The following is a 69941-nucleotide window of genomic DNA, read 5'->3' as shown; positions in this document are numbered from 1 at the left end:
CTCTTTTCTCTCTCCTCCTTAAGAGATTCATCCCTAGCATTTAAAATTTTAGGACAGTCCCCTTGATTAGGTATACTTGCATATCGGTCCTTATTCTTTTGATTTGTTAATTTTTATCCTTGATGTTTTTGTAACTTTTTTTTATTTTTTTTCAATTGCATCCTTCAATCTAGAATTTTTATTTTTTAATTTTTCAAATTTGGTCTTGATACTTTTTTTTCCTTCACTTTTTCTTGCCTTTTTTTTTGTAAACTTTCCATTATTTTCAATTTTATCCTTCAATCAAGATTTTTAATTCGTTAAATTTTTTAGATTTGGTCCTCATTCTTTTAGTGGTTTCTTCCTTTTAATTATTTCTTGGAATTTATTTTTCTTTTCAATTTAGCCCTTCAATCCAAAATTATCCACCCTCTCATTTTTTTTTCTTCAAATTTTACCCTCATTCTATTAATTTCTATTTTTTCTTTTAATATTTTTTTTTGTGATTGTGTTTTTTTCTTTTCAATTTCATCCTTTAACAGTTGATTTTAAAAAAAAAATTGGAATGGTGGTTTTTCCGGATTTGGTGCCTCCAATCAAATGGCCTTGGTCACAAGTTTTATAAGTTGGCATGGGTTCTGTATTTTTTTTTAGACATTTTTTTCTTTTTTGATCTCATTACTTGACGTTGGTTTTTTTTAAAAAAATAGGCTTCATGGTTTTCTTCGTTTTTCTTTTTATAGAGTTTTCCTGATTTCATGACCTAGCCCGTGAGTTTGACAGTTTAACCTAGGTATCCACACTTTTTTTTTCTTTTGGACCCTTTTGTGTTGTTGAGTATTTAATTTATTGAGAATTGATTTTTTTGGTTTTTTCATATTTGGTGCTTTTAATCAAATGGCCTAAGGCACGAGTTTTATAAGCTAACAAGGGTTGACATTGTTTTTTTTTTTTTTGTACTTATTTTTGTCCCATATCATAATTAGACATTGAATTTTTTTAAAAAATAGGTTTCATGATTTTCTTCATTTTTCTTTTGTTGTAAGGTTATCCCGGTCTTATAACCTGACCCGTGATTTTAGTGAGTTGAACCGGGTGGTCTCAAGCCTTATTTTCTTTTTGCTTATAATTGTTATTTTTCTAATCCTTTCCATCTCATGATTCAACATTCAACAATGGTCTTTAAAAAAAATTAGGTTTTGTTACTTTCTTCGTTTTACTTTTTGTCGAGTTATTCATGTCTTATAACCTGACCCGTAGGTTAAGTTGGTTGGCCCGAGCAGCCTGATGTCTTTTTTTAACTTATAATTGTTATTTCTTCTTCTTTTTTATGTTTAATTTTTTTTTTAATTTAATCCGTCAATAAATTGGTTAGTTAAAAATTGAGCTTCAAGGTTTTTTCAAGTTTATTGTTCCTGGTCAAATAACTCGGGTTAATAATTTGGAGCAGGTTCTTGAACTCATGGAATTTAATAATAGATGACATTAGTTACATGGTTTATATATACTCTTAGAATTTATGAGTGCAGTAACAGAACTCGAAAGTTAAATGCAAGAATCAATGTGGGCTATCTCCAAAAGAAACTTGTTTCTTTCCTTCTTCTTCTTCTTGCCTTTTTTTTCCCCTGACAAGTCTGAATTTTTTTAAAAAGTAATGGTGTAAGACCTAAATTTTTGGCCCCAACCTAAGCCCAAGTCAGCCCAAACCCAACTTAAGTTAACCTAGGAATTTAAGGAAGAGTTGCAAGAGAATTACTTTTCTCTCTTCTAATTCTTGTAGCCGTCGTGACCCTCCCCTCCTCAAATCTAAGATTTTAGTTTTTGATCTTGAGTTTTCGGTTCAAGAAAGGTGAAGTAGCAAGTAAGTGGTTCTTTTTCATATTACTTTTGATTATAGTTTGTTTATGGAATGATTAAAGAAGAGATTGGGGTTTATAATGCTTAGAAGTTTATGTTGTTAAGAATGATTTATGATTATTAAGGGTTTAATATTAGGTGATTAATTAGTATGTTGATAGAAATAAGAATTTGTGAGTTGATTTGTTTAAATTAATTCTTATGGGGTTAAGAAATTTATTTTTACCTTGCTGGAAAATCTGGACAGAATGGTCTTGAGGTTGAAGATGACCAAATTTTATTTTGGTCCTTGATTTATGAAAATTTCAGTTTAGTCCCTAAACTTTGGAAAAATTACAATTTGAACCCTAAATGTATTTTGAGATTCTGGACAGTGTTATTATGAGGTTAAGGATGATGAATCTCAATATGATAATTGATTTGGAATATTTTCAGTTTGGTCCCTCAATTTTGGGAATTTACATTTTAGTCCCTAAACTTTATAAAAATTACAGTTCGGTCCCTGGTTCGTTCTAGACAGAATTAAGGATGGTTTATGGGTGAAATTTCAGTATGGTTATGTATTTACAGTTTGGTCCAGTTTTGGTAAAATTACGTTTTGGTCCCTGTTTTGGATAATTGTCGTTTTAGTCCCTAAACCTATGAGACTAAGCCTGGTTTTCTTTTATGCATTGGAATCTTTTATTTGTGTTGTTTTGAGTTGCTTTTGAGTATATTTTATATATTTATTGTAGGTTCTCCTAACGATTCTCAATAGGTTTTTCGAGTCTTTCATTTGATATTCCTTTTAGTTCTATATTTTCCGGGTGAGTGGGATAATCTTTAATATGCATATAATATAAATAAATATGTATGTTGATTATACGATGAGTACAACCAGTAAATTTCTTGAATATTTATATATATTGCTCTATTTTCCGAGTACTCATTTATTCTTGAATTTACACTCGCAATCTGTCGAACTAAATTCTATTTGATATGATATACGTTTCTTTGATGATTATGTGAATATCTATTATGTCTTGATATGGGACTTGTCAGTAACTCCATGCTAACGGAGAGTAGTTAGCCTATGTGCACATAGTATTCTGTATACCTAGCTGGTGAGAGAGGCATTAGCCTGTGGCGACTGATCATCCCACAGTGGTCACCTTCGGGTGTCATCTGGTCATTTTTTAGTGTCATCTGGTCACCTTTGAGTGTCATCTGGTCACCTTCGGGTGTCATCTGATCTCTGACATGTATTCCACTACGTTATGATAATATGTTTAGTATGTATATGTATATGTATATGTATATGTATATCAAGATAAATCATCTTACAAACTATTAATATCTAGAATATCTAAAATGTATATTAAATATTATTCTCTCACTGAGTTAGTTGAACTCACCTCTCATTCTTAATATTATTTCAGGTTATTAGTTTCTTGTAGAGTGTTCCTGCTTCTTCAGTTTTGGTCGGTATGCCTTGCTTGTTTTGCGAGGCTTTCCTTTTAGTTTTGATTCGATATCTTAGACGCTCCATTATTACCTTATTTTATTTAAGTTTGGATTTTGACAATGTAATGAGTATTATGGATTATTGTTTTTGTTTTAATTACTGGTGAGGAGTTTTAAACTATCTTTTGGTTTCATCAGTTTTGAATAATATAATATTTCTGAAGATTATGAAATGCTGCGTATTTTTGAATAAATTGTTCTTTTGATATGTCTGTTTTGAGGCTTAGCGTAGGTGGGGTGTCCTTTCGACACCGCTCCTGCGTTGCCGGTCATGGACTCGGGATTCGGGTCGTGACAAATGGAAGCAACGAGGTTTATAGCGTCTTAGTCACGATACAAGTGACCTAGCTAGAACCTATTTGGTTTTGTGTTTTAAAAGCGTTTTTGAAAAAATTTAAAATTTTTTTATTTTTTTATTTGCTTCAAATTAATATATTTTTGGTGTTTTTAGATCATTTTGATGCGGTGATATTAAAAATGATTTTTTTAAAATAAAAAAATATTATTTTAATATATTTCTGAGTGAAAAGCACTTTAAAAAACAACCGCAACCATATTCTTAAACATGCTAAGAGCAGCTAAAACCTGCACAAGACATGTACACAAAGAAAGGAAAAGAAAATAAACCAATGCATATCTGCAGAAACCAAACACACTAGCAACCCACAGTAAACTTGCAGAATTCCAAGAAGTGAAGAAACGTCAAAGATATACAATATTCCTACTTTACCATTGTCTATCAGATAAAGATTACTAAAACATGGGTCAGTTTATTAAACAAGTTAATATATTATTTTAATTGATTTTTATTTTTTATATATATAAAAAAATAACCTAGGCACAATGGTCTCTCTTAAGCAACATGCATGAGCTTTTTTTATTAGCTATTTATGGGTTTTTGGCCCCTTTTATTTTTTTCATCTTTTGATTATTTTTTTCAATTTTATTATTTAATATAGAATTTTTAATTCATTTAAGTTTTTTAACCATTTTTTAATATGGACTTTTAAAAAAAAATTATTCCAATTTCATCCTTTGATTTGAGATTTTTATTTAATTTTTATCCTTTGATATTGAGTTAATTTTTTTTCTTTAGACGTATCAAGTGAACAAGATCATATCAGAACAATTCTCACATAATTTAATTTAAAACCTGAGCTAAATAAATAATCAGGTTAAGATTTTTTAAGTTTGAACCGCTATAACGAGTTTCATGACAATATCGAAAAGTTTTCAGCAATCTAAATATTATTTTTTTATGTTTAATTTTTTTTTATCTAAGCCACAGTGAGAGCGCTACCAATAAACTAGTAATTATCTAAAAAAATCATTTATTCATATCAATATCTATTGAATTCAAATTAAATTATATATTTACTTGTAGAACTTTCCTTTGTATCCAACAAAAATTTCCATACGAAAATACAAGTATTGAAAACCTTACAGTCTTTGGTTCATGCATTTTAATTTATTTATTATTTATCCTTAGCTTAGTAGACGAGTTGAATCCCGTACATTAGAGTTACTTTAATGGTGATCCCCCCCCCCCCCCCCCACCCCTAAAGTATTCATTAAAGTTATTGAGAGCCTTGAGACCTCGTATAATTCTTAAATGTTATTACTAATTGTGAAACAGACCATTTATTACAACCATTTCAATTCTAACAATAGCACTAGGATGATGAAGCACTAGTGAAGCTTTCATTTATTTTTAATTTTTTAGTTTTTGAAATTTCAACGACTTAAATGGATCAAGAAGCACAGGACCTTACATCAGTGAGAATGGAGGGTTTCGCACTTTCTGGAACATCTTCCATAAAAAAACAAGTTCATGACTAGAGAATTTGGCCAAGTTTACAGCAGCTTAGTTATGAACACATGAAAAAGACTGTAAAGGAGAAACTAAAACAGAGATGTCTCCAGCAATGGTGTCAATGTAGTTGTCAGAATGGTTCTGGTGAATGAGAACAGAGGCGAGTTGCTTACAGTCAGTCTCAAGAAAAAAATAATTCTCTGAAACCCCAGGGCGGTTGCTAATTGAATGCCATACAAAGCACCACAAGCCTCGCCTAGGAGAATCGAAATGCTGCTGCCTTGTACTTTTCTGAGCACTAACCATAGCTTGAACAGCACAGCCTCCGATAACCACCCCCAGGCCACATCCTGGTGGTGATAAGGAAGGATGCATCAGTGTTGATCTTGAAGACATCTACAGGAGAAGGGCGCCAAGTCGAGTCCTCCTGACCGCGAGAACCAGCAGCGTCTTGGGAGGGGAGCAACTGACAAGATCCCATTTCTGTCAATTGATTTATTCTGAAAGTGGCAAACGTTAGTAGAATGCCAAATAGCCCATGCAGTCAAGGCACCAAGTTATTTACATTTCTTTTAACCATGTAGGCTCTACCGATAGCCCATGAGCCGTCCAATCGATATTTTTTATTAACAAAGGAAAGGAATTAACTTCAATTGTTTAGTATAGTCAAGGATTAAAAGCATTAAAAACCAATAATATTCCTGTATGCATCACATTGTTACACAACTATTTGTAGATACACAAGACGCCACAGCTAACTTGGAGATGGAAAATGCACCCTGGCAAGGGCGTATTCTTTCCCAGCTATCCAAACACCAGTTTGTGACCATTGCACATCCTCCCAGTCAAGATTCTCCTCCAATACCTCATCAAACATACCGATAGGCTGACACTAACTTGGAGATAGAAAATGCACCCTGGCAAGTGCGTATTCTTTTCCAGCTATCCAAACACCAGTTTGTGACCATTGCACATCCTCCCAGTCTAGATTCTCCTCCAATACCTGATCGAACATACCGATGTGCCAGTCAGCCAGAAGGCTAAAGAACTGAAGAAAAAACTATCTACAAGCAACAATCTACAAACAAGAAAAATGAGTTTCTTCTGCACTGTCTCCTTAATCATTCAACCTCGAGATAATAAGCCCAACTTCAACATCTAGATATGAAGGGAAGTTGCTAGGGGAAAGAAATTGAAATGAAGTACCTCAACATGTTCAAGGGGCAATGGGATCCCAACTGACCGCATGACCTTCTGTGGTAGTGGTTTCTTACATCTAGACCACCGGAAAATGTCAATAAGAACATTATCAGAGTCAGTCTTCTCTCCATTTGAGGAATGAGGGTGGTGATTATGGGATTTCTCTGTCTCTTCATGCACCTGCAAAGCCTGTGTTGCTTTGACCATTTTCTCTCCAGTAAAACAGAGCTCATACCTTCACATAAAAATAAAAATTTACCAACACAACATGAACCTCGTGATTTCAATAAGGGTTTTATTTATTTATTTATTTTTTTTTTTTTTTTTGGGGGGGGGGGTGTTCCAACTTATTGGCAAGCAAGTTTCCTAGTCCCATTAAAGGTTTCCTACGTGCCAGAATTGTATCCTTCTTTCATTCTTTTGCCCAACCCACTACACCTTAAATTTACACGAGGCGGCTGTTCTTTCCATGATGATAAAGAACTTAAAATTAGGCATGCAATGAATGCAGACTGCATGGGGAGAGGGAAACAAAATGGTGAATAGCCATGCTTTATCTATAAATATTAGAGATATGAGTAACACATGAAAAACATAAGATACAGAAACAAAAACAATTTACAGGAAGACAACAAATGTGCCTCCAAAACCTAGGTGCATTAGTGCAGTATCAAGTTGACAGGCAAAAAGGAAAACAAGAAAATATGAGTACCTGCATGAATGTGTTTCTAAATATAGAACCTCTCCCTTCTTCAAACGTGCAGAAGTATAGAGAGGCTTTTTCAGACCCTTGTCAGCAACGATACTAATGCTGTATTTTATCCTGGTACATTATGCAGGCATCAAAATTGACACGCAACATTTTAGTAATTGATAAGCGAAGAAATAAGATAGATACAGACAACAGCACCAACAAGAAAAAGGAAATTTATAAACATCTCGCAACGCAATGCAAATTAGTGTCCTTGCATTTATCAAAATAATAGACAACAGTGTCATGGAAACATAAAGAAAAGAAATGTCAGAAAAGAGTTTATTGTGTGAAATGAGGAGCTTAGGAGGGAAAGGAAAGTTGGCATTTCCTTTTTGACTTCTCTGATGATAATCAGACTTTTAAACTCCAGATAAGTATGACTATTGAATGGAAACTCTGGAGAGTTGATCGAGTGACATATTTTGTACTGAAACAACTAAATAAAAACTACAGATTGAGGGTTAGGCACATACGGTAAACTGATGCCATAACCTTTGTTGACTCTGCAACAATGGAGGATATTTGATGTGTTACTAAAAAAGAGGCTTAAAAAGCATTAGCAAACTTGGTAGCCTTAGTTTTCCTAAACCAAAAAAATCCCATACAGAAAATAACAATAATCCCCTAAAAGCCTATCAACTTCAAAACAATATCTTGAAAAGATATCTTCACAGAATAGATAATTGCATTTGGTTTGGGTGAATTTGAAATAAGCTCTCTATGAGATCTACGTTGAGAGTTGTTCTAAAGAAAATAAATGTCCAAACCCTTTTTTTTCTCTCCATGCTTAATCAAAGAAAGAATTTAATCCAAACACGAACAGTTATAATCTATTTCAAAGAGATATGATAAAAATCTATGCTGTCATGTGAAGAAACTGTGTTACATCACGTAGTTGATACAGGTCAATCATCACATCTTTATTGTAGCCTTAGGCTCGTTAAGAGCAAGGCCCACAGGGTCAACAATTACTAGCACAATAAACATACATATGCATTTAAACAGCATGCTATTGATACTTCCATTAACAACTACATGCAATGGATATCACTGTTGATAAAACTCAAAGCCACTGGCTTAAGAACCATTTTCCTCAATGACAAAACCAAATTCTACTTTCCAGAAGACATAAATATCTCCAAGTACCATATAGTTCCGAAAAAATGCAGCATATCACAGTTATCAAAAAGATCTGGAGTCTACCATGGCTCATTGCATAGGTTGTACTGTATTGTAACTTCACGCACAAATCTCTGTTGCCGCAATGCATTCTGTACAAGGAAAGCCATCTTAATGTAAGTAGATCCAAGTAGTGGGAAAAAAGAGTGCTTGGTCATAAACAAATATTTTAGCTTTTCTTATAAGTAGTCACAGACATAGGATTACCATTGCAATAAGCTAAATCATAAGTCGTAAAAGAAAAAGGACAAGAAGCACGCCTATGATACATATACCTGTTGTTACTTAGCATATGTGGGAACAGGTAACAAAAATTATCTAACAGAAAATTGCTTAATAAAAAACTGTATACAGAATATGGAAACAAAATGCAAAGACGTAAAAGCTAAGACCATAAACCCAAGGGGTATTGGAAGAAATATGGCAATGTCATACCGAAGCTGCTGCGCGGGTGGTCATTGTACGTTCAACAACCACAGGTGCAAGGGTGGGTTCAACTGCTGATGTGTGTGTAAGACAGGGCTCAAGATCAATGGTTCCACCTCCTTTCTGAAATAAACAAGAAAACAGAAAGAAGCATGATTAAAGGCTGTCTATTAGGAAAAAAAACAACAAACAGCAAAAGCAGCAAGAAATATTAGTGAAGATTGGTAATAGCAACGTTATTATAATACCCTCTAGATCCAGGAAAAATGAACCTACAGACATTTCTGATGTCCTTGATAAATTGCAGAGAAAAATAGACACTATAACTAAAATTGTGAAAATTGTTCAGCCACCTTCACGATGCAGCAACGCTCAACACGGTAACTACAACCGATTCCAGCTCCCCAGGCACGTGAGCGAACATTATTTCTCAGCATAGAGGTGTAGCCTAATGCACATGTCAAAGTTAAAGTGTCAAAAGTAGAGCATAAATATTAATGACACACGAGGAGAAATGCAATACTAGCAAGAAAAATATAAGCAAGTACTTCATTTAGGTTTCTTATATAGCTATCTACTAAAATAAGTATTTTCTTTTGACATTTGAAATTTGACAAAGAACACAATCAAGTATGTCAAATTTTTGTAAAGAGCTTTAGTTATCTTGTTGGGAATGTGACTTTGCATCCTTGTGATTCACTTGTTCAAATATAGATATGGATTAATGCATACCAGATTGACATCACAAAATCAATAGTACTATGCCAATCCCCTACACCATTTCAATGTTGACTAGGCTTCAACCAAAATTCAAAATTCTCAGTCCATCTATATGATTTCATTGTTTAATTCTTAATGTTTTAAATTTTAGCTGACAAACTTTCTAATGTAAAACTTCAACAAACAACACAAAATTCATTCTGAAGAGAAACATATACACACAAAAGTTTAAACAGATAGCTGTATCCAGATATGTAACATTTACATGTACAAATTATTTGAATGCATTATGATGCGAAAGATATTTAGAAAAGCAGTATCATAAAGTACGATAGACAAAAGGGGGCTTACTATCTTGTGGAGGCAACACTCTTATAGTAGCACATAACTCTTGGATGGCAGGTGGAGGAGGAGAAGCAGTGGGACGGCAGTAGCCTGTATGCATGAGAACTGCAACAAAGTTGCATCAACAATATTGTTTCTGTTCACATATCAACATATTCTACAATTAATACTGTCCATCATATCACACATACCAGCAACAAGATCAGAATCATCTGTGTATATATCCGTCCCCCATAATTGTCCACCTCTTACCTGCACTTAATGAATTTAGGAACTAACATGGGAATATAAATATTTAATAGTTAATAACAAGCATGAAGGTAGCAAATGCAGAGCAGAAATCCTGTAACATTAGAACTAGAATGACATCTAATTGCTCTTATACAGCAATCCCAATGTACATATAGAGGCCTCTTCTCTTCTAAAGAAAATTGATTGTTTCACCCTTCACACTACAAATTTGTACAAATCAGAACATAAAAGGCACCCACCCACTTATATACAAGTTACCTAACAACAAATTGAAATTAAAAATTTAAGACTAGCCATATCTTACAAAAATTCAGTTTGCGGACACAAAACACACTCAAACAAGTACAAGGAAACAAACCCCACACAATCCATCTCATCATTCAATTCTAAACCACCCACAACTTGCAGGTAAAGGCTAATGGAGATAAAGTCACTAACTTCACATCATTAAACTTGTACAATTGAATCATACTCTACTAAGAAATCCTCATTTGACCAATTTAAAAGTTCTGAAACTTTCCAAGGACGCTAATGGATATTTGGTTAGTTGTTAGAAACCTACAATTCACAATTTGATTATTATGATTTGTCTGGATTTATGTGGTGAATCACAGATGTACAGATTTAACCGAATCATGCGATTCATTGAATTTTACAAGTCAAACAGCACGCAAGTAGCTAAACCCCTGTCCCTGACCCCCTTAGCATTTGTGCAGGCCCCATAGGGCCAAGGGGAAATACATTTTCAAAAGAAACAAAGGAAGAAGGATGCAAGAAAAAGTAAAGCATATGATGCAAAACAAGCAAGAGTGTCAACTATTATATACAGTAGCATGCTCTTACTTGGCGATTTGTAGCAGTAACATGTTCTGCTGGTATTCGAATTTCAAGAGTGGGGCCCTTATGACTACTTTCACCATTTTTATCAGATTGAGATGATTCATACTCCTTCCATAACTTTATCAGCTCTTGCATGCATTCACCAACTTTATAAACAACAGAGGATACCTCAGATTTGCCTGAGCATCAGAAACAAAACTCAATAGCTATATAAAGGAAATTGGGTAACTTGTGAACTTTGATGTTATCTCGAGCTTTTTAATCATTCATCAGGAAGCACTAATATGTTTACCAAAAGAAGCAGTTCATGACAGCAAAGACCAGGAGTTGTTGACAAAAACTACTCATTCCTCCTGACAAATAAACTTAAAAAAAGCCCAAGGAAACTACCTCTTAACAGAAGCTCAAGAATATATTATACGGAAGCACAAAAGAAAAGGAGAAAGGTAAAATAAAAGGCAACACCTCATTCTGGTATATCCAATGCATTAAGAGAGTAGAAAAAGAAAGAAAGCAAAAGGAAAATCTAAATATGCAATGATAGCCAAATATTTCAGTTTTAACATTCCAATCAGTACTCAGAAGGAGCTCCCTTCACTCAACTCCCCTGCAACCTGCTGCACGCTTACATAAAAGGAAAAACAAGATTCATACTGCAATACAGTTTTACAAAGCTGAAAATTCAGGTTAACCAAAAGGTTTTGCCCAAAAGAAATAAAAAGCAGCAATCAACATTCAGATAACACCGATTGTGAATAGAGAATCATTAGCAAATACAGTATATTATGTAGCAAAATGATGATGCTGATTGTAAGTGCCTCCTAATCACATCAAGCCTGAAGCCTTTGGTGGGAAAAGCTAAATTTCAGTTTAGCATTGTGCAGTCAAATATAATAACTAAACTCTTTCCATTATGGTAAAAGAAACCAACTCACAGACTCCAATAACCATATCGCAAATAAAGTTCCAGCTTCATAAAATGGAATAAATCAGCTTACCTTGACATCTGCAAGAAAGAGAAACTTAGTTATAATGCATTCAGACTAAGTTCCATAAAACTCTTGAATTGTTGAAGTGAAATCATGCTTAATTTAAACAATCTAAAAGAGCCAACAATCTAAAGAATTCATGCAAAGCGAAGTTTAGTTAAGGGTTTCAACACCATTAAAAGTAATATTATCTTCAGAAAGAAAATATAATTGTACGATAAATCTCTACACAATTAGCTCCAATAACAGCAGTTTAGACATGCATGTCAAATCATTTAAAGCAAATTTCCACATGGTAGACAATTAGCTCCAACAACAGCAGTTTAGACATGCATAACAAATATTTTACAGCAAATTTCCACATGGTAGTTGTCAATAATCCAAAATCAACCATATGGACAACATACTTCCACTTAAAACAGTAATAACATACCCTTCAGTGTCCTGGGTATGGGACCTAAAACGGGGTTCACGACTTGCCACTTGTGAGCTACCCCTAGGCCGAAGCATCCTCCTGCGCTGTTGGACTCCATAGTTAAAAACTTCTCTTTCTCTTTCACTAATCCTTTCCCCATCCGCAAATCCATCATCGGATTCTTTGCCAAACATCCTGCTTCCCTTCTCAGGTCTATCTCCTTCTATGTCAGCTTCTCTTTCTTTCTTTCTATCTTTAGCTTCTCTATCAACATTTTTCCAGTTATCAAAATCTTTCTGTTTTTTTGGCTCTAAAACTGGATTTTCCTGTTCTGAGATTCTGACAGTTCCATCTGCAGATTCCTTTTCATTGTGCGAACTCTCTTTTTCAGCTCCAGCTCCTGATTCTCTCTTTAAGTGGTCCTTCTCCCTCTCTTTTAACCTTTCCCTGTCTTTTGACAGGTCCTTCCTCTCCCGCTCCCACCTCTCTGCTTCTCTCTCTTCCTTCACTGACTCCTTGCCCTCAGCACTACTGTTGCCTACTTGCATGTTTCCTCTTCGGTCGCTTCTTTCCTTATCTTTGTCTCCCCATTCCCGGTGCTTTAAATCTTTCCGCTTCCTATCCTTGTCTTTAAATCTATCCTCACCTTTTGAATCAAGTTTATTTTCACCAACTGCCTCATGAGCTTCCACATGATCTCTCTCCTCAATGTTAGTGCTTTCCTTTCCTATCTCAGCAGGACCTTGAGAATTACCACGTGATATAAGCCAAGGATCCACATGTCCACCTGGGGATTCCAAATATCTCTTTCCTCTATGGTATTCTTTGGATTCCTTCCAATTCACTTGACTACTTGCTGCACCAAAACCATCCTTCAGATCAATATGAGCCTCCCTGTCATGCTTTACTTCCTTATTGTCATCCCCTCTACTATCAAACCTCGCATCCTTTTCATTTTTAACACTTTGTGAATCCCTCTTTACCTCACCATACACCTCTCTTGCATCAGTCCTTGGGTCACGGTTTTCAATCCTGTGATCTCTGCTGTCCTTGGAATCCCTTGATTCAAGCCTGCTTTCAGGAGCAACATTAGAATGAGAATCCATGTGTGATTCATTTGAAGATGGCGACATTCGATACATTGAATGCAAAGGTGATCTTCTATCTGCATCTCGAGACTCAGTTCTGGAAATCTTTGCCACCCGAGCATCCGGACCCATCTCATATGGTGGATGGTACTCATTTGAAACCCCAGATGTCAGCTTAGGGTTTGAACCTGTGTCCTCATGTGGAGGGTATTTTGAAGAAGAAGAATAAACACCCTCTTCATGCGATCTTTTAACAGGAGCACCACTCATACTCTAATCAACTGTTTAACAAAATCAGTAATCAAAAAATGAAACAATAATCCTTTAATAATAGGTGAATTCACCAACTACCACCCATAGAACAATAATTAACTGTTATTTGAAAATAATAGAATCAAAACAAATCTAAATACAAAAAATATAGCTTTAAACTATTAAAAAAAAAAGAAAGCAAAATAGAGCCAATAGCACTCAGTTCAAATTGGTTTAAAAGCTTAAAACAATAAAACTATACATTAAGTTTCCAAATTTAAAAACTCAACTATCACGAGTAGCAATAGTTTATAACTTTCACACTCTCGTCAATTCAAGTGTAAAACTTCTCCTTTCTACACATAATGAGAGGAGAATAAATCAACAAAAGTTTCAAAATGAACCAACTGTCTCCTTTTCAGACTAAGAAATAAAATATTTAGGTTTTGAATCCTAAGTAGAGATATTTTTATGGAAACAAAAAAACCTAGAAACATAAACCTAATAAATCCCTACAAAACATGAAAAAAAATTGAAAATGGCAGGCAAAGAGAGAGATTTTGTTTGTTTAGCTTTTTTGTTTTCCTCCCAATCTGAGCTGTTAACTGAATCAGAAATAATAATTAAAAAAAAAAGCGATTTTACCCAAATATGTGGAGCATCACCAACTGCCACCCATTACACAAGAATTAACCTTTATTGAAAATAATAGAACCCCTCCAAATCCAAGCATGAAAAGTATATCTTTAAGCCAAAAAACATAAAAAAATGGAGTCAAAATACTCGGTTCAGACTGCTTCAAAAGCCTAAGACAACAAGTTGTCAACTTCAAAGAGCATACAGAAATGACAAGAGCTTCTAACTTTGGCATTGAAAATCATTACGCCATTCTTCAATCAAGAAAAATCTCACAATAAACCAACTTTCCCTCCCTATTTCACTACAAAGAAAAAAAAACTTGAAAAACCCAGATCAGCAATTTTTCATAGAAACATAAACCTTATAAATTCCTATACAACATTGAAAAAATTGAAAATGGCAAGACATAGGAAAAGGTCTAAGTTGCTTACCTTTGTTATGGTCGTCGTCTCAATTCCTCTCGTTCTTTCTGTGTCTTTCTCTCTCACTTTTGCTGTGTTATTTATTCGAAGTGTAGTGTTAGAACACCTTATGAATCTTTTTCTCCTTATTATTTCTATTTTCTTCTGTTACTCTAAAAGCCTAAGCCAGCCTAAGCCTATTGGGCTGGGCCCACTCTGGTTTAGCATCTGTGTTATTGAGACTCCATCCATTTTTAGGGCTTGGTCCATTAGTAGTTGACCCAATAAAACAAAACCCTACCAAAACCCACAGACAAAAGAACCATCTGAAGAAGAGAGGAAGAAGCAAAAATGTCAAGCAGGCGACTGAGGGCATTCAAGAGGTGGATGATATCCCAAGGCATTGAATGGAGCAATGACACTCTCCAATTTATCGACAACCCAGAAGAGGGAATCTCAGTGAATGCATTCTGGGATTTGAAAGAAGGAGATTTGATTGCTAAAATACCAAAAACTGCTTGCCTTACTATTAAGACAAGTGGGGCTCAAGACTTGATTGAATCTACTGGTTTGGATGGTTATTTGGGACTATCAGTGGCTCTAATGTATGAGAAGAGCTTAGGTGGGGACTCTCCTTGGGCTGGTTACCTTCAAGTCTTGCCTGACTGTGAGTGCTTGCCTTTGGTTTGGTCTCTTGATGAAGTTGATCTGCTCCTTCGTGGCACTGAGCTCCATAAGGTGAACTTCAAAGTAATTAATGGGTTGGTTTTTGGTTTAGTTTTGCTCACTTGAGTTGCTCCCAAGTACAGGTCTTTTTGTTTGCTTGTATTGGAAAAGATTTAATTTTTGTGAGGTTGAATAATTCTTCATGTTTTAATGATGGAGTTTTAGTTGTGAAGTTGATATGGCTAAAAATTTTGTAATTTATCGTGCACTTTGTAGGCAGATGGAATTGGAAAAAAAATCAATTTGTCTACTATGTTCATGTGGGATTGGATGATTGTTTGTCTTTTTAAAGATGGGATTTCAACTGTGAATTTGATTGGCTTGAGATTTTCTGGCTTTTCATCATTTGGTGATCTTTTTGTAGGCAGATAGTGAAGGAAGACAAAGCTCTTATTTATGAGGATTGGAAAGAAAGTATATTGCCTCTTTTGGATTCGCTGCCATCAAATATTGATCCAAAATTTTTTAGTGTCGAGCAATATTTTGCTGCGAAGAGCTTGATTGCTTCTCGTTCTTTTGAGATTGATGATTATCATGGATTTGGAATGGTTCCTTTGGCAGACCTGTGAGTATGCATGCCATCTCTACGATGGTTAAAATTCTTGATATGTTATGCGGTTATGGTAGTCATTCTTTTTTCTTACTCCTGGTTGTAACTTCAAATCATGCAGCTTTAATCACAAGACCGGAGCTGAGGATGTGCACTTTACCAGTACATCATCTCATTCTGAATCTGATGATGACTCTGACAATAGTGATACCGTTGACTTAGATGCTGATAATATTGGCAACAAGGAACCATCAAGCGAGCTGGATTGCTCTTCAGTTACTGGCGATGATCCCTTGGTGTTGGAAATGATTATGGTGAAAGATGTTAAAGCTGGAGTTGAGGTTTGTATCTAAATTTTATTCTTATGTCTTATTGATGATCTCAGTGTTGCCTCTTGAGTCAGTTCTTTATCACCAGTGCTTTGAATATGAACTGCAAATGTGTTGCATAATTTTATGGAAATTTCACCCTCCCTTGAATAGAGAGCTAATGCATTTATATTGTTATTTTTCCTTTGAGACCACATAAATGTTTCTGCTTTAGAGAATCAACATGTGGACCTTTAGAACTACTTTGGAGCAGTCCTTATTGTTGAATTCTACTTTGGAATAGTCCTCATTGTTGAAGTCTAAGAGGATTTTTATGTGGGTTGCAGCTGGTGAAATTGAACTGTCTGGGGTACATAGTCATTTGATTTTCTCTCCTTAACAGTTTGCGATATCATTCAAATTAGTAACATAATCCGGATCAGCAGTGTAGAAGGTGATATAATTTCTACCTCATTTAGCTCCATTGTTTTGATTCATGGTTTGGCTGATTTCATAGGAGGTCTTTCGTATATATATGTTGTGCTTTCTTATTATTACCAGTGGCATCAGGAGTTTTTATGAGCTGTCATGGTTTAATGCAATATCTGACCAGAGTCCTATTAGTTGAATTTCTTTGGATTTTGTAGTTCTCCAAGTTGCCTGTGTTCCTAGATGACTAGGTGTAGAGAACTTTTTAGCGTTGGTTGCTTCTGCAATGAGGTGATTTTAAGCTATTAAAATCAAGCGCATACATCAACTTGGTATGTCCTTAATTAAGTCATCCTTAGTTTTCTACTTTGAAGTCTCTCAGAAAACTTAATACAACAGGCACTATCTCTCTTACTACCAACTATGTTTTTTTAGTTACCATTCTGTTGGCTCTTAGAGCTGATACTAGACCAATTGATCATGTATAAAGGAAGCGCATGAATTTGACACCATGAGAAGGAAATTTTTAGTTTAAGGGGAAAATGACAAATTCAACTTATCTTTTCACTCTATCCCTAAGAATAAATGCGTCGAATGGTTTATTCATCTTGTTGAGCAGCTACCTATGCTTTCTAGGTTTTTTAGTCTTCATGGTTTAGTCATCTATGTTGAGGGGTCCTTTAAAACCCTTTTAAATCCTTGCAACCTGAGGACAATACAAGTCAATGGAAAAACAGGGACAATGAGAATGTCTTTTAAATTCTTATGTTTCTCACAGGAAATGGTGTTCAATAATTTTTACTCTGGTGCTTGGATTAGTTGGCAACCCTAATTATAATGCTTTGTTGTCACATTAGGCATGCTGTTTATAACTGCAGATAAAGTGGTCCTTTTCTGTATTTTACCAATGACTGTTGGGTATCATACTGACACCTTGTGTAATGGTTAATCAAATTTCAAGTATCATATGAGAAAGCATCTTTCTACATATCATTCCCTCATTTTATTTTGTTTCTTTTTCTGTTCCATCTCAGGTCTTTAATACATATGGTTTGCTGGGTAACGCTGCATTGCTTCACAGATATGGGTTTACAGAGCCAGATAATTCCTTTGGCATTGTCAATATTGATTTGGAATTGGTACAAGAATGGAGTTCCTCATTATTCTCTAGCAGGTTTAGTAGAGCAAGGGTATCCCTTTGGAGAAGATTGGAATACAGAGGATGTGACAGCCAGAGTGCTGAATACTTTGAGATATCATCTAATGGGGAACCGCAAATTGAGTTGTTGATTTTATTGTATATAATATTGTTGCCAGAGGATACTTATCGCAAGTTGGATCTTGCAGTCTCAGCTGCAAATAACTACAAAGGATCCATTGACACAATTTTATTCGAAAAATGGAATATTACATGGGATAAAATCTCAGAAATGAGAGCAGACTTGTTGCTGACAGAAAGTGTATGCAATGCTCTTTTGTGGCTTGCTGATAAGAGGGAGAGTTTATATGGCTCAAGTTCAATAAAAGATGATATTGAAGCACTGGAAAAATGTTGTACTAAAGAGAGAAAGCTATACCATTCGCTGGTATTGCGCGCGAGTGAAAGGAGGATTCTCGAGAAACTTAGAACCTATGCTGCTGTTGGTGCTCGTTCCCATTCCTCTTTAAAATCCATTCAGAGAGAACCCAAGAGGAAGAGATCTAAGAGGAGCTGAGGTGCAATACTTTTTTTCCACTTTTATAGATGTCTGTCATGTATTCTTTGTTTCTTATCCGCTTCCAAACAACTTTGGTGCGCTCCCTCGGAAAACTGAGGTGTTTTCTTTTATGAGCATCAGAGATAGTTCGGACAATAACACGATTATTGGCACTGGATGGCTGAAGCACTTAACGCGAGTTCTTACTTGAACATGTCCCATTTGCTGGATGATTGTACCATTAATTTCTTTCCAGATATCTGATCTGATTTTTTATCCGCCTTTTGTTGTATTTTCCTTGATCCTTATTGACATCAGTTTGTTTGATTGAAGTGAACTAATAAAACTTGTTTCTGGATTATGAAAGTTCATATATATTTTGATCTTATTTTAGGACTTGTCAAATCAAAATGTTTCAATTTGACTAAAATAGGCCACTTCTTGTTAATTGTCTGGTCATTCTGGTGCTCTCTCTTGTCTCTTCCTTTCGTTTCTCTTCCTAATTGCCTCATTTCAAATGCCAACGCTATTTCAGAGTTTCTCTTGTGTACTTTCCATATATTTATTTAGTTTTGGATAAGAGCTAGCTAATAATCCATGCTAGCTAGCAGGCATTCGTTTGCAGGACTTAATTATATTAATAAGCTACAAGGTAATACATTATCGAATGTTTCTTATTCGATTTGTTGTTTCTTATAAATATAATATGATCACCACATGCTAATCTAGACTATCTCTTAGCTAACATAATTCTATATGGTTTTGGTGTGTGGAGGGTTTTTAGCCAATCAAAGATTCATGTTTCAAGATATATCAAATAATTACGAGCTTGATTCGCTCACGGTCTGTAAAACCGTTTGGACAAGTAGATTATGGCAAAAAAAAAAAAAAAAAAAAGGTCCAGTTGATATAGCAGAGAAACTGTAGTGAAGACAGAGAACTGAAGCGTGTTATATGAATATGGATACCCAACAAATATTGCATTATCCACCACAGTACTATACATTAGTCCAGCCTTTTTTCTTTTCTTTTCTTCTTCTTTTTTTTTTTTTTTTTTTTTTTTGAGGAAAATGTAAGCTTTATAGAAAAAGGAAAACTACTACATCATCTTCAATCTCAGTAAGAAGATTGTCTAAAAAAGGGTTCTCAAAAAGATGCTGATCTTCGTGCAAAACTTATGCGCCATATCAGATATGAAGTTTGAGAATTGATTTGAAGTTTTTATCTTAAATTGAAACCCTTACGGGACAAGGCCGATATCTCCATATGGCCCGAGGAACCATAGCTGCCTTTTCTTCATTTTCAGAATCCTTGTTGAGAAAGCGCCAGCAGCAGAAACCAGTCCTGAAAACTGAGTAAAGTTAATGAATATGATTTAGCCACCAACTTCACAGGAGAGCTGTTCCAAACGTTCAGGTGGAACAGTTAGAGTCCAGACCTGATTCTAAGCAGAACCATTCTGAGTTCATTCCTGAAAGAGATAGCTCGGGACTTCCATTTTCCGTCAGGTTGCATTCTACATGATAAGCACTTGTAACTGTAATTAAAGAACCTGATTTTGGATTCCAGGAGCAATCTTGTTTGTCATTGAGTTCACTTGCAGTAGCAGAACAAGGCAGGACTTTTGGAAGACACCACAGCTTACTTACAACGTACCCACTAATTCTGTTGTGGCAGCCAATTTATTAATCACCCATTCACTCTAGCTAGCTAGCTAGGTTTGTCTTCAAATTTATCAACTGCCTAGGTATTATCCGATGATCTTGTGCTTAGATCACCATTTACCAGATCAAGGGTCTACACGTTAACTCAAAGCAAATGAGCTTTCAATGAAAGAAACCAAGCAGGAAAATTCTACGTCAAGGCTTGTGCAATGGACGTTTAGGATTGACAATGGCATCACAGAGAAGCTTAAATGTTCTGCAGCTTGCTTCAAACAATCTGCATAATTCATTTGAACTTCAGCATCAGAACTTGCTATATATTCCTTCGGTAAAGAAAAAACAGGTTGCTTTTGATCTTCATGTAATCTTCGTATAAATCCTAAATAATTCTAGATATTTCTAACAGGATCCTTGAGATTCCTAAAAAAATTTAAATTTATTATTTTCACTGAATGTATGTATTTCAGGAAACCAACATCAAAATTAAGGTTGTGTTTGAGATCCTAGCAAGGTTTCAAAACTGATTAGAAATCTAAGAAAGATTGTTCGGAAAAAGCTCATTGCATGACAGTCAGGACCATCAGCTAAGAGCACAATGACAGTGAACTAAATACGATCCAAGTGTTAGATATACATAACAACGCAGAAGATTCTTTCAAATATTATGTAATAAAAGTGTGTGTTCTTTCACAAAACGAGCAGAATTGTACATGCATAGCAAAAGCACATATAAATTGCCAATAGGTCACTGAAATTCAAGCTATGAGTAAACAAAACATAAATATTACAACAATAACGTTTAGATTATTTTCAAAGAAGAAATATCCATTCTATTTAAATGTTCCTTTGAAAAAAAACACCTTCTTCAACCTCATGAAATACTAATCCAGTCATCAACCTATCTAAAACCTAACAGCCACCACAATATTAAACCCAGCAACATTGTCACCTAACCATAACACATTCTCTCTCTCTCATCATAGCTACCATAGTGTCAAACCAGCAGCCCTTCAACCCAGAAAATCTAGTCCTTCAACTTAGATCTAACAAGCCCAGTCTCAACCCTAAAATAACCATAGTATCTCTCTCGTCACAAAGCCCATCCACCTAAAATAAATAAATCTAAACTCACCCCAAAACTAAATTAAATTTTCCTGAATTAAAAAAAAAAAAAAAAGGTATTTGTTAAAGGTGATTATTCCAAGAACTACAAGTCAAGCTACATGTTTGCCAGGACAATTGGTGAAAGGCTATAGGATGTGGTTGATTTAAAGGCCAAATTAGTTTTTGATGTGGCGGCCAAGAATAGCTTCAGAAGTTCCAAGGCCTAGTATGCCAACAATGCATTTAGAGTCAACATTTAATAAGTTTTGGATCTGCATGAAAGAAAAAAAAATATAAGTAGGAATTATGAAGGTCGATTGGAATTACTCATTAAAATAAACTTAAATAAACAAAAACCCATATCAAAATATTTTCTCTCTAATTACTTCATAACCGATAGAGTAGTCTCTCCAAGGTCATTCATCAATAACTTTAGAGACATCATCATTTTCTCCTACTAGAAGATCTTTTCAGATTTAGTGTGAAGATCTGGCTTTAGATTTAATGTTTTTGTTCGTATTAATAGAGGGAGAGAGAGAGAGAGAGACCGGAGAGAGAAACAAGGTTTATGAGAAAATTGTACAAATTTACATTCATCATATACGAGGGAAAAAATATTTTTTCATCTAATTTGATTTGTCTTGTTGACCACAAAGAGACGTTGTAATTTCTCAAACCTTAAATGAAAAATGAAAATCAAACCAAAGTATAAAATTCTTTGCATAAGGACCTAGCTCATGGATCCATGCATGACATCCTTCATAATCTTAGGTAATGTTTTGTATGCTTGACAAAAATGGACTGGACTGGTACAAAAATCAATTTTTTAATAAAGTAGTTGTTAGTTTAATATATCTTATAGTCAATCGGTTCATCACACATGGCATTATTATATTAATGTAAATACATATTTATTATTAATAAAGGCTAAATTCATATTTAATATTCATATAATATTATATTAATGAATCTAATATTTAATTTATGAATCTAGAGTAATGATAAAGTCCATGAGACAGAAATACTTTGTAAAGGAAATTATAAAGTTGTTATAATTATAGGATTCTTATTGCATCAAAACATTGTTCCTAAAATATTCCTGATCGATGCTCTCTTAAATACTAGATATTTATTAGTTACATAGAGACGGATATATATTATGTTCTTTCTTTTATGAAAAGAAATAATTGTTCTCGTAAGCTGAGGTATAAGGAATACCTAGAACTAATATGTAGGTGTTTGTCATAAAACATGTACACTAAATAAACCCACATGAGAATTACATATGGAGAGATCATTTATCTCTATGAAAAGACTCATGTGACGGTTGTATAAATGATCTTTAGACCTGAGGTTACTAAGTTATCTTATATAAAAAATGTTATACTTTGATCATGTGACAAGTTATCTTAACCGAGATACGAAAGGGCAGATATAGGGTATAGCATAAGCTATATAAAGGTGATTGAGTGATCAAGAAATGATTTATCACCCTAGGTGAATTAGGAAAAATATTCAATATACTCTCAAATAGTATTGACTGAGAAATCCTAGATCAAGGTGGAATGAGATTTGAAAAGAGTTTCAAATCTTATTCAAATGATCAATGACTATTATGTAGAGAACAAACATGATTTAACATGGCAGACATACTCAATGTTTTAATATTAAATCGAGATATTATTGATGAAAGGATATTAATTACACTGAGAAACTGGTCACTAAAAGATTAATTCAAACCACTAATAACTTTTCTAATATTTAGGGGATCATGACACGTTGCTAGACGATATACATGATCTTCAAATATAAATTAATCAATTATTGAATTGATAATAAATTAAATTATTTAATTTGTCTAATTTTATTTAATTATTATAATTTATGTTTTGGTCAACATATTAAAAACCTAATAGATCACACACATTAAGAACAATTAATCATAAATTAAACTGGGATGATTGAATTAAGTATGACTTGATTAAAATATATTTTAGAAATTAAAAACTAGAATATAATTAATACAAGGATTATATTTGTAGACCTAGAAAAATTAAGTAAGCACTTGATTGAGTTAATTTCTAAAATCTTCCTGAATTAAAATATAAATATTATTCACATGGAAAATTGATATTTTATCAATTTATAGAGTTTTCCAAATTTCCCTATAAATAGTAATTTTATGTCTTTTATTTTTGAGTGATTATCTAGTTAGAAAGAAAAACTATGCAAGTCATATAATAGGAAGCTTGCACTCTAAGCATAGCAATTCATCTATTCTAAATAGGGATTTAAGATATTTATCACTGGTGGTTCGTGTAGATTACCATTGGAGGCCGGAAAATTGAACGACTTGTGATTCGTGACAACTCAGCCTTTAAAGAATTATTCAAAGTGAAAGAAGATCAGATCTTCAAGTAATAAATTCCTAAACTTTAGATCTGTATAACAAGATCTTAGGGACTCCCGGATAATTTTGTTTTATTTTTTCTACTGCGTGTATGATATCTAGAAACTCAAAAGTTGTTTGGTACAAAAATTAATTTTTATCATGTCCAAGGCTGTTCTATTGGAGAAATTTTTGTCCCACTAAAAGAGGTAGGACAAGCTTGTCCAATTCTTTTCACAATAATTAACTTGGGTTGATCCGGGTCAATGTAAGAATACAAGTGGTTATTATCATAGTTTTAAAACCCGACTAAGAGGGTCAACCTGAGGCAAGCAGATCAGGTTAGCCATTGACTTGGGTTACATAAGAATAAAAGCGGTTATTATCATAGTTTTAGAACTCGACTTAAGGGTTAATCTAGGGTAAAGCCCAGGTCATATGTCAAGTTGACCATTGATCTCTGTCAATGTAAGGATAAAAATGAATATTATCATAGTTTTAAAACTCTATTTAAGGGTCAACCTAGGGCAAGATCCACGTCACAAGACGGGTTGACCATTGACCTGGATCAACGTAATGATAAAAGTTATTATTATCATAATTTTAAAATTTAACTTGGGGGCTGACTTGTGGCAAGGCTCGGGTCACGGGTTGGGTTGATCATTGACCTGGATCAACTTAAAGATAAAAAATGATTATTATTATACTTTTAAAACCTGAATCGGGGGTTAACCTAGAGCAAGTCTTGGATCATGGATCGGGTTGATCATTGACCCGGGTCAATATAAGGATAAAAATGATTAGTATTATAGTTTAAAAACTTAACTAGAAGGTCAACTTAAAACAAGGTCCAGGTCGCAGGTAAGGATGGTTAACCCGGGTTGACTAGAGGATATAAGGAAAAAATAGATATTATCATAGTTTTAAAACATGACAAGTGAGTCGATTTAGGACACATCCTGAGTCACAGGTCAGAAGTGTTAACTTGGGTTGATCCACATTAATATAATAATAAAAATTATTATTATCATTATTTTAAAACCTAACCTGGAGGTAGGCCCAGTGTAAGGCATGGGTCAAGATCCGAGAGGGTCAACCTGGTTGACCCAAATCAACATTTGAATAAAAGTAGTTATTATCATAGTTTTAAAGCTTGACTCGCGGGTCAACCTAGGGAAAAGCTAGGGTCAAGGATTAGCAAGGTCAACCCGAGCTGACCTAAATTTTAAAAAAAATCAAAGTAACCTTGTTTTGTCCAAAGAAATTTTTTTAAAAAATAGATTTTTTACCCGTGTTTTATGTTGGATTGACCACGGTTTTTGACCAAGTTAGGTTGGATCAATCCTTCCTCTATTTGTTTTAAACACGAATCGGTCTAGGCCCTAAGTAAGGCTGGTCCTGGCTAGTGTATGCCAAATATAAAATAAAATAAATTATCCAGTCTAGTCTAAAGCACATAAAAAAAGGACAATTATTTGTTCATTCCAGTCTAGTCCAATCAATATTGAACAACATACCAAACACTACGAACAATGGACAATTTTTAAGTCCATCCTTTTTTTTAAGAAGTTCAATAGAAGAAGAAAAGTCAGCACTAACATCATAAAAGTGAGGCATGCAGTCTTACCAAAGGTATGAAAGGTGATGATTTCTTAAAAATTCAACTAGCATTGGAATAGGGCTCATGGGTTGGACAATCGGTTAATCAATTGGTCCTAGCAATCTCCTCCATTCTCCCTAACTAAGGTAGTTAATAGCTTATACTTGGTTTTTGGTATGTCAAAGTTGTTTGTGGCTAGTACCTGCAAAAAGTCCCCTTTGGTGGAGTTGAGGACTCTCCGATGTTTAAATAAGTATATTTTTAGAGAGAGAAAATACAAGAATATTCTAGAGAAAGATACTCTAAAAATATATATGCAGCAGAGAATGAAAATTGTGAACCCTTGTTCTGAAGGTCTCATGGTGTATTTATAGCCCACAAGTCTTGTTATTTGTGAAAAGGAGGGGCTGCAGCGTAATTACCCTGAAAGAATTTAATGAGGAACAAATATATCTTACATCTATATTAATATTTGATGGGAATATGGTGGGTTCTTAAAGAACATTTATACACCTAAAAAGGTGTAGGGAGATTAGAGTTTAAGACATCAAATGTAACTAAGCCTATGGAAGCTAATGGTCATTCTCATGGACATGCAAAGAGAGGATGGTTGTTACCTTGGAATTGGCTAACTGCCAAGACTAAGTGCCCAAGGTTTGGCATGTTTGTCAGACCCACATTATCTTGAGCATGGCTGATTGCCAAGTCAAGTGCCTTAAACTTGGCTAACTGTCATGTCCAATTGCTTTGGACTTGGCGGAATGTTAAATCTAAGTGCCTTGGATTTGACATATTTTCCAACCCACGTTATCTTTGGACTTGGCTGACTGTCACGTCCAAGTGCTTTGGATCTAACATGTTTGTCAGACCTATGTTATCTTTAGACTTTACTGACTGTTAAGTTCAAGTGTTGGGCTTAACACACTATCAAGCCCAAAAAGCGTTTGGGTTTAGCTAGTGCTAGACCCAGCATGCTCATGGCTTAGTAAACTACCAAGCCCTAGTGTGGTTGGGCTTGGCACACTGCCAAACCCCTTCTTGAAGCATGTTTATTTTTTTTTATTAGAGATGCTCAAAGGAGAAGGATTATAAAAGTTTTTTAATTCCGTCAAAAATAGGTTTATCAAAAGGCAAGAAAAACACAGCTAGGATTGCCAGGCAACACCACCACCGAAGAGTTAAAGGTCGCACAATGTGCAAAAGAAATAACACGCTTGTTTAATTGCGAAATCTAAACACAAGAAAGGATAGAAACCTTTGAAAAAAGTAGCACAAACACATGAGTGAAGGGTGAAAGTTTAGAGAGAGAAAGACAGACAATAATTGGAATCCAAGTTGAGCTACACCATTGAGTAGAAGAGAGAAAGCAGGAATGCAAAACAATGTAAAAAAAGAGAGATAAAGACTCCTTTGCAGACACAGCCTAAAAACACAACTGACCATGATAGGATAAATGACAGTCAGGGCAGTAGGCATCATTGTTATTAACGTGGCAACACATCCAAAATTGGATTGACAAAGCATGGCAAGGATGTGCCTAAAAGTGATTAAAAAAAAAAGCATAACTACTCAGCTCTTGGTGGCTTCAATGGAGAGAGATAGGAGACGAGCGGGAAAACCAGGGAAGAGAGGAAGAATGACTCACATATACAAAAGAAAAAGATAAGCCAAGCCCATCAGGTTGCAGTTCCAAACCCAACCCCAAAAAAGAGGCAAAAGCGGGATGAAAATGAAAATAAAACGAGTTGAGTGGGAGGAATATAAATTATAAGCTAGCCAAGAAGCATTTTACATTGTTCTAGTTAATAGCGACATGTGTCTTGATGTACAGTAGATTCACTAATCCTCTTCGTTATTTTTTCACTGATGGCCTGTGATGCACTGCGAGCTTTTTCTCAATGTAAAAAAAAGAATGCTATGAAAAACAATATTGGTTAAATCCATAATTTAAATAATATAAATAAAATATATAATAATAATGAATAAATTGACAAAAAATAATAAAATAAAATAAACTGACATGAGCCTACCCAAATTATTAAACAATTTAATGTTGAAGGACGAAACTAAAAAAAATCCTAGTTAAACAAGGTTAACTCGTAAACTTCATGACCATAGACATAAAATTGAGATAATCTCATAAAAATAAATATAGCAAAAAAAGTTTGAAAACCAATTCTTAATAAATCAAATAAGAACATGATAGCTCCACATAAAGAAAAATAAAAAGAACAAATTTGAAACTCAATCTATAGCAACTAAAATGTTGAAAGAAAAAAATAATATATATATATATATATATAATTAAAAAAAAGGTTGGAAAAACTCGATTTAAGCCCACCCAGGTCAAGATGCAAAGTTTCTGACCCAGTAGTGATATTAGGGTGACCGCGTTCGAAAGAAAATTGAATAACATCAAAATATAAATAATTTGATGTTGAAAGACGAAAATAAAAAAAATTAAAAAAAAGCTACGGAAAAAAATATGAGTCAACTTGCAAATCTTGTGATCATGGGCACAGGATCAGGATAATTCAATAGAAAGAAAATGAAAAAAAAAAGTAGGAAGACCAATTTCAAGTAAATTAAATGTTGAAGGATGAAATTAAAATAAATCAATTTTGTATAAAACAAAGACCTAAAAAACACAAAAGTCAACTCATGTTAACTTTTAAAACCAATGAATCTAATCATGAACCTAATATTAATCCCATAGAAGATAAATCATAAAAAAATAATAACGCAAAACTCTAAAAAAAAAGTAAAAAATAAATAACATTAGCTTTAAAAAATGAAATAACAAACACCAAGTCAACCCGGACAACCTCCTAAACATGGTCTAATCTTAAAAAAAATGATGAAATTAATAGAAAAACAAAACCCATGAAGGATGAAATTGTAAAATAAAATCTAAAAAATGATCCTAGACAAAATAAATAGCAATCAAAATAATGAAGACCAAATTTGAAAGATTAAAAAATAAAAGGGGGTTAATTTTATAACTTATTAAAAAAAATAGTAATCAAAAGATTGAGGACCATGTTTGAAAGATTAAAAAAAATAAAAGGGAATGAAATTGAAAAAGATTTGTAATTTATAGCTCATTCAAAATAAAATAAAATAGTAATCCAAAAGACATGGACCAAATGTGAAGGAAAAAGAAATTGAAGAGGTTGATTAGAGATTTTTAAGGGGTTGACGTTGAATTCGAGGAGGAGAGAGAGGAAAAAAAGAAAAAAGAATTGCATATCGGCACCAAATCAGAGGCACTTCTGGTACATGTGCCATGTCATCACGTAGGCGACGCAAGAACCTTCCAAACATTGCCATGTAAGGTAAATAATATTTAATATATGTCAATTACAAAAATACCTTTACGTCGCCGTAAAATCTACAATAAAACCAACGTAAAACGAAAAAAAAAACCCTTGAGGAGAGAGTAACCCTGATTTTTTCTATAAAGGTATCAAAGTAATTACACCATTTTAAAAAAATAAATTAAAAGACCAAAACACTCGTAATAATAGGCATTTTATTTTTTATTATAAGGTTAAGTTGGTAATTTTACTATGGAACAAAAAAATAAAATAATTAATCTAACCTTATATAATTTATAAAAAATAATTGTGTCATGTTGAAAAGATAATTTTACTCCTAGAACCTAGTTCAAAGTTTTTTTTATCAGGGTTAATTGTTTCATTTTACTATTCTAATAAATAGTATATTAACTTCTCCTTGGCTTTTTTTTAATTATGAAGTGTTTGCATATGGGCTCGTATCATGGTTAATTATTATTTTTAGTTTTTGTGATTGAGATTGTGGTTAGATACAATCTAATTATACACAAAAATCAACCATAAAAACTAATTTTTCTTGTTTTTTTTAGTTTTTTTGATGGGTTCTACACCCAAATCTCAACCTCTACCTCTAAAACAAACACACACCAAAACCCCGCTATTATACTGACAAAATCACCATAAAAGATCATTAAAAAACATTCTTTTAAACTTATCAAACAACATTTTAATATAAAAAAAATCATTTTCAAACTCAAAACAAAAGCAAAATTTGGATTATAAATTTAGATCTAGCTAGAATTAGTTTTTCATAAAAGACCCGAATTTATCAGCACTCTTTTGCTGGTGGTGGTTTTGCCATGTACGAAAGGGATTTCTTTTCTAAATTCGTGTATTAAATAAAGAAAAAAAATGCATAAAGGATACCAATTAAAATTACAATTAAAAATAAAAAAAAAACATAGATGGTTTCTACAGGAATCCACATTGTTTATTTTTTTCTTTTTTTATTTGGTGATTTGTTTTCTTTGAATTAATACTTTTGTGGCTAAATTAGTTGTCAATTGTTTCTGATATGTTAATAAATGGCTAAATTAAAAAATAAACCAAAGTAAAAAATACAGGGAAAATTATAGGGAAAATAGATGGTAATTTAAAGTTATACATCATATTCCCTTTGATCTTCTTACTTTTCAAATTTCATCCTATATATCGTACCCTAAGTGATAGTCTTATTAATTAATACTAATTTTAAAGTGAAAATTCAGAAGGAAAAAAAAAAAAAAAAAAAACTCTATATAAACATATTGAACTACCACTACAACGTTCTTCATGTTCACTGTCATACAAGTCTTGTGAGCTGCACCTACTCGCCTCTGTCTCTCTCGCTCTCATGGACGTGGGTTCTTTTGCCATTAGAGCAGCACTGCTAGTTGTTTCTCTAGCTGTGCACCATAGAGGGATTGCAAGGGGTGGTGGTTGTGATCTTTATAAAGGGATTTGGGTTCGTGATGAAGCATATCCTCTCTATGATGCCTCGCGATGTCCCTTCATAGAGAAGGAGTTTGACTGTCGCAAGAATGGTCGCCCAGACAGAGACTATCTCAAGTATAGATGGCAGCCCAAGGCAGGGTGCAAGTTTCCAAGGTACACACTGTTTTTTTCTCTCATTTTACCATCGAAGTGTTAATTATATCCATATATAATGGCCATGGCTGCTTAATTTTGTGATTGGATTTGGTAACTGTCGATCTGTGGCCTTGCTTGCTAGCTGATCACTTCGCAATTTACATACATCACGTGAAAAAGACAATACAATTGCAAGTGAAGACGATGACATATATCAACTTGTATAATTTATCTCAATTTTGAATTTTTTTTTTTTTTGTAGTTAATTAAGTATAATTTTATGTTGAAAAGTGACACTTCAACGTATTAGGAGAGTCCTTTCCGTGGAGAGAAGGGCTCTGTCTGCTGTCAACTAAATCCATCCTTTGAGCTAATTCTTAATTTGTTGTTCTTTAGCAACACAAGTAATTTGACAAGAATTTGCTTTCCCTTTAAAGGAATTTCGTGTTTGCTGATGGATCCATACTGTAGGTTTGATGGCGGTCATTTCTTATCACAAATACTTAAAGGGAAGAGCATCATGTTCGTGGGAGATTCACTAAGTTTGAATCAATGGCAATCACTCACTTGCATGCTTCATGTGGCTCTACCACAAGCTAACTATAGCCTGGTCAGGACAGGAGAGCTGTCCACTTTCAGCTTCCCTGTGAGACCGAAATCCTTAATTGCTCCTGTCTCCTTCCTCGTCTCCATGCTTTCCTATTTTTGTTTTGTTTTTTGTTTTTTTAATTGGATCATGTGGGAATTAATTAATTGGTTGCCGCATCTTTATCATTTTATAAATCTTGAAAACGAAAATACCAAGAGATTTAAGATTTTTGCTTATCTTCTCAATCCTCCTCACATGGAAATCTCTTTCTTCGCCAATATCTAGGAAAAACTGAGATGGTTTAATTTTTTATATATATACACACACAAAAAAACTGTATGATTCCAATTCCGATTTCGTGGAGGAAATATGATTTTATTCATCTTCTTTTATATAAAAAAGAGAGAGTAAATCTGAAGTTTTTGAAGGATTTGACGTAATTAAAAGCAGGCATATTATACGTCATTAATTAAGCATCTATATATGCATTAATTACCCAATAAATACCATAATCCATCATCCTTTAAACATGTTTGCAAATCATTTTCTAAAAAAATACAGTGATTTGTGATCTTTGCAGGGATATGGGGCTAAAGTGATGTTCTCCCGCAATGCATTTCTAGTTGACATGGTAAGCACAAGCCATGGGGTTGCTCTTATGCTTGACTCCATTAAAGGTGGAGATTTATGGAAAGGGATTGATGTTTTGGTCTTCAACACCTGGCACTGGTGGCTTCATACAGGGAGAAAACAGCCGTGCGTGGCCCATTTTTAACCCTCCTAATGGTGTCATCAGTCATGTATAAAACTACTTTAACCCAGCTAGAGGGGCTAATTGGCTGTTTGTGTGTGTATCCTTATAGATGGAAGTTTATTCAAGTCGGGAATGCTAGATATCAAGACATGGATCGGCTGGTCGCATACGAGAAAGCCTTGACTACGTGGGCTAAATGGGTCGAGACCAACGTAGATACTGCAAAAACCACAGTCTTCTTCCAAGGGATTTCTCCAGATCACATGAAGTAAGTTCATTCATACACCCATGCACAGCCTTCTTTCAATCTGCTGGACACAACACTGTGCAAAACATGTTAGCTTGTCCATGCATTGCGATTAATTTCTTGTTGATTGATTGGCAAACAGTGGAAGTGACTGGGGTGAGCCAAATGCAAGGAACTGTGAGGGGCAGAAAGATCCGTTCTTCAAAACGTACCCAGCAGGACATCATCCAGCACAGCTAGTTGTTGAGAAAGCAATAGGCGCAATGCCAAAGCCAGTAGCAGTACATTTGCTCGATGTCACGGCCCTTTCACAGCTGAGAAAAGATGGCCATCCTTCAGTCTATGGCGGCCATGGTGAACACAGAGCTATGGACTGCACCCACTGGTGTCTAGCTGGGGTTCCTGATACCTGGAATGAACTTCTGTACGCAGCTCTCCTTCGAAGTTAATTATAAACACCTGCAGTAAACAGTAATTATTTGTTCTTCTCAAACACGTTAATATTGTTTCTGAAATAAAGAAATTATAGCATTTTGGATTAAACGAATCTCCTTAAACATGAATCCCATGCCATAAGTAAGTTTTCGATGTGTGCCGATGCAGTGTTATATTTTTTATAAAATAAAATAAAAATCAGTTGAAGGAATTTTATAGTTGATCATTTCTTTTCGGCTTATATTATAAATAAAATAACACTACTGGAAAGTAGACAGATCACATTAGGGCCGGGAATGTGCACGGCCCAGTCCAAGTAAGGCCCATGATCAATTCATTAGTCATGCATCAATTGAAATCCTTTCATGACCTCATGGAATCATGCTCAACTCTTCGCCGCATGTCGAGCAAAAAAAAAACTAAAATAAAATAAAAAAACAACTTGAAAAAGAAAAATAAACAAGCAAATCTAAGCGAACTTCTTAAACTTATTCTAATCTCTAAAACTTGTAATCTGTTAAATTATGGACCTAAGTTTAATAAAAAAACTTAACTCTCAACCAATTAAATTTTGAAGGATGAAATTGTTGAAAAACATATTAATAAAAAAACTTGCAAAAGCCAAAAAAATGAGGATGAAATTTGAAAGAAAAAAACTTGAGGATGAAATTTGAAATGATCTAAAACAAAATAATTTGCAAGTAAAAGAATGAGTACTAAATTGTAAAGATTAAAAAATCATAAGGGATGAAATTGAAAAAACACTTGTAATTTGATGGATAAAAAAAAGATAGGGGTGAAATTAAAAAAAAACAATTGTTGAGGGCAAACCCAATAGAATAAAATCACAAAAAATATAAGAAAACAAAACAAAAAAAAAGAATAAAAATAAGAAAACATCAACTTAAAAAATAAAAATAAAATACAAGCAAACTTGGACGAATCTCCTAAACCTAGTTTAATTTCTAAAACTCACAGCTCGTGAAATCTTGGACCTGAGTTCAATCAAAAAGCTCAATTATCAATAAATCTAATTTTGAAAGATGAAATTGTGAAAAAATAAATTAATAAAAAAAACCTACAAAATTAAAAAAAAAATCGACAAAAAGAATAAGGATAAAATTTAACAGAAAAAAAAACACAAGGATGATTAAATTGGAAAAAAATGATTACAAATAAAATAAAATGCAAATAACAAAATGAGGACTAGATTTGAAAGATTAAAGAATTATAGGAGGTGAAATTAAAAAAAAAAACTTGTAATTTGATAGATTATTTATAGATTAAAAAAAGATAGGGGGTGAAACTGAAAAAACTTATAGAGAGCTAACCCAATTAAATAAAATCATAAAAAACAAGAAAACAAAACACTAAAAAAGGATAAAAATTAGAAACACCAGCTTCATAAAAGGAAAAAAACTATGCAAACTCGGATGAACCTCTAAATATATTTTAATCTTTAAAACTCATAACCCATAAAGTTATGGACTCGGGTTTAATCAAGAAGGTCAATTCTCAACAAATTTAATTTTAAATGATGAAATCGGTGAAAAATATCAATAAAAAATACTTGAAAAAAAAACAAAAACAAAAAAATAAAAAAAAAAATTTAACAGGAAAAAGTGCAGATAAATTGGAATTTAAAAATAATTAAAATAATCATAGATAAAATAAATAATAATTAATAGAATGAGAGCCAAATCTGAAAGATTAAAACATCGATTATATGAGTAAAATTAAAAAAATATTTATAACTTTATAGATTATTTATAAATTAAAAATTAAATATAAATTAAATTTAAAAAAAAATATAAATAAACAACTCAATAGAAAACAAATCATAAAAAACAAAAAATAAATCCATTTATCTCTATTGAAATTCTTAAAGATACGCCAAGAGGGTTTTCTTCTCAAATATTTATTACACAACCGCAAAAGCAGGGAATTAAGACAGTAGCTCAAGAACTAGGAACCCCAAACAAGAAAGCATCTACGCGTCTGACATTCATTCCTTTAATGATTTAATTCTTCTTCTGCTTCTTCGTGATCTCTCAATGATAATATGAAAAACCTTCTAATCTTTTCTAATATTTAAAAATTATAATCTTTAAAATTTTAGATACAAGTAAATAATCAATTTAATTTTAAATAATAAAATCGATAAAAAAATATTATTAAAAAAAGCTTGCAAAAGCAAACAAAAAAAAATGAGGAGAAAATTTTATAAAAAATAAATCTAAGAAGAATAAAATTTGAAAAAAAATCAATTTTAAAAATGAACACAAGCAAAAAAATAGCAATTAAAAAATTAAAAATCAAATTTAAAAGATAAAAAAATAATAGGGGATGAAATTGAAAACAATTTGTAATTTAATAGATCATACATGGATTAAAAAATTGTAGGGGATAAAATTAAAAAACAATGGTAGGCAAATCGCAAAAAATAACAAAATAAAAGGATAAAAACATCACCTTAAAAAAAGAAAAAAAAACCAAGCGAACTTTATAAACCTGGTTTAACCTCTAAAATTTATAACCCGTGAAATCTTGGACCAGAATTCAAATACGAATCTTAATTCTCAACCAACATAATTTTAAAAGATGAAATCAATGAAAAATATTAATAGAAAAAACTTGCAAAAGCAAAAAAAAATAACAACGAAAAAAATTAGGATGAAATTTGATAGAAGAAAACCTAAGGATGATGAAATTTGAAAAACAAATTTGAAAATAATGTCAAATAAAATAAGTAAAAACTAAAAAAATACGAACCAAATTTGAAAGATTAAAAAAATCATAAGAGGTGAAATTAGAAAATATTTGTAATTTGATAGACTATTCATATATTTAAAAACGGGAGGAGTGAAATCGAAAAACATTTGTAATTTGAAAGATTATTTATAAATTAAAAATAGTAGGTGGTGAAATTGAAAAACATTTATAATTTTATAGCTTATTAAAAAAACAAAATAGTAATTAAAAGCATAAGAACCAAATGTGAAGGAAAAAAAACAATTTGCAAGAGATGTTTTGAAAATTTGCAAGAGCTATAAGAAAAAATAAAATTATAAATAAATGCTTTTTTTCAATTTAAGGAAAAAAAAATGGCCATTGGCACAAAACCAGTGGCGCGATAGGTACACACGCCACACTATCATATTTAGGGCGCCACGATTTACCAAACATGGCCCTGAAAGGCAATGCTTGTTGGCCGAACAAGCCCACACGCGCCGCTTGAATGTCGTGGGGTCATCCACACGCTGACGTGTGCAAACAAGTACTAACAAGTTTTTAAAAAATAATATTTAATATATAATCATTACAATAATACGCAAAACAACCTCTAAATTTACAATAAAAACTAATGTAAAATGATAAAAAAAAAAATGAGAGGTGCATTGTTTTTGTCTCAAAGGTGTCAAAGTAGTTGCTTTATTCTTATAAATCATTTTTGACTGGAACACCCCTATATCTAAAGGTTTAGAATTATTTATTAAAGTGTTAAATTTGTAATTGCACTGTGCATTACGAACTTTATATTTTATTTTATTATATATCACCTTAAAAAAAAGATTATTATATATGCTTTATATTTTATTTTATGCATGCCATGTCATGTCATGTCGGTATTTTATTTTATTTTCCTTTTTCACTCGCAAGGATGTTAGTGCATTTTGGATCTCGAAATGCATAGCGATAAAGTAGTGTGAAAACTCTCTCACAGAAAATGATTGATTCGAGACAAACACGTGTAGGCTTAATATAGGCTTTGTGTATAGGTTTACGTACATATAATATACGAATATAATATAGTCAATACTTTAGTGTTAATATAACTTTACAAACAAAAGATATGTTTGACTATATAATATAAGCTTGTTTTATTATTTGGAGCAAAGAGAGTCGTATATCGTTTGCATGGCAAGCCCGCACTCCGCTGCACATGAAGAAAAAATAAATCCAATAAAACAAAAAAATATATATATACAAGTATATATTGTCAACATGAATTTAAATATATTGATATTTATTTATTTGTACATCAATAAAAATATTTTTTTTCTTAGAAAAGTAATTATTTAAATCCATTAATAAAAAACACAAACTCTTAGCATAACTCCTCCTTCTTTTCTCATCAATAATTTATATATATATATATATATATATATATATAAAGAAAAGAGAATTAATTGCTCTCAGGGGCCGGGCAAGCAGGACCAGGGACTCGGGTCCGCCCCCCAAATACATTTTAAAAATTTTCATTAGGTAATTAAATGTGAGCCGGAGGTGTTATATTTTTTTATTTTAAAATGTGGCCTTATTAACGGTAATTAAATGTAACTTTACTTTTGATTTTTTATTTACTCTTGACCGACGTGAAAAGAAAAAAATATAAGGTCATTATTTTGTGTAGCCCTAATATAAATCTTGCAGCTGATAAAAACACAAATAAAAACATAAATCATGAGTAAAATTTTTCTACAAAAAGATTGAAGCAGAGTCACCAATTAATTTATCTTTCATCAAATAAAACAAGGTAACTTAAATTTAAAATCTATTTTTGTTTTATTTTAATAATTTGATGAGGTTTTTTTATATATAAATCTACTATTTTTGCTCATTTTTTTTCTCAAATCTGCTAGTTCTACCAATTGCTTTTTGAATTCTTGTTATGGTGATTTTTTTTCTAATTAATTAGATATATTTTATTGGTTCGTTTTGATTATACTTAGATTTTTTTAATGTTTTGTTTTAAACAGAGCCACCAAAATTATCAATTTTTTCTCACGATAAATGTTTTGATTTTAGAACATGTCATCCAATCATGTACCCAATCATCCAAAGTTAAAGAACATGTCATCGATTGCTGATTTATGTCAAGGATTGGTTGAAACAGAAAAATCAACAATTTATCCGCTAGCTGACAGGTTGATTCGACTTATTATCATATTCATTCTTTATTATTTTTTGTTTTATTTAAAAGTTGCTTTAGCTAATGTTTCTTATATACTTTATATGTTTATATTTGATATATATAAAGACCAACAACATTAAAGTGATGGATACATTATGAAAATGAAATTAACTTCATTGCTTTGATTTAATTTGGTATTGCTCCAAACCTTTTACATTATAATAAGATCATTATATGTTTGTAGTAAGTTATTTGAATAAAACTAAATTATACAGGTTTTATTTTACAACTCATATACAACAAATTAAAACAAATATTTTATTTTATTTTATTAATTTTAGCCTTTTCTAATAAATAATTCTAGCGGATTATTCATAAGGGCAAAAGGAGAGTGAAAGATCGTTTACGAGGGAAGGAAGCTAGCAGTGATGATGATGAATAATACAAGTGGAGGTCAATTTTGAGGACTGGACAAGAGAAGCCAGCTAGCGATCACACTCCCTCTTTTGTTTTCTTTTGGAGCCATGGTAGCTAGCTAGCCATCAATCACATTCATGCACTTCCTCTCATAATATTTATATTGCTGGTTCTGCTTCTACATGCATGATCGATTTTAATACGTTACGTAAACGAGTGATATTTCTTCTTTTTAATCCAATAAAATATATTTTCAAACCAAATTAATCAAAAATATATTTATTGTTCATAAGAAATATCTCAAAACACACACCGATCTTCATGTACATTATGCTAATGAGCGTAGCGTGGTGACAAAGAGCTTGAGATCTACACAGCAGGTCTCGAGTTCGAGTCAGAGCGTGCACCTCTTGTAAGAGCCTGGGACAGCCGGGTTTTACTCACTCACCTGGGCCCACAAAGTACGCTTTCCGGGAGGTGGGGTTTCCTCGAATCCAAAAAAAAAAAAAGGGTTATGCTAATGTAAGAAATTAAACATTCCTTGATTATTGAATCCTTGTTTTTTTGTTTGGGAGTGTGGTTGCAGTTGTTTTTTAAAATGTTTTTCGTGTCAAAATACATTAAAATGATATTTTTTTATTTTTTAAAAATTATTTTTAAGATCAGCACATCAAAACGATTCAAAACATAAAAATAATTAATTTTTAACAAAAAAAATATTTTGAATTTTTGAGAAACGCGTTTAGACCATGTTTCCAAACGAACATAGATTGTAATAGTAAGTTTCTTAAATAATTTTAAGAACGTATCCTTAATATCAATATGAAGAGATTTTATTTAAAATTTGAGTTTAAGAACAATATTATTTATATATATAATTCAAAAAATTAATTGTTAATTAACTAATTAGTAAAAATGAATAATTTGATTTGGCTTGGTTTAATTCGAAAAAGAAAAGATGCTAATTCGTGAACTCGTGGTCCTAGTTACTGTTAATTTGAAGCATGCAAATAAACATCTCGTTCTCAGCCTGCAGACGGCATATGGGCAGTGGGGGGGGGCCACAAAAAGAATCAAATGAAGTATATTTCATGTGTAAACTCGGTTTTGACTCGCAGAAAAATTACGAAAAAAATTAAAATAAATATGTTTTAAAAATGAGAAAATAAATTTGGGGAGTTATAATAGAAATGAGAAATAAAAATGAAGAAAGAAATCCGTGAAAATATATTGGTGTAAATTCTTATTAAAAATTGATAACGTGTGAAACAGTAACAAATCTATAAATAAAACAAATAATAAAATGAATAAAAAAATATTTTTGAATAAAAAAATCATCTCAAGGACTTAATAAAATAACTAATATGATTCTAGAAATGATTGGATGAGAAAATTTAGATTTTGATGTTAATTAAATTATTTATTAACTAGTTTTATATTATCAAGTATAATTTTCAATCTAATCATCAAATTTTATAAGAAATCTCTTAATATATTAATTTATCTCGGGTTAGAAGTTTAGGATAATCAAAATTTGAAAAGGCCAAGCAAATATTAATTCCTAAGATTCTTGGACATTATATATTTATAACACCCCCAGATTCTAGCAGTGGATCGATCTATCACAAGGTCCAGATACAAATTAAAGATTATAGCATATATTCTTCTTTCTCTCTTTTTTTTTTTTTAAATTTTTTAATATATATTTTACACGATCGATGCCGGTCCATGTTACCCAACCATATATGATGCATTAATTGATGATAAAAGAGGTGACAACTGTGCTCTTATAGACTAGAAAATTAAGAAGATTGCCGACTACCATCTCCTAGAGGCCATTATTGCGACCTTCTTCTTTTTTTTTTTTTTTTTTTTTTTTTTTTTTTTTTTTTGCATGGATTCCATGTATAGATGTGTTTTAAATTTCATGTATTAAAATTAATTTTATAGTCAGGTTGAAGCTACGTGGTTGCTCATATGATGGCCACTTGAGGCTTACATGGTCGTTAACTTCAGGGCCCGTGAGATTAGTCGAGGTGCGCGCAAGCTGGTCCGGACACCCACGTTAAACTAAAAAAAATTAATTTTATAGTAAATTTAATTTAAATATATATTTTTTAAAATTATGATTAAGAAATTGTTTGAAAGAATAGTAATGGTCGTCTTTTACCTAAAAATATATTAAAATAAAAAAGTTTTATTTTTTTAAATTTTTTTGATATTAAAACATTAAAATAAATAAAATAATTAATATAAAATAAATAAAATAATGTTTTTTTTTAAAAAAAAACTAAAGCAAAGAAAGAGAAAGACTCAATCGTTGTCCCACGAGTGCCGACGCAGTGTTTCAAAAACGCGTAAAGGATATAATATCTTTTTAGTAGTTTAGAGACTTTTGACCACCGCAAAGTCAACATCAACTCATCAATCAAATCATATGTATTATTATTAATCACGGCTAAATCTTGAAAAAAAAAACAAATCATTTTCGTTTAGATTCTTATAATATATAAATTATTCATTAATTTTTTTAGTAAATTATGATTTAAAATTAAAAATTATAGTTAAAAGTTGTGCTAAGTATTCCTGTCACTGTCACTGTCGGGGCTCCTTACGTACGTCCATTAGAAGACAACTTTTTTTCTTCTTTTTTTTAACTATGATAAACGCTTTCTTTATTTCTCCAACTCTCTCCTTCAAGACACTACTGGTCCCTATCCAAGCAAGCAGAGCTCTGAGCTAACCACGGCTGAAGAAGAAGAAGAAGAAGAAGATGGGGGGTGCTTGTAATTTGGCAAGTAGTCCACAACTGCTCCTGCAAGTATCCATCATTTGTTCCATCACTCTCATTTCCTTTGGACTTGCAGCTTCTGCTTCAGCTAAGCTCCACTCCCAAGAAGGTAATGTAATGTAATCAATACAACAACAATATCTTCATTCCCTGACTGGATCTCCAAGAAACACAGCATCTCATTCTTCTATCTACTCTTTCCTTGGATATGAAAGAAAAATGCCCATGTACAAATTAAGGGGTATGTGTTTTGCATTGCAGTTAGGGTATTAAGAGAAATAGGGAAGAAGCTGGGGAAGAAGGACTGGGATTTCAACAAGGATCCATGTAGTGGAGAAGGGAATTGGAGTATTTTGGATGAGAGGAAAGGGTTCGAGAACAGTGTCACTTGTGACTGCTCTTTCAACAACAATTCCTCTTGCCACCTAGTAAGCATGTACTACTACTCTTCCCTCTACCAAATCCAGTGATCTGTGTGTGATTAGTTCAAGTAATGTTTTGCTTAATCTCTTTCTTGGAAGGATGTCTTGGGCTATGTGTTCTAATATTTCTGTAGAAATATCTTGCAGAGCTTTAAAGTCTCAGAATCTATCGGGAATCATTCCACCGGAGTTTTCCAAGTTTCGCTACCTTAAACAACTGTGAGAAATAAATCAAACATTTCTGAAGTTTTCGTTATACTGAACTGCTGTTGTTGATTATGCACTCAATTGTCAAGCAGGGATCTTAGCCGCAATCTCTTCACTGGTGTTATACCTCCCCAATGGGGTACCTTGCGCTTGGAGGAGTTGTAAGGGCACCTACCACATCCTCATCTCATCTCTTTTCTCAATTCAATGTAGATGGTTAACGTGAAGTTTCATACTTTCCTAACGTATCTATGCAGCTCTGTTATGGGGAATCGGTTGTCTGGGCCATTCCCGAAAGTCCTCACCAACATGACCACCCTCAGAAACCTGTATGTTGAGCTCTCTTTTCTCCGAGTCTGCAATCATCTATGATTTTTAGAGGCAGTGAATCATCTGTTGAGGGTTCATTGTTTACATGCTGTCACTTTGCCGGTCAAATCATTAAAGATAAGATTGGAAACATTTTAAAGAAGTTTTGTTAATTCTGGTTCTCTAATTGTAGTAAAAAGCATTTCATTTGTTATTGATTTGAGGCGGAGGCTGTCTGACTCTGACCACCTTGGCATGCCAAGAGGACAATGTGAACAGTTCATTTAATGAAAGTTGGCAGATTGACCTGTCCTTGGCTAGGCTTTAGAGGTTTTAAGTATGGATTTGAATCATTCAGACTGTTTATTGTGAAGTGACATTAACACATCCATTCCTGTTACAGGAGTATTGAAGGAAATCATTTTTCAGGACCCATTCCACCTGAAATTGGAAGACTGATCAATTTACAGAAACTGTAATGCCTTTTCTACATCTCCATGCTTATTGATTCTAGATATTGTATCATATACTAAAATTAACTTTAATGTCATTTATCTCCAGTGTTTTCTCCTCAAATGCATTGACAGGAAACTTGCCTGCAGAACTTGGCAAGTTGGTCAACTTGACAGATGTGTAAGTAGACTTTTTTCTCTCTCTCTTTTAATTGATTTCACAGGTCTATTAACCAAACAAACAGTGATTACTCGGCATTTTTTATGCCTTCATCTTTGGATTTGCCTCGGCTGGGTGGTTTGCCGCATCTGATATGCAATCAACTTCTATCTCCACAGGAAATATAGCTGATTTTGATGCCAGGATACTCATATTTAACATGTTGGGATTGTTTAGATCTTTCAATCTTCTATGCGGATAATTTAACCATGCATGGTGATCAAATTCAGTGGAAATTATGTTATTGGAATTTTTTTAAATATTGTTTTTCATATGTGTTCTTCATCATTTTATCTGAATTTTATGGTAAACAATACTACTTTCAGAACACTCTCTGAGTTTGTATTTCTTTGGCACCTTTTAGGAGGATAAATGATAATAATTTCTCAGGAAAGCTACCTACTTTCATCAGTAAATGGACAAAGGTTCAGAAACTGTGAGTTTCCAACATTTACCTCTTTATGCTCCGTTTTCTTTTTTTTCTTTTTTTTTTATAATTGATTGATACTTTTGTTGTTAATATATTTATTACAGGCATTTACAGGGTACCTCTCTTAAGGGGCCCATACCTTCTAGCATTGCTTCCTTGACCAAACTAAGTGATTTGTAAGCAATAGAATATCTGCATTTTGTCTTTTATGTATATATAATGTGTTTATTTACAGCATGTTCTCTGTTCAATGATGCTTGTAGGAGGATTAGTGACTTAACAGGAAGAGGGTCTCCCTTCCCACCACTGAGTGATATGGAATCCATGAAAACATTGTGAGTTGGAGCTCTAATCTTATGTGTTTTTCTGCTATAACTCTTATTCTTTGATTTGTATTTGACATAGATAATATATACTTGACCAAAATTTTAAAAATGCAGGATATTGAGAAACTGCTTAATATATGGAGAGATCCCAGAATACGTTGGGCAGATGGAAAAACTGAAGCACTTGTAAGTGGTTCCATATAGAGGCTGTAATGATTTGCTTTCAAAACATTCTTTGTCAATATAGTTATCGTTCACTTTCTCAAGAAATTTTATTGAAAATTCCCAGAATGTTTTGGGTGTCACTAAAAAATATAAAATGAATCTCCATGATTCATGGACTATATTTGGAAAAGAGACAGATAGGCTTTTGCTATCTTAAAAATGATGAACATTTCTATAGAATTGGGGTTCTTGAGGTCTCGGTCCATCCAATGCAATTGAATGCCCTGATCATCCACAGTTGAACTTGGACAATCGTTCTTGTGTGGCATCTTATGGATCGTAAACTATCACCTCTCAAGCTTTGATACTGATGTTGCAAAAGTAATTGGCAGTGAACTTGAATGTGTGCCTCTTCGAACCTTAATGATGTGCTTTCAAAAGTTAAGATTTTCCGTATAAATCACTGGCTCAAATGTTATCCTCGAAAACAATTTGATCATCTGTTTTTAAGCTTTCAGTCGGAAGTGCAATTATGAGCTATGGAAACACCCAATTTATTACATGACATATGCCTTGTGAAGAACCTGAAAACTGATATAAGCTGCACACATAGTTTCCTCTCATTTATTCAGTTGCCTCCCCCCTCTTTTCCCCTCTTAAGTACTTTTATTTCATACCAATGTAGAGATGTCAGCTTCAATAACCTCAGAGGAGAAATTCCTTCGACGTTTATCCAACTGGCAAGAATAGATTTCCTGTAAGTTGATGTGGTATATATATATATATATATATATATTATTTATTTCATATATTTCTTGGCTGTAAGCTTCTGAGTAGCCTAATATTTGTCATCTTTAATTTTTCTAGGTACTTGACAGGAAACAAGCTCACTGGGTCTGTTCCTCCATGGCTTCTGGAAAGAAACAAGAATGTGTATGTCTAGTTCCTCCAGATTCATTTTCCAGCTTGAAGTTCTACTCCTACACAAAGTTCTATTCCAATCTTCCAGAACTTAATAGATGATAACGGTTTGAAGTTTTTCCATTGGTGTCTTCAGGGATCTTTCTTATAACAACTTCACCTGGCAAAGCTCAAGTCCAGATGAATGTGCACGAGGGAGCGTGTGAGTGATCATTAAAATGTTTCTCTTATTTTAGGAAAAAAAACTCTTATTTAACAGTGAACCATTTCATTCACTTCTGCAGGAACATAGTGGAGAGCTTCTCGCCGTCAACAATTAAATCGTAAGAATTTTGAAACCTTACTCAATTATTTGTTATAAGACGTTGAAGAATATTTTCCATTTCTCCTCCTCATCATTATTTAAGAATTTAACATCATGTGTCAGTATAATCACTTGAAGTTTCGTTTTCTCAAAATATGTTGCAGAAGTAAAGCCCATTCATGCCTGAAACAAAACTTTCCGTGTTCTGCTTCCCGAAATCAACGTGAGTAGCCTAAAATACATTTTATTCCACAATGTCTATGGGAGAAGCCTACCTATCAGTTGATTTAACTAGTTTTCCATTTCTCTTCTTCTGTTTTTATTTTCTTTTGGTAAATATATCTCTATCTAAATCCTTTTTTATATTGTCAATATTTGTCAGAGCACTATACCTTGCATATTAACTGTGGAGGTAATGAGATAACTGTCGATGGCAACACCACTTACCAAGATGATAAAGAACCAAGGGGTGCTTCTATGTTTTACTCCCATCCAAGCCAAGAATGGGCGTTTAGTAGCACCGGCAACTTCATGGACGATGACAGTGAGGCAGACGCCTATACTAAAACCAACAAGTCTGCTATATCCAATGTCTCTGCTACCATTGCACAACTATACACAACAGCGCGTGTTTCTCCCCTTTCTCTCACTTACTACGGACTTTGCCTCATGAATGGGAATTACACAGTAAAACTTCACTTTGCTGAGATTATTTTCACAAATGACAGTTCATTAACTAGTCTTGGGAAGCGTATATTTGATGTTTACATCCAGGTAACTAAACTCTTGTACACGATCCTAAAGAAATGAGTATGCCTGAATTTTATATCCATACTTGTTAACTAATTATTACTTGTGCCAAATCTGTAAATATAGGGAAAGTTGGTCCTGAAAGATTTTAATATTGAAGATGAGGCTGGAGGTGTTGCCATACCCCTTGTAAAGACATTCATTGCAGCAGTAACACATAATACATTAAAGATCCGCTTGTATTGGGCTGGAAGAGGGACAACAGGCATACCACTTAGAGGAATTTATGGTCCTCTAATATCAGCTATATCGGTAGACCCGAGTAAGTCAGATTCAAAGTTCATCTTCACTTTAAATATCATTGCACTTGAAAGTTGACAGCTTAAACTTAAAAAAGTTCTGAAGCTGTAATGGAAAGTTTGGCTGGGCCACTGTATGAATCATTTCCCATAAAAGTGAAATTTGTTTCTGGTAATGTCTTCCAATGAGGTCCACTCTGGTCAGGTAGCTAACACATATTTGATGTCCTTCCATCTCTGTCCCCGTCATTTGTTGCATCTGAAAAATGTATACGAACACATGGCATAAGGATCTATGTTACTTGTAATTGCACGTTGACAATTGTATTCAGCAAGGTTTGCTAAAAATGCTGAACAGATATTGGTTTTAGAGAGGCTAGGGGATGAAATATAATGACTTATGAATGTCCCAAGCCATAGGACCGATTCCTAAAATCAGGACTGAAGTACTTTTACTACTACTTCTGATACCTTATGATAAAAACTTTTCAACTGTGCTTTAAACCATCCAATTAACTGATATGTTTGTATCTAGTGAGTTACATTCTTTAGATTTGTTCTTTTACTCATTACTATAAATTGACCCATTGATAGCAGTTTCTCTACTTCCACAGACTTTAAACCACCTTCAAATGGTAGCAAAAGGAATGTAGTAATCATAGTGACTGGAGCAGTAGCTGGAGCAATTTTCCTTGCCTTTCTGGTACTAGGTGTCATGTGGAGAAATGGCTGGCTTTGTGGCAAAGCCGCTGCAGATAAAGGTATAGGTATTTCTTTTGGGCTTCTTATAAAGGGGAACAAAATATAACAAGTTTTTTTGGAATCTTGGATTAACAAATTCAATCCTCAATTCTCATTGCATTTTCCTTTGAAGATTTTCTGTGATTTCCCTAAATGTTCTCCTTAACATTTTCCTGTGAACTTAAAATACTCTGTTCGATATTCTCTTAAAGATACTCATAATAGAACTTTTTCTATGATCATTTAAATATTCTCTTTGACATCCAAAACTGTGGTCTGACAGAGCTTAAAGGCCTAGATCTGCAAACAGGACTATTCACGCTAAGACAGATGAAAGCTGCCACCAATAACTTCGATGCGGAAAACAAAGTTGGGGAGGGTGGTTTTGGTTCTGTTTACAAGGTAACTGCATGGTTGATAGGTTCTTTAATCTGTCCTAAATATGTTCTATAAGTTGGCGGTGGAAAAACAACTACAAGAATTGGTCAAATGTTCTCCATAAATTTTTGGATTCTTTCTAGTTTTAGATGTAGGGCAGCAAATAAAGAAAGCAATGCTAATTATTAACTGTTAGCCATAAGTTTGAGTGGGAACTTTTCATTATTGAATGCAGGGTTCACTATCAGATGGAACCGTGATTGCAGTCAAGCTACTCTCCTCAAAATCCAAGCAAGGAAATCGTGAATTTGTGAATGAGATAGGAATGATATCTGCACTGCAACATCCGAATCTTGTAAAGTTGTATGGATGTTGTGTTGAAGGAAACCAATTGATGATTGTATATGAGTACATGGAAAATAATTGCTTATCCCGTGCTCTTCTCGGTGAGTTAATTTCTTTCTTCTATCAGAAGCATTTTGAACGAAGGCATTTTGTTTGGGATTCAAAAATTGATTGTTTTTTCTTCCCATTATTTCAGGGAAGGAATCCAAGTTCAGAATGAAACTGGACTGGCCTACCAGGCAGAAAATTTGCCTAGGTGTAGCTAAAGGTTTGATGTACCTACATGAAGAGTCAATAATAAAAATTGTGCATAGGGATATCAAAACTAGCAATGTGTTGCTTGATAAGGAACTCAATGCCAAGATTTCTGATTTTGGTTTGGCAAAGCTAAATGAAGATGACGATACCCACATCAGCACTCGCATTGCTGGAACCATGTAAGTCTCCACCAGGACATTGTATATTTTCAAGAAAGAATCTTTATCTGTCATTCTGTATCTTATGTCTCCACCCTCTTTCAGTCAAATCTCTGGTTTCCTATAGATAGGCCTAAACCCATTTTTCATATCGTGGCAGACATAACTTTTTCCAGTAGACTGGTATCAAGGCTTTGAGCCTGCAACCTATTGCATATTTATTTTTTTATGATCATAAGCCCTAGCATTTACATCTCTTGATCTTTTATATTATCATATAATTAAATAGTGACTGTTTGAGAACGAAAACCAGGGATCGTGTAGCAAGCTGAACCACCTTTTTTTATTTTTCAGTGGTTATATGGCTCCTGAGTACGCAATGCGTGGCTACTTGACCAACAAAGCAGATGTTTATAGCTTTGGAGTTGTTGCTTTGGAAATTGTCAGTGGAAAGAGCAACACAAACTACAGGCCAAAGGAGGAGTTTGTTTACCTTCTTGATTGGGTAGGTTTATACTCTTTTAAGTTTTCTGTTTCCTTCTGTCAGAAAGTGATAATCCCTTGTTTGAAAACATCACATACTAAACAAATCATTTTATAGGTTTCTTATCAATCTTTGCATATAATGTTTCACATGAATTCTCAAATTATTCAACCTCATAAAAGACTCTTGTCTTGTCAGCCAAGGAAAGACCGATAACTTATATCTACATTTGTCGTTCTTCTTTATTTCCGCTGAACTTCCTAAACTCATTTTACAGTAATGAATGCACTATAGCATCCTTATTGGATTTATCTGGGATTTTGTCAGGCCTATGTTTTGCAAGAGAGAGGAAGTCTTTTGGAGTTGGTCGATCCAGAATTGGGGTCAGAGTATTCTTCAGAAGAGGCTATGGTGATGCTAAATGTCGCTCTCTTATGCACCAATGCATCCCCAACTCTTAGACCGACAATGTCTCAAGTTGTGAGCATGCTCGAAGGCCGAACTCCAGTTCAGGACCTTCTTTCTGATCCTGGGTTTTCAGCAATCAACACAAAATACAAGGCTATAAGAAACCACTTCTGGCAGAATCCAAGCCAAACCTATAGCATGTCTATAAATGAGTCGTACCGTACTGATTCCACAAGCTCAGGCGTAGAACCAGAAGATGCCGGCCGTCTTCTGAGAGTTAGTTCGGTAAAATCTAATTCGTAAATGCTATATCATAGGCATTATCTTGAACTAAATTGCAGAGGTGGGAAAAGTCCCAGCGTATATTCTTTGTTTGTAACATAGCTAGTCTCATCTTTGAACGAATTCTCTTGAAGTTTGTTTCAACTGGTAAGCATTGCAAAGAGAAATTGAGCGGATACTACTGACAGGAGTCGCAGGGCCAGAGCATAGCCAGAGCATAGATGGAACATAGAATGATGCTATAATCCCAAAACGAGAGCCCGGGTCTCTTAAATAAATTTAGAGTTATTTAGGGTTTATGCAAATATTACCTTAAGATTAGATATTTTTTTTTACTTTGAATATTTGCTTCAAGGTTGACTTGTTGTAAATTATAAAGTGTTTAATTATTCAGCTTCTAATGATAATCCACACGAACTACTGGTGAAAAATGTTTTAATTTTTTTAGAAAAGAAAGATTGTTATATACTTTATTCAACATCATTAGAAATAAAAGGTATAATATTTTATTTATAGGAAAACCTAAAAAACCTATAAATAACAAAATATCAATTGCCCTTTAAATAACATCATATATATTATTTTAGGGTAATTTTATAAATATATTCAATCAAGTCCTTACTTGATTGTTTCTAAGTCTATAATTATAATCCCTTGTATTAATTATATTCTAGTTTTTAATTTCTAAAATTTATTTACAATTAAGTCACGCTTGATTAATCATTTCATTTTAATTTTCGATCAATGGTTTTTATGTGTGTGACCCATTAAGTTCTCTAATAAGTTGTCCATATATAAATGATAATTCTAAATAAAATACGATTAAATAAATCAATTTATTATCAATTCAATAATTAATTAATTTATATTTGAAGATCAAGTGCAATGTTTAACAATCTGTCATGATCCTTTAAATATTAAAAAAGTTATAAAACCTTTCAATGATCAATTTCTCAGTATAATTATTATCCCTTCATCAATAATGTTTTGATTTAAATATTATATCATGGAGTATGTCTACTCTGTCGAATTATGTTTGTTCTCAACACTATATTCATTGATTCTTTTAATGAGATTTGAAACTCCTTTTAAATCTTATTATTCATTGCATAATAAATTACAATCAATACTAATTGAGAACAAATGAAATATTTTCTCTAATTCATCAAGGGTGATGAATTCTCTTTTGATAACATAAATACCTTTATTTAGTTTATATTATACTCAATATCTATCCATTTGTTACCATTGATTAGGACAATGTATAGCAAGATCAAAACATAACACTCCCTGTATAATATAACTTAGTGATCTCAAGTCTAAGGATCACTTACACAACCGTCACGTGAGCCTTTCCATAGACACGAGTGATCTTTTTATATGGAATTCTCATGCGGGTCAGTTCAGTGCACATGTTATCCTGCAAACACCTACATATTAGTTCTAGGTATACCTCATACATAAACTTAACAGAACATCCACTTCTTTTCATAAAGAAAGGAATATAATATGTATTAGTCTCAACAGCTCTGATTAATATCAAGTTTTAATAGAGTATTAACCTAAACATTTAGGAATAATGCTTGAATGCAACAAGAATCCCACAATTATAATAATTTTATAATTTTCTTTACAAAATATTTTTTATCCCAAAAACTTCGTTTTTATTCTAGATTCATTAATAAAACATTTAATGAATATTAAAGATTTATTAATAAATTAAATATATTTATATGAATAAAATCAATATCACGTGTAACCACGGTAAAACACATACATTAACAGTACACCTACAGGAAATATTGGCCTTTAGTTTCCGGATATCTGGTATAGACTCAACTAAACCATTCAAGGAATGCAACGCAAATAGAACTCCCCAAACCCCATGGCCATAGCAACAAGCTCCTTTTATGAGAAAAAAATCACCTTGAAATGAGGAGTTTTTTGTATATCATACCGTAGGCACTACTATAGTGTTCAATGCATTTTTCTTTACTCTTTGTGCCAACATGATAAGCCACTCCCGCCCAGTTCCCTAATTCGTACATTTCAATTCCCTATATATGGAACAATAGACATTGCAGTGAAGACTAAAACTTCCATCTAAAAATATAAAAAACGCTCAAAACACCTCTAGAAGCAGCATTTCTTCATCTGCATTCCAAGGGGTAAAAAGAGAGGAAGATAGAAATGAAAATGAATAAAAAACATGTTGTCAGCATTCTGACGTTATAGTTTGAACACTATGCCGTGCAGGAATCAAGTCCATGTAGGTACTCGAACTAGTTAAACCATGAAGAAACGAATGCGATACAGAAGTGACCGTTTGATGACACGACAAAGAACAGGTCAGTATGGTACAATTATGAAATTCTAAACAGAGATGAAACAGGAAAGCCAAAATTCCCATCATATTTCATCAAACAGACCAGCAAGGCTCCCACACTGATACAGGGACGAGCTCAGTGCCACATTAAAGGAAGAATAGTGAACAGAACAGTGCAAGATAACAAGTTAGTTAAAAGGAGAAGAACTGACCATAACCCTATAAGGGTGATTGCTTTTATGAGGTCCAACCTCAGCTCCTACAGAGAAGCACTCTGCACACAGGCCAAAATCAAGGCACTCAGCACATTTGATACGGACCTTCCCTGTTACATCTTTCTCGCAATAATTGTGATGGTACAGTGCCCTTTTCCCGCCACTACTTCCATGTCCTGAGCACATTAAAAAGCAAAGAAGAATACGAAGAGAAGGTCATAAGAATGTGCGGGCAAACAAAATTATACATCCTTGTGATGCTCTGGAGAACAAAGAATTTGAGGAATAACAGCAGCATCAATTCTCATGACTGCTTTGAAATGTTATTCAGTAATCAGTACCACCTTAGTCATCTTGAAGTGGTCTACCAATTACAGTTCTTAAACCCCCTATTAGATAACAGCTACAAGACACCCTAATAGATTTCATTGTTCAGAACAGGACTAAAACTCGTATTTTCGATGCTAGTCACCACTCATGAAGTAATCTCTTAGATGAAACAGTTCTGTAACATGATGATGTTCTCTCATAGTGTGCTGCAGGTAATCATGAACAATTTGCTGTCAAAGTCCAAATCTCAAGATGTTTTTTATTGAAGGAAAATGATGCAGCCAGGTTGTAAAAACTAAAGGTTTTGAGTATTACGATGATGATCCATCACAACTAGGTGATGATATGCTCCAGGCAAACTATGTGCATGATGTAGTAGATGTTTTTATGGATCAATAAAACATGTTTAGCTTTAAGAAAAGGTTTGTTCGTGTCAAACTAGGATAACATCTTAAAATGATGATAATATAAAATCCAACTATTGGATCAAACTTTATTTTTTTCAAGTGATTCTATATATAATTTTACAATATGTTTGGAGGTCTTAAAGTTAGACTCATAAGTTGTTATTTGGATTAATTTTGTTATTTTTCATAGTTTTTTTTTTAATATTGTTTTAATTTAAATTTTGTTTTTATTTTCTTCATGCTTTAAGATTCTTATTTGTTTCTTGTTAGAGGTAGGGTTTTATAACCTTTTTAAAAGTCTTGTAAGCTTTTAGGGAGGAAGACTTCATTAGCCATATTTTCAAAGAAATAAATTGTAAATTTAGAATTTATATCTGCAATCCTTAATTTTCACTAATCAAGTTTTCCAAGTTTTCTTTTTCGTTGTCGTCCTTATACCTTTCACATGTATTAGAAAAGTACCCGCAGATGAATATCCTGAATCCTCTCCTCTTGCAACTTTCTTCTTCTTTCTTGATCTGCAATGCCAAGAACAAATTAAAATTACTAATTACCTGCATTAATTAGAAATTACCTGCATAATTACCTTCAACTATGCATATACACATTCTAAATTACTAAACTCTATCAAATGACACTCACATTTTCCAAATTTCCAATTAACATACGAAACCCACAAGTTAAAAACAGGATCACAAACCAAGAAAGCAGACGACTTTAAAGAACACAAACCTCTGAGCAGCGTCTTGAGCAGTGGAGTGAAGATTCCCACGAGTACGGGCCATGTCTTTTTGAAACTGAGGAAGCTCACGAGCACCTGTATATGTGTAGTGGTATGAACAAGACTAAACAAAAACCTGGTAATTATAGGTCCCATGTAAGCCATAACAACGGACACCTCAAAAAAGGGTGAACTTTCAAATTTGGCAATGAAAATCTAACATAAAATAAAGGGTTAGCACCAAAATTTAGATAACAAAATGCTTTGGTGTCAAGATCTCGAAATTTCCAGATATCTTCTGGATTTTGGATAGAATTTGTTGTGAATGTTAGGAAAGAAAAAAACAACTTTGAATTTTCCTCTTTCGTATGAAAATGGAAAGAGTTACTGTGTTGCCAAACAAAACTTGAGATGATTGGGCAAGGCGACACGCGCTTAAGCATCTTTCTATTGGGCCAAGCACGTGGATCTAGATGTTTGCCCTCTTTCTATAGTCTTTTAGTTTTTTAATTATTTTTTCTTAAATTTTGATTAAACTTTACTATATATAAAACAATTAAAACTATATTTAAAATATTATACAATTAAATATCATTCAATTTTGGCATAGTTTTTAAATAAGATTATAGCCTTTTAGGGTAATATTAGTAATTATTTCACTAATTATTATATTTTTTAAAATGTGATCTTGAATATTCAATAAAATAATTTTTACATAATTATCTCAAATAAAAAAAAATTATTGAGACTTTCTTTTTAAATCATTATAAGTTTTTTTTTAATTATTTTTTTAAAAACTCGTTTGAATTGTCTTTACTTTATATTTAAATAACATGCTCCTAATATAAAAAATAATAATTCATCCATCAAAACATATGTTTTTCTTCAAAAATTGAAAATCTTTAAATTTTATACAAATATATATTTTTTAATTACACAAAAAATAAATAAAAATACTTTTCAAAAATCATCTCATGGATAAATAACTAGGTAGCACAAAATAAACACAAGATTTATGTGAGAATATTTTTGTCACGGAATGTTGCAGTACGCGTGCTTAACAGCGTAAGCAACTACCTCAGCAAGTCATTACTCTTTCATTCGAACACATCTCCGCGTGTAACTCTTTGCAGCCACCGCTTCTCTTCTCTTCTATTTAAGGAAAGAAGGAGATTGTCTTCTTCTACTTCTGTCTTTGTTTTCTTGGTTTTCCTTTTCTTTGTGCCAAATTAATAAATGGCTTTGATGGAAACATTTTATCTCTCACACGGAGCTCCAACACTTGCCATTGATGAAACCGTACCTGCCAGAAAATTCTTTCAGTCATGGCAACAAAGTGCTTACAAAGAGAAACCAAGTTCCATTCTCGTTATTTCTGCTCATTGGGAGACTGCACAACCTACTGTTAATGTTGTTGATCGAAATGATACCATTTATGACTTCTATGGCTTCCCCAAACCCTTGTACCAGGTACTCCTGATCAATCTTTCTTCCAAAGTTTTTTGCTTTTAGATTTCTGCGAGATTTTGTTATCTGGGGTCTTCTGATTTCACGCAACTATGGATTGGAAGATGAGTTTCCTTATGAATAGGAAGGTGATTTTTTTCTTAAGAAAAAATAAAATCGTGTATGATCCATTTCGATTTCACTGTTGAATTTGTGTTGATGGTAAACATGCTCCTGATCTGTAAGTAGTTTGTAGAATTTGAGGCACCCCTTAAAGCCATTATTGATTTGTTGAATTAAAATGATTGTTACATCAAGATGATTCTGTAGAAGCAAACTGGATCTAATCTACCATGAATTCTTAAGTCTTGTGATTTTGTTATGGAAATGAAGACAATCCAAGACTTGAAGAACTGTAATTGATTATTGATCTAAATTCTAAACAGAATTGTTTACAGGACTAGGTAGGATCAAGAGGAGACTTTGTTTATTTCAGTATCAAATCATTCTTTCCTAATGCTATTTTGCTTTTCTTAGATCAAGTATACACCACCTGGAGCTCCAGAATTGGCGAAGAGGGTGAAGGAATTGCTTTTGGCATCTGGCATTGAGCATGTTGATGAGGATAAGAAGCGAGGGCTCGACCACGGTGCTTGGGTTCCATTGATGTTCATGTATCCCGAGGCTGACATCCCGGTGTGCCAGCTCTCCGTTCAATCCGATAGAGATGGCACTCACCATTACAACATGGGGAAGGCTTTGGCCCCTCTCAGAGAGGAAGGTGTCCTCATCCTCGGATCCGGATCTGCTGTACACAACTTGGGTTCCAGGCTACCTGATGGCAGTCCTGTTCCTTCATGGGCGTTGGAGTTTGATAACTGGCTTAAAGATGCTCTTATTGAAGGAAGGTAAATGTTTCTCGGAAAGTTGCTTGTTTCTCTTGTGGCATTATTCTCTACAATCTCTCAATCCTGTCATGGATTTTGTCTTTCGTGCATTAATGGAAATGCAGCTTGCATACATACAAATGTAAATCTGTGTCTCTGGAATGGTTTGAAGTAGATTTATGTGCTTTTTTCAAAATAGAAGCAGAGGGAGACATGTCCCCTCTCTTCCCCCTACTGTGTCCGTCTCCTTTGTCTGCCGAACACTATCTAAGAGATTTGATACGATCATGATTCTTGCTGCTTTCATATTTGTTGCTGACACTTTCTAGTTCCACCATTGCTTTGGCTGGTGTCTTCTCATTAAATCTTCACCATTGAAGTTTTAACTATCCTTTTTTTGTGCAGATATGAAGATGTGAATCACTACGAGTCAAAGGCACCACATCCAAAAATGGCTCACCCTCGGCCGGACCACTTCTACCCACTGCACGTAGCCATGGGTGCAGCAGGTGAAGATTCTAAGGCCAAATTAGTGCACAGCAGCTGGACTGATGGCACCCTTTCTTATGCTTCCTACCAGTTCACAGCGCCTAAATAAAATCTTCATCAACGTTACAAGTTCTGCTGGAGTTCTTGTGGACATGAATTTGTGTTATTTTTTTAACTATATATTCTGTGTATTGATGTTAATAAATTTCAGTACATGATAGAGATATAGGGTGATCGAGATGGTGCAGGCAGTGATCCAGGATACAATTTCTGTAGGGGCAAAATAATATAAATATATAACAAAATTAAAGCTTCTAATATAAAGTTGAAAATTTACATATATTACAAAAATGCTTTCAATTTTTTTTATTTATAATTCATAATTGTTGCCTAGAGATTTCATATGTTAAAAGTATTGAAGGATTTTCTCATTATCAATACTTTTAAATATTTAATATTCAATATAAGTAACCAAATAATTATTTAACCAATTATTCTTGGACTGACTATTATTTTAACCAATTAACATGTAATCATGAATTATTTATTTAATCACTTTTTCATAGGTTTTTTTTTCAAGTTACATTGAAAATTCAACTACAACTAAATAGCATAATTAAATTTCTTTTAATCATCATCAACACAACAACACATATTAAATATTAACAGTCAATTTTTCTTCTTCAATTATGTTTTATTTAAAGTCATTTACATCCTATTTCATCTCAAGAACTTCATATTTTCACAATTTCACTTTTTCTCAATTTAACATTTAAGAATCCTAATTTAAAATTTAAGAATTTTGCATAAAATTTGTTAATCTTTACTTAAACTTATTCAACCGAGTTTATAATGTCTTACACGTTTTCTGCTGCTCCTCTTTTTTTTCTTTTAATGCTGCGAGTTTTCTCTTTTTTTTTTCTTTAATGTTGCGAGTTTTCTCTTTCTACTCTTTCCCTTACTTGATTTTCTCTTTAATTATTGAGTTAGATGTGTTCAATACTCTCTCTCTCATTTAAGTTTCTCTCTGGGGTTTTAGTGTGGAAGCTCTCAATTTTTTTTCTTTTCTATTTTTTCAGCACTGGCCAGCAGTTTAAAGGAGAAGAAGAAGCTAAATTTCCAGTTTTTCTAGCTTATTTATGAAAACACCATTAATGAGCCGACATGTTATTTTTGTCTGACTATTGATGTTCTCGCATGGCTTTCTCAAATTTCGATTACCCTAAAATTTTATCCCAAGATAGAGCAATGTGTTAGGAGGAGGCTCATCGTAAAATTTCAGCATAATCTGACAGTCAGACTAAGAGTTATGCTTGATAGCATAAAACTGGTCAGCAGGTGTTTTTATATCAAAATCTGAACTTTTTTATTCAATTATTGCTAGAATCATATTAGTTATTTTTGATAAGTTCTTGGGATCATTTTTTTATTTCAAAATATATTTATTTTTCATTTTCATTATCTGTTTCATTTATATATTTACTATAGTTTCACAGTAACATTTCTGATTTTTAACTTGGATTTACATCAATATTTTTTCACGCTGTTTTTTCTTAACTTTTATTTCTCATTTCCATTTTAATTCCCAAGATTATTTTCTCATTCTAAAAAAAACATCTATTATAATTTTTTCTAATTTTTCTATCTATCAAAACCCATTATCGGTTTCCATATGATATATCCTTCATTTAATTTTTTTGCTCACATGCTGGATTCGTCCATGAGATGGTGGATGTAGCATTTATAAGCATGAACCATGATTTTTTATATATATAATTTTTGTACAGAAAATAAGGTATTGCTAAGGCCAAGTTTTAACAAGTCTTTAAAAACAGAGAAAAAAAGGATCGGTTAAAATTTGGAACACAATTGTCAAATTAGGTTTGCAAACTAATGTTTTCCTCAAATAGGTCCCTAATATTCGAAACAAATGTCGTTTATTTGGTTTGTTATTTAACATCAAGGGATCAATTATTAATTTTAGTTCATTCTAATTCATTATTTGTTATCCTAATTTTGTAGATGAATCCGCCTTTTGAATTTCTAGCTTTAAAATGATGATTTCGTGAATGACTATACTTCTTATGGTTAACTAAAGCTATCGATTTATATTGAAATGTCTTTTCAAGCTTTGATTTATCTGAAATTTTATTTTAATATAGAAAAATATTTTAAACGGTAAAGTTTCAACTTGATTCATCGATTTGATTTAGAATTATACTTGAATAAAAAAATTTAAGCTAGACACGTGTGTTGTACCTGGTTGGTTGTCAAAAGAGAACAACCAACCAGGTAAGCCTCTAATGGCTATCATATTAGTAATCACTTGTCTTGAACTTGAAACTACAAGAGAAACAAATCTTTTAATTTGAAGTTCTTATCACTATACCACCTACTAAATGGTTACAAATTGATAGCTTTATCATGTCCATAAGCAGTACAATTAAATAATTTAATTAATTATATGCTAGTTTATGATTATTATTATTTTTTATGGATGTCGTGTACATAATAAATGGATTGGACTAATAAAGGGTGTGGCCTTGCACATGGCTTTGGGTTGCATGAAAATTGGCACACGTATTTTGATAGGGAATGTCTTCTCCGAGAGATTTCTTTAGTGTGCTCACATAGCAGAATCTGCTAAAAACAAGGCGCGAATATTTTTATTTTTTTAACATATTTTATCAAGTTAATTTTTTTTAAAAAATGGACTTATTTAAAAAACCCCCCGGGGCCATGCATAATCGAATTATTTAAAAAGCTAAAAAGAGAATACATACACACACATATATCCTAGTTATATCACCCACTCGCCACCATGGGTTATAAATATTTCTGAAAAATATTCTTCAAAAAATTCGAAGTAAAAATCTCATATAAACATCTAATTAAATATATCGATAATTATTTATAGAAATAAACAAGAACAAATCACTAAAAATACAAAAAAAACAAGAAAAATTAAAAAATTGATATAGACCAAGATATTTGATCTTATAAAATAAGATATTTATTCATTTGTGTCAACTGAATTTATTTATTAAAATTAATAAAAGATAATAGAAACAGAAACAAATGCAGAATGAATTGAATAAAATAAAAGAGAAAAATATTATGCAAGACCAAACATATCAGAAATATTATTTATTTTTATATAAAATAAAAAGAATTATTCAAAAATTAAATAAAAACAAATTTATTTTTAAAAAATACTTATTCAAAAAAGATTTGCAAAATCCTTGACCTAGGCCATGAGAATATAATAAATTGATAGAGAAGAAATTGAAGATTACCACAAAATCTTCAAAGGTCGAAGGATAAAACCAGAGAAAAAAAACACACACAAATTATGATTAAAAGAACGAGTGAGAAAAATAAAATAAAAAATAAATTAGAGGACATAAAAAAAATTAAATTGGAGGGTTAATTTAAAAACAAATAAACTTTAACAAAAGGAAAATTAAATAAAAAGAATGAGGGCTAAATTGAAAACAATAAAACAACATAAAACTTTGATTAAATGATCAAATTGAAAACTAACAAAACTTAATAAAAGAGCCAAGAAAAAAAATCAAAAATTAAAAGAATAAGGATTGAGTTGGAAAAAATAATATATGATAAATTATAATTCAAGGACTAAATTGAAAATACTTAAAACTTTTATAATAGAACTAATGACAAAAAAAAAATAAGGATTGAAATTAACAAATCTAAAGATAAGAGGATAAAGATGCATTTGCTCTAGACGAGAGATAGAAAATAAAGAAATGACCATTGACAACAATCCGACAATCTTCTGCCTCCACATGCCACCTCATAAAGAAGAAGACACAACATCACATCCAAGTTCATGATGGAAGGACAGGTTTGGCTATCGGATGGTGCCGTAGGCGCCACCCAAACACCGCGGATGACACCCACTTGTTGATGCGTTCACGACACACTCCAATAACTTTTTCAAATAAATAAATAGTTTCTCAAATTAAAAATACCATATTGCCCTTCATGAACCTAAAAGTCGTAAAAAAACACCATCGTGAAAGTATACAAATGCCCCTAGATACATGCCTTGATTTTTATCTTTTCTAAAAGTATAATTGTATTTTCTATTGTTTTCTAAACTGTAAAAAAAAACCAAAAAAACCCTTGGTTAGCCACTTTAGTTTTTTTACCTTAGGGGTAAATTAATATTTTAACATTTTAAAGTTTTTGAAATGATTAAATCATCCTTTATCAATTATTCAAGAAATTGTTAAGTTGGGAGTAAAATCATATTTCAAAAAAATACAAATATAGCCCCAAATAATATTTTAATGACTAAAGGACCCATGAAAAGAACTAAATTACCATCGTGTTATAGTAAAAACCTCAAACTATATATATTTTTGTTAGTTTAGGTGTTAGAACTGCAAATTTACAATATAATTATTCATTAATTATGGCAACTTTATCCATGCATCCATCTCACGTTCACATTTTCGAATTAATGTCGTATTCATTGCACGTAGCTATAAAATTGTAATCATGTGAATAACCACATGCAATTCCACTTAATTTCTTATTGTTCCATATAATCTCAATATGTACGACCAACAAAATAGCACACAATATATATATATATATATATATATATATATATATAAACACAACAACTCAGGAGTCTACCGGCATGTTCAAACTCGGCTAGTTCAAGTTTGGACAAAAATATTCTAAAGTCATACTTGCTGCAATTTAAAACAAAACCACTAGAACAATAAAAAAAAAATATCTAACAAAACTATAAAAAAATGAAATAATTAATTTGGGAAACACCAAGACTTGTTTTTGTCTTATAATTAATTAAAGGGTTTTTAATTCATTTTTTAATAGTTTTGTTAGATATATTTTTTATTGCTCTAGTGGTTTTGTTTTAAATTGCAGCAAGTATGACTTTAGAATATTTTTGTTCAAACTTGAACTAGCCGAGTTTGAACATGCCGGTAGACTCCTGAGTTGTTGTGTTTATATATATATATATATAAGTTTTTTTAGATCAAATTAAATATATAAAAGACATAAATAATTATATATAAGTCTTGTTCAAGAATGATACTTAAAATAATACATATACAAATAATACATATTCAACATTCGATCTTTTTGTTTTTGTTTTTATTAACGTGAGTGTTTGGGTCAACTTGTACGCACCTCGACTAATTCCAGGACTTGAACTTAAGACCACAGGGGAGCAAACCCCTTAATCCCAAACTTTTACCATTAAACCATCTATTAGATGATTAACCTTCAATCTTTCTGATTGGATACGTTGAAATATTGACTTGTTCAAAAAATGAACATCCTATTCTGCTAATTTAATATATTTTATAGTGATTAATTTGTATTATGTAATTTTGTTTTTCATCATTAAAAGTCTTGCTTAAGAAGAATACTTGTGTAGATAATTTGATTTTTAATCAATTACTAATTAATTAATTAGTATATTATCAACTAAATCACTCAAATATTCCATGTGGCAGCGCTAGAATCAAGAAAACTATCAAGAAGTTCTAGATGAAAAAAGAAAAATGAGTTAAATCCGTAAAGCTTGTAAAAAATCTTGAGATTCAATTAATTAATATAGATTGCATAACAATAAAAAAAAATACCTTCATTAAATATTATCTTTATAAATATATTTAAAAAAGATCTCAGTTATGATAGAGAAATAATTTATTTAAATAATGTATTGAACCAATTTATATTAATCTTAGGTGATGAGTGCTTTGGGAACCAATAAGTATTTAAAAATTAAATATTCAAATAAAAAACAATGATTAATTAAAGATATACTTAATTGGTTATATAATTTTTTTTAAAAATATTTACAAAAGATATTATTACTAAAAAGGAGAATAGAGAATATAGTTTTGAAATCCGGCCCGGCCCGGCGGGTCGACCTAGGACTCGAGGCTGGAACCGGGCCGGGTTGAAGAAAAAATAGAGGAAGGAAAAACCTGGTTGACCCGGTCAAAAACTCAGTTGCAACCTGTTGACTTTTGTTTTTTTTTTTTTTACTAAAACGACGTCGTTTTGATTAAAAAAAAGAATTGATCCAGGCGACCCGATAACCCGATCAAAACTTGAAATCCAGGTCTTGGACGGGGCGGATCTGAAAAACTATGATAGAGAATATTAATTAGGTATTTTATTACAATACAAGATAAAATGTTTTTAACAAGTGTAATAGTTAACTTATTTCAGCTTTTAAAGGGCGAAGTGTCTACTTATCCCCCAACTATCATTTAATTCCAATTGGCCCTTCAAACAAAAAATAAATCTCCAATTAGGTCCCCATCAATTGGACATTACCCACTTAACCCTTGACTTTAAACTTTATTCCTGGAAAACAAAACACACCTATTTGTCTTAAAATGACCTTTTCTTCCTGTGATTTTTCGTTGTAGGGCTTCAATGGGTAATCTTTCAGAAAAAAAAGCGTTTTATTTGTTTTAGTTTTCTTGAATAGATTGACATGAGCTCCAAGTAGGAATTTGGAGAAAGTAGTGATAAAAACATAGCCATAATTTAATGCAATTTCACATCATATTAACAACAAATTAAATTAAACAAAACTAAAACATTTCATTTGTAAAGTCCAATTGAAAGACCCTATTTAGATTAAAACTAGATAATTGCTCGCGCTACGTTGTGGGTTAAATTAAATTTTTGTTAAATGTGAAAAAAAAAATTCAGGTGTTATTAACATGTTTTCTAGCAGAAAGAAAAACTATGCGGTGTTGATTCAATATAACCTAATCGACTTTGTAGGTTAAAAAACAACCCAAACAAATGGTAAAAAAGTAGTATGACTAAAAAAAATTCAAGATGATATCTTTTTTTAAAAAAATATTGAGACGCCAGTATATTAGATCAACTCGGATCAACTCAGGTTAACTTGCCAAATCCCTGACCTAGGTCATGAAACCCTAAAACCCAGTAAAAAGCAAATAAAAAATTATTAAGTCCAATTCTCAATCAACACGATATTGAAGGATGAAATTAAAAATAAAATTCAATTAAAAAATCGTCTAAGTCAACTCGGGTTAACTTGTCAAATTTGAATCATGAGATTAAGATAACCTCGTAGAAAAAAAAATCAAAACAAATTACGAAGTTTAATTCCCAGTCAACCCAATGTTACAAGATGAAATTAAAAAAAAAAGAACACAAAAAAAATCATATAAGTCAACCCGAGTTAACTGACCAAACTTGTGACCCGAGTCATAAAGTTAGGATAATCTCATAGAAATAAAACCAAAACAAATTATAAAATATAATTCATAATCAACCCAATATTGAAGGATAAGATTGAAAAAAAATATTTAATTAAAAAAAGGACAAAAAAACTTTGAGGTAATCGGATTAACCCACAACCCGAGTTATGAGACCGTGATAACCTTATTATAAAAAGAAAAAAAATATAAAACTTAATTATCAATCAACCTATCTTTGAAAGATAAAGTTGAGAAAAAAACCAATTAAAAAAAAATAAAAAATAATCTGAGTAAGTTCGAATTAGCCCGCGGAATCTAAATTATAAGATTGTGATAACTCTATAAAAAATAAATTAAAATAAATTAATGAAATCTAATAATAAAAAATGAGAATGAAAAAATAATGTTGAAGATAAAATTGAAAAAGACGACCACATTTCCTTGTTGATGGCTACATAAATTAATTAATAATAAATTGAGTAAATGATAAAAAAAATAATTTATTTTAATAGAGAAGAATGCTGTCACGAATGGGTTGGGGTTAGGTAAACACCTAATGGTTTGACTTTGAGGTGGTCTCAAGATGACACACACTCTTTCTCTCTCCCATCTAATTAAAATGCATTGCTTCCTTCATTCTTTCATTCATGATAAACAACAACTTGTTTTTTATATTGTAACATTAAAATAATTTAAAAATATAAAAATAAAATAAAATAAAATAAAATAAAATAAAAAATTAATCTAGCCTTACATGGTTCTAAATGGAATATCTCAGCGTATACCCTAATCAAACCTAATAACTATCTAATTCATCATTTGTTTCAGCATTTGGAGACTACTTCTTGCTTCTTAAATTATTATCATCGTTTCTTCAACCTTTTCTACACACCATAATCATAATATTAATTCAGTATATTTATAAGATATTAAATGTTTTATTGTATAAACTTTGAGTGTCGGACCGAACTTGTTTGAGAGTGTGGTTGTGGTTACTTTTCAAAGTATTTTTATTTAAAAATGTATCAAAATAATATTTTTTTATTTTTTTAAAATTATTTTTAATATTAGCATATCAAAATGATTTGAAAATATCAAAAAAATATTAATTTAAAATAAAAAAAATATAAATTTTTTAAAAACACTATTAGAATAAAAAATCAAACAGGTGAATTTCGAGCTTTAAAATGAATATTTATTACCCCGAATTTATGTAAGAAAATACGTGATTTATTTTGAACATGGATCATGATGTCAGCCACATACACGGATTACTCGTAAGCCATATCATCATGAACACACGGTAGTGTAGAGATGTGATTGCTGGCCAGTTGTCAAATTGACTACTGACCGCATATTAGAAAACACATCAGATTGGAGACCAGATGTGAAATTGACTATTCAACAAAAACAACGTCAGCAAGGACATCATCCACAAGAGCAAGGTCAAACCAAACTCGATATATATATATATATATATATATATATATATATATATATATATATATATAGATGTACATGCTCTGTAAGAAGGGAACCTATTCTAGTCGTTGATGCGCTAGTTTCATTCTTTGAATCCAAAAGACAACACTTTTTTTTTCTTTTTGCAAGAAGGGTTTGATGGACACGGTCTATATCTCTCATGGATCCCCAATGATGGCGATCGATGAAAGCATACCAGCGAGGCAATTCTTGAAATCATGGCAACAAACTGTTCTTAAAGAAAGGCCTAAAGCCATTCTTGTTATCTCCGGACATTGGGACACCAAAGAACCAACAGTTAATGTTGTTAATATTAATGACACCATTTATGACTTCTATGGCTTCCCCAAACCCATGTACCAGGTACTTGATTCCTTAAAGAGTTTTCTGTTTTTTTTTTTTCTTATTTGGGTTGCTGAGGTTTTAGTTTGATTGGTTTTTGAGTGCTTATGATCTGACATTAGATAGAAGAATGTCTTTGATTGATTGTTTTTGAAGCAGAAAGTCATTGATAAGTCTATGATCAAACGTTGAACACACCTATTAAAGTTGCATGGTATTATCTGCTTGTTGTTTATCTGGGTTGGTGAGAGTTTAGCTTGATTAATCTCTTAGAGTTTATGATCAGATATTTAGGTAGAAGAATGTCCTCGGTTGATTTGTGTGGGCCAATTGCTTCTTTTCCATGTTTGAAGCTAAAACTCATTGTCATAACTATGGTCAAACGTTGGACATACCCATCAGAGTAGTAGTTTGTTTTATGCAGATGCAGATTCTTTGAAAGGTTTTCTGCTTTTTGGTTCTTGAAGGTTTTTTTCTCATCTGCGTTATTCAGACTTTGCCCTAGTTGTAGCTTGATTAACTTTTGAGAGTCACTATGATCAGATATTTAGGAAAAAGAATTAAGTTTTTTTTATTTGTTTGTATGATCTAATTGTGTGATTTGGAGTCTGAAATTGAAATTGAATGTTGAAACTGTGAGTAAAATGTTGAAGATGTAGAGTAGTATCTAGAGTTTTAGACCGTAAGGCCGTTGTTGCCTGTTGCTTTCTCCTGCATTGGAAAGTTATTAATCTGTTGAAATATTCTTACCTCGAAGAATTGCATCTAGGTGATGATTGAAAGGCAAACAAAGCATTCAATTATGAGTAAGATTATGAGAGTTGTAGATCTTTCTAGCCTTATGAAGCGAAGAGGTCTTGAAAGTCCTTGGATTCTTATTGATGATAGACTATTTCTATAGCGACTCGGATATGTACATGTATAGAATTATATTAAATTTGAACAGAACATCTCACAGGAAGTTTGGCTACAAATAGGACTGGCATCGGAGAAAATAGATATATGTGGTTGGCCGCAAACCAATTAGTTAGGATTTTTGGGCCGGAACTTTTCTCTCTTTTTTTCTTGGTTAGCTGGATCTTTTTGTTTATGTTTCCAATAATTTTCCCCTTCTACCAGCTCAAATATACACCACCAGGCGCACCACAATTGGCAAAGAGGGTGAAGGAATTGCTCATGGAAAATGGCTTCAAGCATGTTCATGAAGATAAAAAACGAGGAGTTGACCATGGCACATGGGTTCCTCTGATGTTCATGTACCCCGAGGCTGACATTCCAGTGTGCCAGCTCTCAGTTCAGTCAGATAGAGATGGAACTTACCATTATAACATGGGAAAAGCGTTGGCCCCCCTCAAGGAGGAAGGTATCCTCGTCATGGGATCTGGAGCTACTACTCACAACTTGGGGGCCATGCATCCCGAGGGCACTCCTGTTCCTTCATGGGCTTCGCAGTTTGATACTTGGCTTAAAAATGCTCTTCTTGAAGGAAGGTAATTTTTTCGTTGGAAAATTCCTTGCTTATAGTATACTCTATTACGTGCAGTTTAGGACAACATATATATATATTCATCCTGTAATTGATGGAGTCTTTGTGGAATTGATGGAACACATGCATTCACATGGTAGGGGCTATGGATTAGGAGGCAGGGCTATGGTTTTTGCAACTATCACTTTCTCGATAATTTCTAGTTCTAAAAATATCTGGTCGTGGACATTTTCCATTCTGTAGTTCTTGAGATCTTTGGTGTTGTATCTTATCGTATCAGAGCGTGTGATTGATTAGGAAATTATGTGTTTGTTTCCCGTGAATTCAAAACGATCACCTTTTGTCTTCTAAGCAACTCTACTTTTAATGATTGAAGTGATTAATTTGAGTAGCTGTCATCCTGCGAGTTCAAAAAGATGGTTTGTTTTCTTCTGGGCATCTCTACTCTTGATGATTGAAGCGATTGAATTCTCTTTTATTAGGATTTAGATGTGTCTTTCCAAGATTATGTTCGATTTTTTCTCCGCGTAAACTACATATTGCAGATAAAATCATCATTTGGGTAGCATTTTAAATTTGAGCTGTTGTTTCATAGAACAGCTGCTGAGAATTTCAATCCATGTTTAAAACGGGCTTAACATGATCAATTCTGTGGATTCTTTCAATTTATTCTATTACCTGGGCATGAAAATGCTTCCCACTCTATCATCTTAATCGAGGATACTATCAGTTTCCACAGTTTGATTTTCGTCTAAGCAAGTTTTTTCTTTTTGTGAAGATATGAAGATGTGAATCACTACGACTCAAGGGCACCGTATGGAAAGAAGGCTCATCCTTGGCCAGACCACTTTTACCCATTGCATGTAGCCATGGGAGCTGCAGGTGAAAACGCCAAGGCAAAACTTTTGCACCATAGCTGGGGCAATGGCACTCTTTCTTATGCTTCCTACAAGTTTACAGCTGCTAAGTAAACCGAACATTGCGAACACAATCCACTTTGACTCCGAAAATAGATAGATCGAAATCCAGTGTTGTATTGCATTTATTTTTAAGAGTGGCAGAGTAGAGCTACTGTATGGGAATTTAAGAAGTGTTGTATTCATACACACATTTATGCATTAGAAGACTTGTTTGGGTTTGTGCATAAGAAAATTCAATAATGAAAACTGTGTTTTCCAACTCCTTTCTTTCTTCTTCATCTTGCCCTAAAAAAAAGATACTAGGTTCTATTGCTGTGCCCTAACAACCTTCCATTTGCTCTAGTTTCATCTTCTTTGGGTTTGTGAATCAAAGTTGGACTTGTCTCCTTCCAATCCTGGCCCTGCATATCTCTGTTTTTGAACAAGAAGTTGGATATATGAGGAAATCCCTTACACAAGTGATATCAAATGTTCAGGATCATCACCTGGGTTTGGGGATCGCCATGCCTTCCATCTGTTTCCTTCTTTAACTAAAAAAGGTGAAAGATAGAAAGAAAGTTGAAAAACTTTGTTCCAAATCCTACTATTACTGGGTCATGTTTGGGTTTTATGGGATAAATTTTTTATGAATATTATAAATATTTGGATTTATATTGTTTGTTTTCATGGGTTGAGTTTACAATTAAAGAATCAAATGTAAAAAATCATATAACAAAAATTATAAGTTTTGAACATATAATAGATTGGATTAAGTAGACTGGATTTTAAAAAACATGGCCCGTTACTTGACACGTCATGTTTTTTAACCTGCTATCATTTATTATATTCATATTATTTGATTTTGATAGGTCGGGTATTGATAAAGAAATTACAATAATCCCTTAAATATCATGAAATTGCAAAGATTATTCAAAAGTTTTAATGCATTACAAAAATGTCTTTTTGTATCATAATGCTTTCAATATTTATAAGAAATTAGGGGATGGTTTTGAGAACATCAAAGACATTTTGGATTAAAAGAAGGTTTTTAAGGCTCTCATCAGATCTTTAGATTCTTGAATGATTCAAAAAACTTTATGGTATGTGAGGAGGGGTGTTGTAATTTACCATTTGATGATGAATTTGGACTGCAATAATCAACCAAAATGGCTAGAGCAATGAAAGATCACCACATACTACAATTACTATGAATTCTTACAAGTTCTAGAAGCAAGAAGACATTGTTGTTTAAGGTTGGCAAATTGTTGCCTTTTTGACCTAAGACACCATTAATTAACTCCATAATAGAGTAGAAAGACAGTGATTAAAGTAGAGTAGGAGCTACCTCAGAGCTTCCTTTTTGTCCATTTCCTGGCTTGCAAGCAACATCCTACACCTTATTGTATGAAGAAGCCTAAGCATGTCTCTGTGTCCTATCCTATGTCTTGCCTTTTGCATTATTATAATATATGAGCGAAGAGAACATGAGTTTAATATATATATAATTTTTTTTTTTTTTTATCAAAAACAACAACTTGTCATGTAAAAAAAAATAAACCACTTAACCATTTATGTGGTGGCCCAGTGGTAAGAGTTTGAGACCAAGAGGTTTGCTCCCTCTGTGGTTTCAGGTTCGAACCCTGTGGTTGCTCATATAATGGCCACTGGAGGCTTACATGGTCGTTAACTTCAGGGCCCGTGGGATTAGTCGAGGTGCGCGCAAGCTAGCCCGGACACCCACGTTAAAAAAATAAAAATAACCCATTTTTTAAAGAATTTACGTTTTCAATGGATCTAAAAATACTTTTGATTTATTTAGTAATACGTTTTAATTCTTTTTTCAAAGTACATTTCAAACTATTTCATCCGGAAAGTATTAAATTAATGTTTTTTTAATGTATTTTTTAATAATTTAGATATGCTATTTTAACGTATTTTTAATTAAAAAATACTTTTATAAAAATATCATATATCACACTATCAAACACACATTTAAATAAAGGTAAAGCTTATCAAGATTATAGGATAAGCCAATACAAAAGGAAATGAAGTTTTAAATTTACCTAAATGATTGAATAATCTTTATATATATATTCAAGATGGTTATTTATTTATTATTATTAATTTATGATCAACTTGTTAGTACGAAACTGAAAGTAAATGAAACAAAGACTTTGTTCGGAGGATTTACTCTACTAAATATACGAGTGGTTATCATTTACTCCAGTTCCCTGCCCCCAGGCTCAGGTCATCCTGCCATCTTAAATGAAAACAACTACTGGAACCACTGCCATTCACTCTATAGTATACACAAATAAGTCTAATTACTCCTTCTAAACACCTCAACAAACCTTACTTAATCCATTGAACATCTCTTTCATGTTCTTTAAAATGTTTCAAAACATGTAGCTTCATTAATTTCTTTTTTTTTTTTTTTGGATAATGGGAATCTAGCTAGGAGGAACCTGGAATCTTTAGCCGGGTCTATTTACGAGTATGGTACGGTGCATAATTTATACTGTATTCTATCTTAGTTATAATCTTGAAGGTGTTTCATTAATCAATATGTATCATAGTTTTATATGGATCCCACTAAATTTTTTTCTAAATTATTAATTAAAAAGATTGTAATTTATAGATTTTTTAAATTATTTTTTTTAATTATAATTATAAAAATTAACACGACCCTAGAGTAGTCTCTCCTTTCACAACTTGAGCTATATTGCCTCAGCAACTTATAAAGATACAAACCTACCTCTGTTTCATAAGTAAATATATGATGATACAATAGATAGATTAAATGGTGATTTTAGCCACTTCAACTCCATTTGCAAGGGTTGTAGTTCTATGATTATATAAATAAATGGTTAGTTCATTCAAACTTGAGATTGATTTTGAACCCTAATTTTGCTTATGTTAGCTCAAGTTGTTGAACTATACTTGTTAGAGAGTCAATTGCTCAGTCTATGGCAGTAGAACCAGAATGGTATTGAATCTTATTAATGGAGATGGAAACCACCTTTGCCAAGTCTATGGCAGTAGAACCAGAATGGTATTGAATCTTATTAATGGAGATGGAAACCACCTTTGCCAACTATCATTCATTAATTTCATTTCTACATGGTGCGAGACTTGGAGATCAATTTAATTAGCTAGCAGCTGGTTATGCATAAGCACCAATAAATACTCCATGAACACTACTGTTTGGATTTAATGACATTTTCAACTATTCAAATCACTGGTTTAAGAAAAAAAACCTACCTTGTTGCAGACAAATTAATTCTCTTTTTCCACAGTTGTGCGGCCAGGTTAGTACTGTGACTTGAGAAATGGAGAACTCGACACAGGGAGAAAGGCAAGGAAGTTTTACTCATTCACGCTATATATATATATATATATATATATATATATATATAGGCATCTAAGATTTTGTCAATATGATATGATGGAAGGGACAAGGACTCCTCTAAAGCTAAGAAAAAAATGCACTAACATTAAGATCTACCTCTCTAGACTATAATGATTACATGCATAATAGGAAGGCAAAAGGAAGCCAGCTCAATGCCAATTACTGGAATCTCAAGATTATTACACACTAGCAGCT

The 69941-nt window shown here is 32.7% G+C and overlaps 8 protein-coding genes across 19 annotated transcripts in view; 6 read left to right on the top strand and 2 right to left on the bottom strand.

The window, feature by feature from the left end:
* Nucleotides 1-5755: 5755 nt before the first annotated feature.
* LOC7463023 (uncharacterized) lies at nucleotides 5756-14818 on the bottom strand. The gene is made up of 12 exons (XM_024599339.2): nucleotides 14683-14818; nucleotides 12291-13641; nucleotides 11867-11874; nucleotides 10872-11047; nucleotides 9968-10028; nucleotides 9783-9881; nucleotides 9065-9159; nucleotides 8721-8834; nucleotides 8310-8377; nucleotides 7065-7175; nucleotides 6359-6587; nucleotides 5756-6155 (listed from the first exon to the last, which is right to left on the bottom strand). Exons 2-12 carry the CDS (start codon nucleotides 13628-13630, stop codon nucleotides 6045-6047), a joined length of 2412 nt encoding a protein of 803 aa, XP_024455107.1. The 5' UTR covers nucleotides 13631-13641; nucleotides 14683-14818; the 3' UTR covers nucleotides 5756-6044.
* Nucleotides 14819-14948: 130 nt separating this feature from the next.
* Nucleotides 14949-18750, top strand: LOC7463022 (uncharacterized). The gene is made up of 4 exons (XM_024599341.2): nucleotides 14949-15390; nucleotides 15747-15943; nucleotides 16050-16269; nucleotides 17700-18750. The coding sequence occupies exons 1-4, from the start codon at nucleotides 15004-15006 to the stop codon at nucleotides 18378-18380; spliced, it is 1485 nt and encodes a 494-aa protein (XP_024455109.1). The 5' UTR covers nucleotides 14949-15003; the 3' UTR covers nucleotides 18381-18750.
* Nucleotides 18751-29736: 10986 nt separating this feature from the next.
* LOC7463021 (protein trichome birefringence-like 43) lies at nucleotides 29737-32177 on the top strand. The gene is made up of 5 exons (XM_002305980.4): nucleotides 29737-30062; nucleotides 30516-30690; nucleotides 31214-31389; nucleotides 31497-31655; nucleotides 31777-32177. Exons 1-5 carry the CDS (start codon nucleotides 29809-29811, stop codon nucleotides 32081-32083), a joined length of 1071 nt encoding a protein of 356 aa, XP_002306016.3. The 5' UTR covers nucleotides 29737-29808; the 3' UTR covers nucleotides 32084-32177.
* A 7897-nt stretch (nucleotides 32178-40074) lies between these two features.
* LOC7472591 (probable LRR receptor-like serine/threonine-protein kinase At1g07650) lies at nucleotides 40075-48458 on the top strand. Of its 5 annotated transcripts, XM_024599333.2 has the most exons (24): nucleotides 40075-40301; nucleotides 40454-40628; nucleotides 40762-40833; nucleotides 40914-40982; nucleotides 41079-41150; nucleotides 41534-41605; nucleotides 41692-41763; nucleotides 42167-42238; nucleotides 42337-42408; nucleotides 42496-42567; nucleotides 42673-42744; nucleotides 43409-43480; nucleotides 43591-43656; nucleotides 43781-43846; nucleotides 43929-43967; nucleotides 44113-44171; nucleotides 44331-44722; nucleotides 44825-45020; nucleotides 45612-45758; nucleotides 46022-46140; nucleotides 46352-46562; nucleotides 46658-46898; nucleotides 47232-47382; nucleotides 47689-48458. In XM_024599333.2, the coding sequence occupies exons 1-24, from the start codon at nucleotides 40175-40177 to the stop codon at nucleotides 48070-48072; spliced, it is 3090 nt and encodes a 1029-aa protein (XP_024455101.1). In that variant the 5' UTR covers nucleotides 40075-40174; the 3' UTR covers nucleotides 48073-48458. The 5 variants fall into 5 exon arrangements, with proteins under 5 accessions (XP_024455101.1, XP_024455102.1, XP_024455104.1 ...); XM_024599334.2 differs by lacking the exon at nucleotides 40075-40301 and having other exon boundaries at nucleotides 40475-40620; XM_024599336.2 differs by lacking the exon at nucleotides 40075-40301 and having other exon boundaries at nucleotides 40490-40628; nucleotides 40749-40833.
* On the bottom strand, nucleotides 44811-52505 carry LOC7463020 (transcriptional adapter ADA2). Of its 8 annotated transcripts, XR_002981357.2 has the most exons (6): nucleotides 52062-52498; nucleotides 51768-51847; nucleotides 50590-50768; nucleotides 50009-50108; nucleotides 49386-49471; nucleotides 44901-45256 (listed from the first exon to the last, which is right to left on the bottom strand). XR_002981357.2 is itself a non-coding variant. In XM_024599347.2 (5 exons), exons 1-5 carry the CDS (start codon nucleotides 52112-52114, stop codon nucleotides 45244-45246), a joined length of 411 nt encoding a protein of 136 aa, XP_024455115.2. In that variant the 5' UTR covers nucleotides 52115-52498; the 3' UTR covers nucleotides 44901-45243. The 8 variants fall into 8 exon arrangements, 6 of the variants coding, with proteins under 6 accessions (XP_024455112.2, XP_024455115.2, XP_024455110.2 ...); XM_024599347.2 differs by lacking the exon at nucleotides 50009-50108; XR_002981358.2 differs by lacking the exon at nucleotides 44901-45256 and having other exon boundaries at nucleotides 49109-49471; nucleotides 50009-50496.
* Nucleotides 52506-53082: 577 nt separating this feature from the next.
* On the top strand, nucleotides 53083-55207 carry LOC7463019 (extradiol ring-cleavage dioxygenase). Its single transcript, XM_002305978.4, has 3 exons — nucleotides 53083-53520; nucleotides 54034-54404; nucleotides 54789-55207. The coding sequence occupies exons 1-3, from the start codon at nucleotides 53287-53289 to the stop codon at nucleotides 54979-54981; spliced, it is 798 nt and encodes a 265-aa protein (XP_002306014.1). The 5' UTR covers nucleotides 53083-53286; the 3' UTR covers nucleotides 54982-55207.
* Nucleotides 55208-63581: 8374 nt separating this feature from the next.
* LOC7463018 (4,5-DOPA dioxygenase extradiol) lies at nucleotides 63582-66617 on the top strand. The gene is made up of 3 exons (XM_002305977.4): nucleotides 63582-63973; nucleotides 65072-65442; nucleotides 66217-66617. The coding sequence occupies exons 1-3, from the start codon at nucleotides 63749-63751 to the stop codon at nucleotides 66407-66409; spliced, it is 789 nt and encodes a 262-aa protein (XP_002306013.1). The 5' UTR covers nucleotides 63582-63748; the 3' UTR covers nucleotides 66410-66617.
* Nucleotides 66618-69742: 3125 nt separating this feature from the next.
* The window catches only part of LOC7472590 (zinc-finger homeodomain protein 3), a 5321-nt gene continuing 5122 nt past the window's right edge, over nucleotides 69743-69941 (top strand). Inside the window, exon 1 of the mRNA XM_002305976.4 lies at nucleotides 69743-69941. This exon is cut by the window's right edge and continues 2025 nt beyond it. The gene's annotated coding sequence lies outside the window, so the exon portion shown is untranslated.

The sequence above is a fragment of the Populus trichocarpa genome, chromosome 4, assembly GCF_000002775.5.
Source record: "Populus trichocarpa isolate Nisqually-1 chromosome 4, P.trichocarpa_v4.1, whole genome shotgun sequence".
Classification (NCBI taxonomy): domain Eukaryota; kingdom Viridiplantae; phylum Streptophyta; class Magnoliopsida; order Malpighiales; family Salicaceae; genus Populus; species Populus trichocarpa.
The sequence above is the reverse complement of the archived record's forward strand: the minus strand, read 5'-3'. Positions and strand labels throughout refer to the sequence as shown.

What these genes read in the sequence shown, in the direction of transcription:
- LOC7463021 (XM_002305980.4), top strand. Translation starts at nt 29,809, where the DNA reads ATGGACGTGGGTTCTTTTGCCATTAGAGCAGCACTGCTAGTTGTTTCT. An exon ending in CATACAGGGAGAAAACAGCC is followed by an intron (nt 31,390 to 31,496) that starts GTGCGTGGCCCA and finishes GTATCCTTATAG; the next exon opens with ATGGAAGTTTATTCAAGTCG. An exon ending in ATTTCTCCAGATCACATGAA is followed by an intron (nt 31,656 to 31,776) that starts GTAAGTTCATTC and finishes ATTGGCAAACAG; the next exon opens with TGGAAGTGACTGGGGTGAGC.
- LOC7463022 (XM_024599341.2), top strand. Translation starts at nt 15,004, where the DNA reads ATGTCAAGCAGGCGACTGAGGGCATTCAAGAGGTGGATGATATCCCAA. An exon ending in ATGGTTCCTTTGGCAGACCT is followed by an intron (nt 15,944 to 16,049) that starts GTGAGTATGCAT and finishes CAAATCATGCAG; the next exon opens with CTTTAATCACAAGACCGGAG. An exon ending in ATGTTAAAGCTGGAGTTGAG is followed by an intron (nt 16,270 to 17,699) that starts GTTTGTATCTAA and finishes GTTCCATCTCAG; the next exon opens with GTCTTTAATACATATGGTTT.
- LOC7472591 (XM_024599333.2), top strand. Translation starts at nt 40,175, where the DNA reads ATGGGGGGTGCTTGTAATTTGGCAAGTAGTCCACAACTGCTCCTGCAA. An exon ending in TTTCGCTACCTTAAACAACT is followed by an intron (nt 40,834 to 40,913) that starts GTGAGAAATAAA and finishes ATTGTCAAGCAG; the next exon opens with GGATCTTAGCCGCAATCTCT. An exon ending in TTGACCAAACTAAGTGATTT is followed by an intron (nt 42,409 to 42,495) that starts GTAAGCAATAGA and finishes TGATGCTTGTAG; the next exon opens with GAGGATTAGTGACTTAACAG.
- LOC7463020 (XM_024599342.2), bottom strand. Translation starts at nt 52,114, where the DNA reads ATGGCCCGTACTCGTGGGAATCTTCACTCCACTGCTCAAGACGCTGCT. An exon ending in GCTCAAGACGCTGCTCAGAG is followed by an intron (nt 51,848 to 52,061) that starts GTTTGTGTTCTT and finishes TTGGCATTGCAG; the next exon opens with ATCAAGAAAGAAGAAGAAAG. An exon ending in ATCACCCTTATAGGGTTATG is followed by an intron (nt 45,257 to 50,589) that starts GTCAGTTCTTCT and finishes TACATTTTTCAG; the next exon opens with ATGCAACAAATGACGGGGAC.
- LOC7463018 (XM_002305977.4), top strand. Translation starts at nt 63,749, where the DNA reads ATGGACACGGTCTATATCTCTCATGGATCCCCAATGATGGCGATCGAT. An exon ending in TCCCCAAACCCATGTACCAG is followed by an intron (nt 63,974 to 65,071) that starts GTACTTGATTCC and finishes CCCTTCTACCAG; the next exon opens with CTCAAATATACACCACCAGG. An exon ending in AATGCTCTTCTTGAAGGAAG is followed by an intron (nt 65,443 to 66,216) that starts GTAATTTTTTCG and finishes CTTTTTGTGAAG; the next exon opens with ATATGAAGATGTGAATCACT.
- LOC7463023 (XM_024599339.2), bottom strand. Translation starts at nt 13,630, where the DNA reads ATGAGTGGTGCTCCTGTTAAAAGATCGCATGAAGAGGGTGTTTATTCT. An exon ending in TGATTCTGATCTTGTTGCTG is followed by an intron (nt 9,882 to 9,967) that starts GTATGTGTGATA and finishes ACTTTGTTGCAG; the next exon opens with TTCTCATGCATACAGGCTAC. An exon ending in TGCCCCTTGAACATGTTGAG is followed by an intron (nt 6,156 to 6,358) that starts GTACTTCATTTC and finishes ATGTTCGATCAG; the next exon opens with GTATTGGAGGAGAATCTAGA.
- LOC7463019 (XM_002305978.4), top strand. Translation starts at nt 53,287, where the DNA reads ATGGCTTTGATGGAAACATTTTATCTCTCACACGGAGCTCCAACACTT. An exon ending in TCCCCAAACCCTTGTACCAG is followed by an intron (nt 53,521 to 54,033) that starts GTACTCCTGATC and finishes TGCTTTTCTTAG; the next exon opens with ATCAAGTATACACCACCTGG. An exon ending in GATGCTCTTATTGAAGGAAG is followed by an intron (nt 54,405 to 54,788) that starts GTAAATGTTTCT and finishes TTTTTTGTGCAG; the next exon opens with ATATGAAGATGTGAATCACT.